This window comes from Balaenoptera ricei, chromosome 8 (genome assembly GCF_028023285.1).
Source record: "Balaenoptera ricei isolate mBalRic1 chromosome 8, mBalRic1.hap2, whole genome shotgun sequence".
Classification (NCBI taxonomy): domain Eukaryota; kingdom Metazoa; phylum Chordata; class Mammalia; order Artiodactyla; family Balaenopteridae; genus Balaenoptera; species Balaenoptera ricei.
This window is the reverse complement of record NC_082646.1, coordinates 9171946-9244034: the sequence shown is the minus strand read 5'-3', so window position 1 is coordinate 9244034 and position 72089 is coordinate 9171946. Positions and strand designations below refer to the sequence as shown.

The 72089-nt window shown below is 37.4% G+C and overlaps 2 protein-coding genes across 2 annotated transcripts; both read right to left on the bottom strand.

Annotated features, from left to right (window-relative positions):
* Positions 1-26821: 26821 nt before the first annotated feature.
* On the bottom strand, positions 26822-27767 carry LOC132369579 (olfactory receptor 6M1). The gene is given in 2 exon segments (XM_059929267.1): positions 26822-27242; positions 27244-27767. Coding segments are annotated over 2 exon segments (945 nt in total).
* Positions 27768-28749: 982 nt separating this feature from the next.
* On the bottom strand, positions 28750-54415 carry LOC132369548 (olfactory receptor 8D4). Its single transcript, XM_059929227.1, is given in 5 exon segments — positions 28750-28874; positions 32236-32337; positions 53454-54053; positions 54056-54179; positions 54182-54415. Coding segments are annotated over 5 exon segments (1158 nt in total). The 5' UTR covers positions 54389-54415.
* Positions 54416-72089: the final 17674 nt, after the last annotated feature.

Below are 72089 nucleotides of genomic sequence, written 5' to 3'. Positions count from 1 at the left end.
CCCTCCCCCCAAAAAAGAAAATGCTTGGAACTGAATGATAATGAAAATACTATGCATCTCTGGAAGAGGACAAACCCCCCCCCCCACCCTTCTGGGTGCTTCTGGCTGATCTAAAAATTAAATTGACATGAAACAGATTAATAGGAGAAAAACAAATGTTGGGGCTCAGGACAGGACACCCTATGCTTCAACGGCATATTGATTATTTTGAAGTAAAGTTACTTAAGAAATGGCCAATGCAAGAGGGACACTTTTACCCTCCTCTCTGTCTCCCTGAAAGCAGGATATAAGTCTCCCATGTGAAAGGTGCCCTCCCTGTACAGGGAAGTGGAAAGACATCCTTGTCACCAGAGACAGGGAATTCAGGGCTGAGACACCTATATAAACAAAACTTGTTACTTCTTTACTAATTTACCAGTGTTAAACATAAGTTTCTTTGTCCTGTCAATTTCTCTCAAATTTATTTTTTCTTTGTCTGAGAATTATAAAAGTTGCCTACTCTGGCCACTTTTTAGGTCCCATATCTATGAGACTTCCACGGACATGAATTAAACTTGTTTCTTTTTCCCCTCTTAATCTGTCGTGTGTCTATTTTATTATTAGTCCAGCCACAAGAACTCAGTAGAAGTAAAGGGGGGATATTTTCCTCTCCCGGACACAAAGTCTAACACATATACATGGGAGAGACCCAGGAAAACTGAATAACTTGCCAAAATAGCTGATGCCCTCACCTCAAATACCCATCTTCATCTAAAAACAAAAGAGAACACTGGGGGACTTCCCTGGTGGTCCAGTGGGTAAGACTCCGTGCTCCCAATGCAGGGGTTCTGGGTTTGATCCCTGGTTGGGGAACTAGATCCCACATGCTGCAACTAAGACCCGGTGCAGCCAAAATAAATAAATAAATATTAAAAAAAAAAAAAGAGGACATTGGGGGTAGTGTTTTGTGACCCGGAAGAGGAGGAAGGTAATTCACATGGAGAAGCAAAAACAAATGTTTGGTAAACAAATGTTTGCTGGACCATGAAGTGACAGTGGGACCCAGAGTGGACTCTCATCTCTAGGCCCTTGCCAGGTTTCCCACCACACCTAGCCTATATTCTTTGCAGATATCTCTGGTGATAACTCTATTCTGGAAACAGGTCCTTTATCTAAATTCTTCTAGGTAGTTAAGGGGGAGGTAACATGAAACACTTCCCGAATCTTCTATTTCTTAAAAATAACCAGCCTAAATTAATCTTCATGACAAAGAGACACTATATATGAAAATATATGCAATATAGCTAAAGTAGTATAATCAAAGGAATTTTTTTAAATGCCTAGAATTGCTCCCTAGAAAATGCCTAGAATTGCTCCCTAGAAAAGCAGAAAGACTGAAAATTAATGTGGCAAGCATCCAATTTAATAAGTTAAGGGGCAAAAAGGAACAAAGAATTCCTGGAGGCATGTTATCTTGTGAAGAGACTATCACCCACGCTCAACAGAAGGATTAGAATTGACTTATCTGATTGACATGTTTGGGAGAAAAGATTGAACATGTTTGACCCAGCCTTTCTGGGGAGTCTCCAGCCTCTCTGGAGAGGGTGCACTGGATCTCAGGCTGTGTTCTCATCATGTGTAAGCCTAGTCGAGCAAGTTCTATGTCTGATGAGGTACCCATCTCTGTTTGCAACACTGTTCATAACCAGAGCATGTGACCTCTAATTCTTTTTTTTTTTTTTTAAATAAATTTATTTATTTATTTATTTTTGGCTGTGTTGGGTCTTCGTTGCTGCATGCGGTCTTTCTTTAGTTGCAGCGAGCAGGGGCTACTCTTCGTTGTGGTGCACGGGTTTCTCATTGGGTGGCTTCTCTTATTGCAGAGCATGGGCTGTAGGCACGTGGCCTTCAGTAGTTGTGGCATGCGGACTCAGTAGTTGTGGCATACGGGCTTAGTTGCTCAGCAGCATGTGGGATCTTCTGGGACTAGGGCTCAAACCCGTGTCCCCTGCATTGGCAGGCAGATTCTTAACCATTGCGCCACCAGAGAAGTCCCTGACCTCTAATTCTTGGATGAAGTATAGGCAAGTCAAAGCCATGTTCTCCTATCAACTCGATCAGCAGTAAAGGAGACATTTCCACTTTCATCTGTCTCTCGTGTCTTATGCCATAGTTAGTTTTATTTATTTTTGTCATTTGACAAGTACTTATGATCCACAAATTATGGGTAGGGAATTGTTTTGTGTATGGGGGAGGGATGTATTTAGGCAAGGGACACTCCTTTCCTTGGCATTTGCTTTGCATTGCAGGTGGAGGTAGCCATTCAGCACCCCACTTTCTTTATCAGTGGAGAATTTCTGAGTGCAACAGTCATGTAAACTGAAACCTATAAGGAGAATGGGTGTAGTATGGTGCAATATAGGCAATTTGTATGCTGACTTTTATTTTCCAGGTAAGAAATTTCATCTGGCTTGATTTCTAGTTTTTTCTCTTATGTTGCAATCAAGTCATGTATTTAGGGAGCCCACATTAATTAATATTCTCTTCATTTAAAGGATGTGAGAAAATTCAAGATGATTCATGGATATTATCTTTTTATGTGCAATATATTGAGAGGACTGGACAGGAGACACCCACATGTAAATGGTTATGTAAGCCTCTCTTCACTGTGCTCATTGTCTCTTTCTTCTTTCCAAGCTTTTTAATGTCTTGCCTTTCTTTATCTGTGATAAAGCACAGGATGGATTCCCCCAAATGTCTCACAAGTTCTAATGGTACTCCCAAACTGTGCTTGAAGGGTGAATAATTCTTTTTCCATTAACTTGCCTTCTTTATCTATGTTTAAGACATTCCTTATCTGGCAAGGTGGGGTCATGGTATGTGGAGGTAAGCATTTAGCATCCGTTTCTCTAACAGAGAAGTTGTTTTCTCTTTTTTGCCTAGAATATTTTTATGGAGTTCTTTTCCTTCTCTGCATTTTGTTGTTGTCTGTTTTGGCTGTGCCATGGGGCTTGCAGGATCTTAGTTCCCCAACTAGGGATTGAACCCGGGCCTCAGCAGTGAAAGCGCCAAGTCCTCACCACTGGACTGCCAGGGAATTCCCCCCTTCTCTGCATTTGTGATGTAAGATGTATGAAATTTGGTATGATAAGTATATGCCAGATATTGGGGAAGACATGTTTTATAAGCAGCATCCTTGCCATCAGGATGTTATAAGCTCCCAGATTCCTCTGGGCACGTTTTAGTGCTAACTGGCAGGTATTTTAGTCTGCTCAGGCTGCCATAACAGAAGACCACAGAATGGATGGCTTAAATAGCAGAAATTTATTTTCTCATAGTTCTGAAGGCTGAATGTCCAAGGTCAAAGTGCTGGCAGGGTTGGTTTCTGGTGAGGCCTTCTTTCCCGGCTTGTAGACGGCCATTTCTTCCTGTGCCTTTCTTACATAACCTCTCTGTCCATATGCTCTGGGAGTCTCTTCCTCTTTTATGGACACGGGTCCCATTGGATTAGGTCTCTCCCTGATGACCTCGTTTAACCTTAATTGCCCCCTTAAAGGCTCTATCTCCAAATAGTCAGATTGAGGACCTCAACGTACCAATTCTGGGTGCGGGGGGACACAATTCAGTCCATAAAAGCAGGTGACATATTTCATAAGCTGTCGGGGGCCCATGAGAAGGAAGGATCACCGGACGAATCTCCTCAAGAAAAATCACTGAAAGTTTTACTCTTCCTTATCTCTTGGCTCCACTCCTTCTTCTAGATTAATGGTTTTTGTATGGTGGGCGGGACTAGGAATAAGTGGAGAATGACTTAGAAAAGATGTTGCCATGGAGATCAGCTTAATCTGTATAAATGTTGGAGACTTCTGGTTTCTGTCAACATGGGTTGTTGGCTCCCTCACAGAAAAACCATCTGGGAGAAACCAAAGAAGCAAGAGGGAAGCATGGCTTCCAGAATCGAACAACAATTACCATGGAACAACAAAAATCATGCATGAAAACCTCCAGGGAAATAGAAGGTTGTCTTTTTTTTTTCTTGCGAGGAGGTGGATAGGTGCAACTTCATTCCTGGGTCAGGAAGAGGAGGCACTGTGAGGCTAGATTGGAGGAACATTTGTAAATTCCCTTCGCTTTTCACCTGCAGTGCCTTTCAACAATCATTGCCTTCTCTATCATGACAGAAATAAGTAGCGGCAGTTCAGCTATGAAATACCAGGGCAGTGCAAAAACCTGGACTAAGTGATGAGCTGACCAGCAAAACACAGGCCTTCCTGCCTTCACTGTTCCTGGCAAACCATCAAGGCTTGTGTATTACAGCCTAGGAGAGCCACCTCAAAGATGAAATCCAGATCAGAGGTGTTGCCTGATGGGGCAGCAGCAATTAGAAGTGATGACAGGGATTCATGGTTGTTTGGCCCTTTCCACACTTGGTCTAAACCCTCTCTACTTCTTAAATCAGGAGTCAACTACTTTTTTCTGTAAAGTGTCAGGTAGTAAATATTTTAGGCTTTGTGAGCCTTTTGGTCTCCCCTGAAACTACTCAACTCTGCCCTTGTTGTGCTAACAGCCATAGGCAGTATGTAAACAAATGGGGGTTTCTGTGCTCCAATAAACTTTATTTACAGAAATAGTCAGTGGGTTTGATTTGGCCCATGGGCCATAGTTTGCAGACCACTTCCTTACCTTAACCCGATTGGTGTAGACTAGTACCTGACATTTGGCTCTTCACCATCACGAATTACCAGAAGAGCAGCTGATGTTTCTAGGGGTACATGAGTTCACAAGTAAGTAACAGATGAGGACTAAACTTCCTATTTAAAAAAAAAAGACAAACTGAACACCATATATCACTTGAAGTAGAATTACTAATAGTGAGAATTTAAAATATGCAAAATAAGAATACTCAAAGAGATAAGGGAAGATACTAGAAAAATAAAAAATTCAGAGGAAATCACAAATAAGAACCAAATAGGAAATGTTAGTATGTAAAATATAATAATTAAAATAAAAACACAGTAAATTGTAGGATGGATGTAACTGAAAAACCACTAGTGAGTTGAAAGACCATGCTGAGGATCCTCCAGAAGGCAAGAGGAAAGGATAAGATAGAACATATTAAAAAGAAAAAGCCCAGAGATATGGAGGAGTCCCAGTAGGAGAGAAAAAAAAATGGAAAGTGGTTGTATTTGAGGAAATAATGGAGACATTTCCTAGAATTAGGAAAAAAAATCTCAAATTGAATGGGGTTATAGAGTACCAAACAGGAGAGAACACTGAGACTGTATCCATGTGAAACATTTCATATAAAGGAAGACTCCAGAGAGATTAAAGTCCTCAATGTGAAAAATAAAAAATAAAACTGTAACTCTAATAGAAGAAAATATAGGAGAACGACTTTGAAGTCTGGAGTGGGTGCTTTTGTTTTGATGTTAAACTAAAGTTCAAAATCATAAACCACAAGGCAAAGAATTGATAAATTTGAGTTACCTCAAAGTTAAGCATTTCTTCTAAACAATGTACACTATGGACAAGTTGACTAAACAAATGACCAATTAGGAGAAGACACTTGTAGTTTTTATAAACAAGAAAGTATCAATATCCAGCATAATTATGGAACTACTATAAATCAACAAGAATATGACAGAGATCCTGATAGAAAAATGAGTGGAAAATAGGCACAGGTAATTTACAGGAAACCGAGAGAACAATGTGCACTTAAAGATATTGTCAAATTAGTATTTAGAGAAATGCAAAGTAAAACAAGTAAGTGTAGATAGGAGAGTGGTGGTAAAGCAGACTGCAGATTATGAAGCCACAGTTAGGAGGACTAGACTAGATATACTTATAAAAACATGCTTATATCCATGAAATATAGTTCTCAGTTAAAAAAAAAAGTGAGAAGTGCAATATGATATATAAAATAATTCCCTTTAAGTAAATTAAAAATATGCACACTGTCAAAGAAAAAAATTATACTGGACAAAGTTAAACAGGCAAGGAAGAATTTATTCAAGGCTATTACCATAGGAGAGAGAGGCCAGTACCCTGTCTGAACTCAACTTTGCTGAAACAAAGGGTGGAAGCGTTTTAAGCACTAGGGTGAGCTAGTGGACAAATAATAGGAAGTGTTTTGGGGGAGGTTGGTCAATGGGTTATGTCAAGCATATGGAGTTACTTCTGAGTTTGCAAATGTCCCTTCTGTGATTATGCCATCTGTGTTTGCTAATTGGCCCTCACTGAATTAGACTCCTACCCTTCCACAGAGACTGGGAGAAAGGGAAGCTATGTTCTTTGATGATTACACTTCAAAGGGATGGCTCCCATGTCCTTGAGAAAGACTTTCCTGGGTTGTAAAATTGGCAGGAGGCTTTTATAAAGATTTGTGTCTCCTATTTACAGTAGCCAAGCCATGGAAGCAACCTAAATGTCCATCGACAGATGAATGGATAAAGAAGATGTGGTATATATATATATATATACATATATATACTTGTGTGTGTATATATATATATATATATATATATATATATATATATATCAGCCATAAAAGAGAATGAAAAAAAAAAAGAGAGAATGAAGTAATGCCATTTGCAGCAACATGGATGGGCCTAGAGATTATCTATTAAATGAAGTAAGTCAGACAGAGAAAGACAAATATCATATGATGTCACATATGTGGAATCTAAAAAAGTGGTACAGATGAACTTATATACAAAACAGAAATAGACTCACAGACATAGAAAACAAACTTATGGTTACCAAGGGGAAAGTAGTGGGTGGAGAGATAAATTAGGAGTTTGGGATTAACAGATACACACTATTGTATATAACAACAACAAGAATAGGGAACTATATTCAATATCTTGTAATAACCTATAATGGAAAAGAATCTGAAAAATATACATATACATATATATGTAGAACTGAATCACTTTGCTGTATACCTGAAACTAACACAACTTTGTAAATCAACTGTACTTCAATTTTTAAAAAAAGATGAAAAGAACAGAAATAATAATAAAAGAAAAAAAAGATTTGCATTTTTCAAAGGGGCAGATAAAGAAAGTACAGTTACAAGTTTTCTTAAGTAAATGCTCTAAGAAAAGTCAGGGGTCAAGAGTTAGGAAAACGCCCCAAGTCCCAGTGTAAAGTTTGGTCAAGCTGAGAACATTAAGGCCATCTTGGTCAACACCAAACATCAATACACATTACACAAAAACTTACACAAATAATTGTTGTTTGTAGGGAGAGGCAAGAAATCGTGGTGGCGAATAGGAATCAAAGGGACTAAGAGAGATGAGGGCCTTGCCTAGATCAATCCTGATAGTGTGTCATGGCCTGAGGTGTATAGTTCATTAATTCTCTCCACCTGAGAGCCAGAAAAAGGAAAGGAAGGAAGAGGGGGAAAAATGAAAAAGAAAAAAGAAACAGAGCTTCCTGATCAACCTTGGTGTTTTCAAGGATACCCTGTTAATCAGATTATCTGTTATGCTCAGGGCTATCATGATAAACTGGTTTTCTAATTTCTTTTTTTTTTCCCTTCTAGTTTTAATGAGATATAATTAACATACAGCACTGTATGAGTTCAAGGTGCACAGTATAATGATTTAACTTACATACATCATGAAATGATTACCACTAAGTAGGGACTTCCCTGGCCGTCCAGTGCTTAAGGCTCTGCACTTCCACTGCAGGGGGTGTGGGTTTGATCCCTGGTCAGGGAACTAAGATCCTGCATGCTGCACAGTGCGGCAAAAAAGGAAGATTTATTTTTCCTTGTGATGAGAACTCTTAGGATTTACTCTATTAACAGCTTTCATATATACCATACAGCAGTGTTAATTATATCAGTCATGTTGTACATTGTATCCCTAATGCTTATTTATCTTATGACTGGAAGTTTGTACCTTTTGACAATCTTCATCCAGTTCCCCTGTCCCCCCAGCCACTAATCTGATCTCTTTTTCTATGAATTTGTTTGTTTCTTTTTTTTTAAATTCAGTGGGGTTTTAGTGAAGGGAGGGAGCACAGTGGGCAGATCATTCTTCTTTTTTTTTTTTCAAATATTTATTTATTTATTTATTTATGGCTGTGTTGGGTCCTCGTTTCTGTGCGAGGGCTTTCTCCAGTTGTGGCAAGTGGGGGCCACTCCTCATCACGGTGCGCGGGCCTCTCACCATCGCGGCCTCTCTTGTTGCGGAGCACAGGCTCCAGACGCGCAGGCTCTGTTTCTTTGTTTTTTTTTGTTTTTTGTTTTTAAACTAACAGTTATTACATTTCTTCTATTTTTTTTTAAAATAAATTTATTTATTTATTTATTTATTTTTGGCTGTGTTGGGTCTTCCTTTCTGTGCGAGGGCTTTCTCTAGTTGCGGCGAGTGGGGGCCACTCTTCATTGCGGTGCGCAGGCCTCTCACTATCGCGGCCTCTCTTGTTGCGGAGCACAGGCTCTAGACACGCAGGCTCAGTAGTTGTGGCTCACGGGCCCAGTTGCTCCGCGGCATGTGGGATCCTCCCAGACCAGGGCTCGAACCCGTGTCCCCTGCATTGTCAGGCGGATTCTCAACCACTGCACCACCAAGGAAGCCCCTGTTTCTTTGTTTTTTGAAGTAGAATTTTATTTTCTTGTTTGATTGTTGTAGCTAAGATCTCCAATACTAAGTTGAATAAAAGGAGTGAGAGTGGGCATCCTTGTCTTGTCTTTGATCTTAGAGGAAATGCCTTCAGCTTTCCCTGTTTAGCATGATGTTGTCTATAGGTTTGCTAATTTCTTTATCATTAGCAGCATAATTCACTTACAAATGAATTTTCCCTAGGGCTGTTGTTCTTTTCTGACTCGAAAGTTTTTAGCAGTCCTCATATCTTTAGATATTTGACACAATTTGCATGGTAAACCCTGATTTCAGTTGTTTATAATTTTAAGTAGTGCTTGGGTCCTTTTCAGATTTCCTGGCCCAATCTCTGTTCTACTCACTTGACTCTTTATAGTTTAAAAGGGCCATCCTATAGTTTAAAAGGGCCAATCAGACAACTCGATGTTTCCTTTTTGGTTGATCCTACCAGGAAAACCGAACCAACAAATTCAAGAACCTTACTATACAAAGTGTGATATGCAAATAAATAACATCAAATCTGATGGGAGTTGATTGGAAATACAAAACATTGGGCCCCCCTCAAAACCAGTGAATTAGAACCTGCATTTTTAACAAGTTCTTTAGACAATTTGTATGCATATTTTAGTTTGACATTGGGGTCTAGGGCAGGCCATCCCAAAATATGACTCAATGGCATATTTATTATTTTGAAATTAAGTTACTTGAGAAATGGCCAATACAAGAGGAACAATTTGGCCTTCTGTATCTCTGAAATCAGGAAATAAATGTCCCATAGAAAGGTGCCCTCCCTGTACTGGGCGGTAGAAAGACATTCTTATCACCAGAGATAGATAATTTGGGGCCAAGAAGCCTGTATAAGCAAATCTGGTTACTTTTTTGCTAATTTATTACCCAAGCCCAAATTTTGCTTAAATTTCTTACTAATTAAGCACTGAAACCTAAGTTTCTTTGTCCTGGCAATTTCTTTCAAATTTATTTTTTCTTTGTCTAAAAAAGTATACAATTGCCTCCTTTGGCCATTTCTTAGGTCCTATATTTATGAGACCTCTGTGTACATGGATTAAACTTGTTTCTTTTTCTCCTGTTTCTCTGTCTTGTGCCAATTTTATTATTAGTGCAGCCATAAGAACTCGACAGGGGTGGAGGGGGAAATTTTCCCCTCCCTGACATTGAGAAGCACCATTGTACATTTGGACAAAGACTGATAGCATAGAAAACACAACCAACTTATTTTATAATTGAGGCAACTGAGAAAAATGGAAATTTAATGACTTGCATGAAGCTACTGATCTACTTTGTGGCTGAACCATGGCTGGAACCAGGATAACTGACTTTTATTCAAGGATTATTTCTAAACCACAATGTAGTTTGTCATTTTCAGGTTTCCCAGAGTTAATCTCTGGTCAGGTTTTTACTTCTTTAATCTGCATCAGTTTGTCACCAGCCTCAGCTGTTCCTGTCAGCTGCTCTTATTTCTGTCAATCCCAGTTTTGGTTCATATGTAGGAGACAGCTGTGTGTTTCTCCTGCCAGCGCCTTTTTTGGCATTGTTTAGTTGCAGTATGTTCTCATGCATGAAGAACAGAGAGCACAGTTAGACTTTCTATCAACATGCCTTATGACCCAGGACCAAATTACAAGTTTATGTAACCTACACCTTAATGATATTCATGGAAATGAGAATACTTCTAGGAGATTATAGGATTGGCTCAAGCATGACCTCCTTGTCACATCTGATATAGAAGACGTCTTCTTTTTTTTTTTTTTAATATTTATTTATTTATTTGGCTGCACCGGGTCTTAGTTGCAGCACGTGGGATCCTTATTGCCGTGTGCGGGATCTTTGTAGCGGCATGTGGGCTTTTTTTTTTTTTTTCTTTTTTTAGTTGCAGCATGTGGGGTCTAGTTCCCTGACCAGGGATCAAACCAGGGCCCCTGGCATTGGGAGCTTGGAGTCTTAACCCCCGGTCTTCCCTGACCACCAGGGAAGTCCCAAGACGTCTGTTTTTCAATTTCTTTCTTTTTTTTTTTTTTTCAATTTCTTAAAAATCATGCTTTGTTATATGAAATTTCAGTCTTCCATTCTGTGACTCTGATTCTGTTCCAAAACCAGGACACTTCTAGATTGGAAGTTGGGAATAAATTGCTATGTGAGTTATTAAATTTTTCAAATGCCACCTATTTTAAACTAAAGTCTAAAGTCTTCCTCACTAAATTCTTTTTGTTCAGGACACAGACACAATCTGTAAACAATAAAAACATTAATTACTCATGTTTGCTCAATACACTTCTGTCAGAATTTTAATATTTGTGTCTAAGTTGGAAATCAATAGAAAGAGAGATGGCTGGGACCCGTAATTCTGAATTCTCAGTTTTGTGACCAGCTGTCTTCAGCAGCTGCAGCCTCTCCCATAAGTCTCTAGAGGATATGGGCAAGAAAAGGAAAGCTCTTTGTTACTGGCTCTGGAGGCCAATCTCATTGTATTTCTTTGATGGGCTGAGTTGGATGATGTGAGGCATGCCAAGGCTCCTCTTGCCTGTTAGAGGAGGAAGATTCCTGACTAAAAGTAGCTTCAGTTCACACCTTAAGTTCACACTCTAATAGTGATCCTTGATATCTTACCACTCTGATGGCATAAAGAAGCATAGAAGGGAACCAACAAACAAAAATCTGATGCATTTCTATTCATTAACAATGAACTATCCCCAAAGAAATTAAGTAAAAAAATCCCATTTACAACAGCATGAAAAAGAATAAAATACTTAGAAATAAACTTAACCAAGGTGGTGAAAGACTTATACACTGAAAACTATAAATCACTCATGAAAGAAATTAAAGAAAACACAAATAAATGGAAAGACATCCATGTTCATGGACTAGAAGACTTAATATTGTTAAAATGTCCATTCTACTCGAAGTGTTCTACAGATTATTTACAATCCCTATTAAATCCTAATGGCATTTTTTTTTACAGAATCAGAAAAAAAATCCAAAAATTTCTATGAAACCACAAAAGACCCCCAAATAGCCAAAGCAATCTTTAGAAAGAAGAACAAAGCTGAAGGTATCACATTTCCTCATTTTGAAATATATTACAAAGCCACAGTAATCAAAACAGTATGGTACTGTCATAAAGACAGACATATAGACCAACAGAACAAAATAGAAAGCCCAGAAATAGGCTCAAACATATACACTCAACTAATATTTGACAAGGGAGCCAAGAATACACAAAGGGGAAAGGGCAGTCTTTTCAGCAAATGGTGTTGGGAAAACTGGATATCCACATGCAAAAGAATGAAATTAAACTCTTATACCATACATAAAAACCAACTCAAAATGAATTAAAGATTTAAACATAAGACTGAAACTGTAAAACTCCTAGAAGGAAGCATAGGAGAAAAGATTTATGACATGGGTTTGGCAATGATTTCTTGAATATGACACCAAAAGCATAGGCAACAAAAATCAAAAAAGATCAAGTGGAACTATATCAAACTAAAAAAGCTTCCACACAGCAAAAGAAATAATCAACGGAGTGAAAAGACAATGAACAGAATGGGAGAAAAATTTGCAAATCATATATTTGGTAAGACACTGTATCCAAAACATAAGGAACTCCTGCAACTCAATAGCAAATCCCCCCAAACAACCAACTAAAAAATGGGCAGAGGAAATGAATAGATATCTCTCCAAAGAAGAAATAAAAATGGCCAAAAGCATATAAAAAGATACTCAAATTACTAATTATCAGGAAAATGCAAATCAGAACCTTAATGAGATATAACTTCACACCTGTTAGAATGACTGTTATCAAAAAACCAAAAGACAACAAGTGTTGACAAGAATGTGGAGAAATTGGGACTCTTCTGCACTATTGTTGGGAATGAAAAATAGTGTAGCCACTATGAAAAATGTAAGGAAGTCCCTCAAAAAACTAAAAATAGACCTACAATATGATACAATAATTCCACTTCTGGGTATATATCCAAAATAATTGAAATCTGGATTTTGAAGAGATTGCTGTACTCTCATGTTCATTGTGGCACTATTCACAATAGCCAAGATACGGAAACAACATAAATGTTCACTGACAGGTGAAAGGATAAAGAATATTATGCTGTAGACATACAATGGTATATTACGCAGTCTTAAAAGAAAAGAAAATTTTGCCATATGTGACAACATGGATGGACTTGGAGGACATTATGCTAAGTGAAATAAGTCAGTTACAGTAGGACAAATACTGATTGATTCCACTTACATGAAGTATCTAAGATAGTCAAACATAGAAAGAGAGAGTAGAATGGTGATTGCCAGGGCCCCGGGGGTGGGCAGTGGGAGAGAGGAATGGGGAGTTGCTGTACCACAGGTCTAAAGTCTCAGTTATGTGAGATGAATATTTCTGGAGATCTTGTGTACATCATTGGACCTATACTCAACAACATTGTATGGTACACTTAAAACTTTGTTAAGAGGTTAGATCTCACGTTAAGTGTTCTTGTCACACACAGACACAAAATTACTCAAAAAAAATTAATGCAGTCTGTCACAATTCCACTTGAATGATTAGTATTAATTAATCACTAATTAATTAGTATTAATATCTATTGGTCTAACTTTGTTTTCTGAGATTATATCTTGTTAGGACTAATATATTCTTTCAGGAGTATTTTTAACTCAGAGACAGTTTCTGTAAACACTATTTGCTAGTAAAAATTAACATAAACTTTCTGCAGGGCAATTTAAATGTAAAAAATGTACATATTTTTCAAGACTAAAAAGTTTTAATTCTAGAAATCTGTCCCCTAAAAATCAAACCAATATATGCACAAAATTACCCTAAGTTTAAAGAATTAAAAATTAACTCTTGTACATCATTGGAGTCCTCATTTTATAGTTTTCTCAATTCCTCCCTTGCTTTAGTATGTATGAATTACAATGTCTTAATGTTTGCAAGCTCTGTTTTCAATAATTGCCATCTCCTAATACCTTAAAACATGAACGTACTTGGCACTCCAAATTTCTTACCTAGTTTGGTGGAATTGTGCCAGTTTATTTTGAGCAAAACGAAACCAAAATTTAATGGTTTCAAACAGTGTAAAATCAAATTGATGGTAGGAACAAGGATAGTAATTCCACTGAATTATTTTTAATGTATATTCACTATGAGCTATGAAAAAAAATTGTATTTCAGTCACTCTCCCTGTGTACATGTCAAAGTTTTAAAATTAAGAAAAATGCAGCCTTGAAAAAATACAATAGATTTTTTTGTTGTTAAATGTCTAAAAAGTAACACTGAACTGGAAAAAAAAGAATTCTTTGGCAAAACTGATTAACGTACATGCACATATATGAAAATATTCATTCTATTTAAATTAATTTTCAATTTTTAGATATTAGTTTATTTTAATGGACATGGGCATAAATGATTTTACATTTTTATAAAATTACTTTTTGAAAGTGAGTTTTCAAATAGAAACATTTTGTGTCTAAAGTTTTTTAAGCAAAAATAAATATATTGGGCTTCCGCGGTGGTGCAGTGGTTAAGAATCTGCCTGCCAATGCAGGAGACACGGGTTTGAGCCCAGTCCAGGAAGATCCCACATGCCGCGGAGCACCTAAGCCCGTATGCCACAACTAATGAGTCTGCACTCTAGAGCCTGTGAGCCACAGCTACTGAGCCCGTGGGCCACAACTACTGAGCCCACGTGCCACAACTACTGAAGCCTGCGCGTCTAGAGCCCGTGCTCCGCAACAAGAGAAGCCACCACAATGAGAAGCCCGCGCACCATGATGAAGAGTAGCCCCCGCTCACCCCAACTAGAGAAAGCCTGCGCGCAGCAACGAAGACCCAATGGAGCCAAAAAATAAAATAAATAAAATTTAAAAATTTAAAAAAAAATAAATTAATTAATTAAAGCATTTAGATCAGAGGGCAGACAACAGAAGCAAGAAGAACTACAATCCTGCAGCCTGTGGAACAGAAACCACATTCACAGAAAGATAGACAAGATGAAAAGGCAGAGGGCTATGTACCAGATGAAGGAACAAGATAAAACCCCAGAAAAACAACTAAATGAAACGGAGATAGGCAATCTTCCAGAAAGAGAATTCAGAATAACGATAGTGAAGATGATCCAGGACCTCGGAAAAAGAATGGAGGCAAAGATTGAGAAGATGCAAGAAATGTTTAACAAAGATCTAGAAGAATTAAAAAACAAACAAACAGAGATGAACAATACAATAACTGAAATGAAAAATACACTAGAAGGAATCAATAACAGAATAACTAAGGCAGAAGAACGGATAAGTGACCTGGAAGACAGAATGGTGGAGTTCACTGCTGCAGAACAGAATAAAGAAAAAAGAATGAAAAGAAATGAAGACAGCCTAAGAGACCTCTGGGACAACATTAACTGCAACAACATTCACATTATAGTGGTCCCAGAAGGAGAAGAGAGAGAGAAAGAACCCAAGAAAATATTAGAAGAGATTATAGTCGAAAACTTCCCTAACATGGGAAAGGAAATAGCCACCCAAGTCCAGGAAGCACAGAGAGTCCCATACAGGATAAACCCAAGGGGAAACACGCCGAGACACATAATAATCAAATTGGCAAAAATTAAAGACAAAGAAAAATTACTGAAAGCAGCAAGGGAAAAACGACAAATAACATACAAGGGAACTCCCATAAGGTTAACAGCTGATTTCTCAGCAGAAACTCTACAAGCCAGAAGGGAGTGGCATGATATACTTAAAGTGATGAAAGGGAAGAACCTACAACCAAGATTACTCTACCCAGCAAGGATCTCATTCAGATTCGACAGAGAAATCAAAAGCTTTACAGACAAGGAAAAGCTAAGGGAATTTAGCACCACCAAACTAGCTCTACAACAAATGCTAAAGGAACTTCTCTAAGTGGGAAACACAAGAGAAGAAAAGGACCTTCAAAAACAAACCCAAAACATTTAAGAAAATGGTAATAGGAACATACATATCGATAATTACCTTAAACATGAATGGATTAAAAGCTCCAACCAAAAGACACAGGCTCGTTGAATGGATACAAAAACAAGACCCATATATATGCTGTCTAAAAGAGACCCACTTCAAACCTAGGGACACATACAGACTGAAAGTGAGGGGACGGAAAAAGATATTCCATGCAACAGGAAATCAAAAGAAAGCTGGGGGCTTCCCTGGTGGCGCAGTGGTTGAGAGTCTGCCTGCCAATGCAGGGGACACAGGTTTGAGCCCTGGTCTGGGAAGATCTCACATGCCGCGGAGCAACTAGGCCTGTGAACCACAACTACTGAGCCTGCGCGTCTGGAGCTTGTGCTCCGCAACAAGAGAGGCTGCGACAGTGAGAGGCCCGTGCACCGCGATGAAGAGTGGCCCCCGCTCGCCGCAACTAGTGAAAGCCCTCGCACAGAAACGAAGACCCAACACAGCCAAAATAAATAAATAAATAAATAGTGTTCCCTTTAAAAAAAAAAAAAAGAAAAAAGAAAGCCAGAGTAGCAATACTCATATCAGATAAAATAGACTTTAAAATAAAAAATGTTACAAGAGACAAGGAAGGACACTACATAATGATCAAGGGATCAATCCAGAAAGAAGATATAACAATTATAAATATATATGCACCCAACATAGGAGCACCTCAATACATAAGGCAACTGCTAACAGCTATAAAAGAGAAAATCGACAGTAATGCAATAATAGTGGGGGACCTTAACACCGCACTTACACCAATGGACAGATCATCCAAACAGAAAATTAACAAGGAAACACAAGCTTTAAATGACACAGTAGACCAGACAGATTTAATTGATATTTATAGGACATTCCATCCAAAAACAGCAGATTACACTTTCTTCTCAAGTGAGCACGGAACATTCTCCAGGAGAGATCACATCTTGGGTCACAAATCAAGCCTCAGTAAATTTAAGAAAATTGAAATCATATCAAGCATCTTTTCTGACCACAATGCTATGAGATTAGAAATCAATTACAGGGAAAAAAACGTAAAAAACGCAAACACATGGAGGCTAAACAATACGTTACTAAATAACCAAGAAATCACTGAAGAAATCAAAGAGGAAATCAAAAAATACCTAGAGACAAACGACAATGAAAACATGACAATCCAAAACCTATGGGATGCAGCAAAAGCAGTTCTAAGAGGGAAGTTTATAGCTATACAAGCCTACCTCAAGAAACAACAAAAATCTCAAATAAACAATCTAACCTTACACCTAAAGGGACTAGAGAAAGAAGAACAAACAAAACCCAAAGTTAGCAGAAGGAAAGAAATCACACAGATCAGAGCGGAGATAAATGAAATAGAAACAAAGAAAACAATAGCAAAGATCAATAAAACTAAAAGCTGGTTCTTTGAGAAGATAAACAAAATCGATAAACCATTAGCCAGACTGATCAAGAAAAAGAGGGAGAGGACTCAAATCAATAAAATTAGAAATGAAAAAGGAGAAGTGACAACAGACACAGCAGAAATACAAAGCATCCTAAGAGACTACTACAAGCAACTCTATGTCAATAAAATGGACAACCTGGAAGAGGTGGACAAATTCTTAGAAAGGTATAACCTTCCAAGACTGAACCAGGAAGAAACAGAAAATATGAAAATACCAATCACAAGTAATGGAAGTGAAACTGTGATTAGAAATCTTCCAACAAACAGAAGTCCAGGACCAGATGGCTTCACAGGTGAATTCTATCAAACATTTAGAGAAGAGCTAACACCCATCCTTCTCAAACTCTTCCCAGAAATTGCAGAGGAAGGGAAACTCCCAAACTCATTCTTTGAGGCCACCATCACCCTGATACCAAAACCAGACAAAGTTGCTACAAAAAAAGAAAATTACAGACCAATATCACTGATGAATATAGATGCAAAAATCCTCAACAAAATACTAGCAAACAGAATCCAACAACACATTAAAAGGATCATACACCATGATCAAGGGATTTATCCCAGGGATGCAAGGATTCTTCAATATACATAAATCAATCAGTGTGATACATCATATTAACAAATTGAAGAATAAAAACCATATGATCATCTCAATAGATGCAGAAAAAGCTTTTGAAAAAATTCAACACCCATTTATGATAAAAACTCTCCAGAAAGTGGGCATAGAGGGAACCTACCTCAGCATAATAAAGGCCATACATTACAAACCCACAGCAAACATCATTCTCAATGGTGAAAAACTGAAAGCATTTCCTCTAAGATCAGGAACGAGACAAGGATGTCCACTCTCACCATTATTATTCAAAATAGTTTTGGAAGACCTAGCCACGGCAATCAGAGAAGAAAAAGAAATAAAGGGAATACAAATTGGAAAAGATGAAGTAAAGCTGTCACTGTTTGCAGATGACATGATACTATACACAGAGAATCCTAATGATGCCACCAGAAAACTACTAGAGCTAATCAATGAATTTGGTAAAGTAGCAGGATACAAAATTAATGCACAGAAATCTCTTGCATTCCTATACACTAATGATTAAACATCTGAAAGAGAAATTAAGGAAACACTCCCATTTACCATTGCAACAAAAATAATAAAATACCTAGGTATAAACCTACCTAGGGAGACAAAAGACCTGTATGCAGAAAACTATAAGACACTTATAACAGAAATTAAAGGTGATACCAACAGATGGAGAGATATACCATGTTCTTGGATTGGAAGAATCAATATTGTGAAAATGATTATACTACCCAAAGCAATCTACAGATTCAATGCAATCCCTTTCAAATTACCAACTGCATTTTTACAGAACTAGAACGGAAAATCTTAAAATTTGTATGGAGACAGAAAAGACCCTGAATAGCCAAAGCAGTCTTGAGGGAAAAAAACGGAGCTGGAGGAATCAGACTCCCTGACTTCAGACTATACTACAAAGCTACAATAATCAAGACAATATGGTACTGGCACAAAAACAGAAATATAGATCAATGGAACAGGATAGAAAGCCCAGAGGTAAACCCACGCACCTATGGTCAACTAATCTATGACAAAGGAGGCAAGGATATACAATGGAGAAAAGACAGTCTCTTCAATAAGTGGTGCTGGGAAAATTGGACAGCTACATGTAAAAGAATGAAATTAGAACACTCCCTAACACCATACACAAAAAATAAACTCATAATGGATTAGAGACCTAAATGTAAAACCGGGCACTATAAAACTCTTAGAGGAAAACATAGGAAGAACACTCTTTGACATAAATCACAGCAAGATATTTGTTGATCCATCTCCTAGAGTAATGGAAATAAAAACAAAAATAAACAAATGGGACCTAATGAAACTTAAAAGCTTTTGCACAGCAAAGGAAACCATAAACAAGACAAAAAGACAACCCTCAGAGTGGGAGAAAATATTTGCAAACTAATCAACAAAGGATTAATCTCTAAAATATATAAACAGCTCATGCAGCTCAATATTAAAAAAACTAACAACCCAATCCAAAAATGGGCAGAAGACCTAAATAGACATTTCTCCATAGAAGACATACAGATGGCCAAGAGGCACATGAAAAGCTGCTCAACATCACTAATTGTTGGAGAAATGCAAATCAAAACTACAATGAGTTATCACCTCACACCAGTTAGAATGGGTATCATCAGAAAATCTACAAGTGACAAATGCTGGAGAGGGTGTGGTGAAAAGGGAACCCCCTTGCACTGTTGGTGGGAATGTAAATTGATACAGCCACTATGGAGAACAGTATGGAGGTTCCTTAAAAAACTAAAAATAGAATTACCATATGACCCAACAATCCCACTACTGGGCATATACCCTGAGAAAACCATAATTCAAAAAAGACACATGCACCCCAATGTTCATTGCAGCACTGTTTACAATAGCCAGGTTATGGAAGCAACCTAAATGCCTATCGACAGATGAATGGTTAAAGAAGATGTGGTACATATGTACAATGGAATATTACTCAGCCATAAAAAGGAACAAAATTAGGTCATTTGCAGAGACGTGGATGAATCTAGAGACTGTCATACAGAGTGAAGTAAGTCAGATAGAGAAAAACAAATATCATATATTAACACATATATGTGGAATCTAGAAAATGGTACAGATGAACTGGTTTGCAGGGCAGAAATTGAGACCCAGAAGTAGAGAAAAAGTGTATGGACACCAAGGGGGGAAAGCGGCGGCGGGGGGTGTGTGTGTGTGATGAACTGGGAGATTGGGATTGACGTATATACACTGATGTGTATAAAATGGATGACTAATAAGAACCTGCTGTATAAAAAAAATAAATAAAATTAAATTAAAAAAAAAAGCATTTAAAAATTAAGAAAAGAAGAAACGTGGAAAAAAATCCAAGGGAAACTCTCCATGGAAGGAAAGATCATTTGTGCCTAAAACCTAGAGCTCCAGGCCGGCAATAAGAACTTCATGCCCCCTTTCCCTATACCAGTTATGTCTTAATGTGGGAATTATAGTTGGGGAAGGGCACTGTCTTCAGTGATAGGAGACCACAGGCTTCTCCTAACTGCACCAGCCATATATATACAAAGACAGGAATCCTAGGATTCTTAAACTCAAAATTTTTAACTCGTTCACTTATCAAATCCAAAGCACCAAAACACCTAGGCCCTAATAGGTCTTGAATTTGAAATATGATAGACTACAATGTGAGCAGTGACCCCTATATTGTGCAATACAGTGAACTTGTTAATTACTCCTCCTGTGACTGGAGGGGAAGGTAAAAGTGAAAGGGAGGGTGGCATGTGTGTGTCTTGCACTCCCCCTTGTGGTTGGAGTGTGTTACTAACAAAACTTAACTTTCAAATTTAACCCAAGAGGATCAAGGACTTCCTTACAGAATTTAACTATGAAAACAAACAAGCAAACAAACAAAAAAAGTGATTAGGTATTTAAAAGGCAGAGCATAAAATTTCTAGCAGTAAGGCTAAGCTCGGTAAATTACTAGATTAAGAGAATGGATTTTCAGTTTGCCACTAAGATGAATTTATAATCAGATCTTTTTTATTTTCCTCTATACTGTGTAGGGGAGCAAAATTTGCCACCCCAAAATGTGTCTCTTTGGCATGAGGATTATTTTAGGCTGATGATGTTTAAGAAATAGAAGACTTAAGAAGTCTTTATTTTTACCTCCCTCTTAGCTGCCTAAAGAATTTAGACAAAGGGCCTGTTCCCAGAATAGAGCTACCACCAGAGATATCTGCGAACAGTATAGGCTAGCTGTGATGGGAAACTTGGCAGGGATCAGAGTCTACTCTGGGTCCCATTATCTCTGCAAGGCTCAGCAAACATTTGTTTTTCCACACCTATGTGAATTACTTTCCTCTCCTTTGAAGTCCCAAACCACTACCCTCAACATCCTCTTTTGTCTTTAGCTGAAGATGGTTTTTAAGGTGAGGGCTTTGGCCTTTTGGCAAGTTACTCAGTTTTCCTGGGTGTCTCCCATGTATATATGTTATTAAACTTTTGTTTGATTTTCTCCTATTAATCTGTCTCATGTCAATTTGTTTCTTAGACCAGCCAGAAGAACCTAGAAGGGCACAGGAAAATCTCTTCCTCCCTGACAACTGATTATATTAAAACATTAGGGGTTACATTTATAAATATGACAGTATCCAGAAAATATTTCTAATACATGGTAACCACTTTCAAACTCTGAAGGCATTTTTGAACATCCCATTTCCAAAAATTGTAATATTCCTTACTTTTCTTTGTCTCATGCTTTGTGTGGACAAGCATCTACACACTGCCCTGGATATTTCCTTTCATGAATTCCCCCCTGGTTATGTATAACAATACCCTGCTTCTTTGTATGCCTTGAAAATTTTGTTTGGATGCTGGATGTTGTGTATTTTACAGTGTCATGGATTTGGTTGTATTCTTTTAGGGTGTGACAGACTTTGTTCTCCGAGGCACTTAAGTTACTTGCGGACCAGGTTGATGCTTTCAAGTATTATTTTAAAATGGTTTTTAAGAAAAAGCTAGCTTGCTTTTGCAATAAGGATAATTTATCCCCCTTACTCTTATATTACTCTTAATAATGCCACATTTATTAAAAGGTCTTTCCAGTCTGGCTGGTGGGAACAAAAACTGTTTCCATCCCTATGAGATCACTGAGAATTATTTGGCTTTCTGATTTCTTGTGGATTCATTCATACCTTCAGGTAAAATTTTTTTTCATGTGTTCTTACATCTATATTCAGACAAAATCTTAAGAGGACCCCTTTGCATATCTCCAGAGTTATCTTTCTATGCAACTCTCCCATCTCTGGTCCTCTTGCCTGGAAATGCAAGTCACCTGGTCTCCCTGAACTCTGATCTCTGCTCAATTCTGAGACACCGCCAGCCTCTGTTTGAATGCTCCCTCCCTGTGCTGCAGCCTAGAAACAGCATTCAGCCTGCAAGTTGGGGCAACTGTAAAGCTCACTTTGTCTCCCTTCTCTCAATGATTACAATTCTGCACTGCTTGCTGTCCAATGTCTGAAAACTGTTACTTTATGTACTTTTGTCATTTTCTAGTAGCTTAAGTCAAAAGGTTAAATAAAATCTCTGCTACCCCATCATGGTCAAAATCAAAAGTATTAATTCCTTTAGTTTTAGAAGGTATCATTCACAATATTTTCTTATATATCATTTTTAAAAAATCAAATTAAAATATGAATTACTTAGGGGTAGAGTTCATGTCCTGTTTATCTTTGTATCTTCAGAACCTCCCATAGAATTTTACACAGGGTCCTAAAAAGGATAGCTAATACTTATTCAGTGATGCACTGATATAGTGCTTTTAAGTTTATCATACAATAACCCTAAAGTTTAGAAATTACTATGAGAATTCATTTTATAGATAAGGCAACTGAGGTATGGAGAGATTAAGTATCTTTCCCACCATCATACTGGCAGTAAACGTCAGAATGAAGATATAAATTCAGAGCCTGTGCCATACTGATTCAATAAGTGTACTCAACACATTTTTTATGAATAAATACCTGACCGAATAATGAGTTATGAGGAAAAATGATCTTCATGTACACAATGGTAATTAAACCATATAAACTAAAGCTTTTTATTTTCAAGAACCGGAAAAAGCCAGAGATCACAAACAATAAGTACCTATGATAAGAATAAGGTTCATTTTCATAATGATGATCATATTAATACTGTGTGTTATATGATTTAAAAAGTCAGATAGAAAGTACAATGTAAGGCAAGTTTCCTGGAGATAATCAAGGCTTTTTGTGAGCAATAGAAATGAAATATGTGTCTCAGTAACTGACTACCTGCCTGGCTCTCCATAAGCCCATGGTTCTCTAGTGTTTGCTTGCTTTTATAGCATCTGGAAACCTTGTTAGAACACAGATTGGTGGGCTTCACCTCTGGTGTTTCAGATACAGCAGGCCTGGGATGTGCCCAGGAGTTTTATTTATGGCATGTTCGCAGGTGATGCTAATACTGCTGGTTTGGGAGCCAGATTATGAGAATCAGTGTACTAAGCAACTGAATTATTTGGTTTGTCCCTATTTCAGATGTTTCTTTTCAAAAAAATATATAAATTAGTTTTAAAAAAATTTTTATTGGCGTATAGTTGATTTACAATGTTGTGTTAGTTTCTGCTGTACAGCAAAGTGAATCAGTTATACATATACATATATCCACTCTCTTTTTAGATTCTTTTCCCGTATAGGCCATTACAAAGCATTGAGTACAATTCCCTATGCTATACGGTAGGTTCTTATTAGTTATCTATTTCATATATAGTAATGTGTATATGTCAATCCCAATCTCCCAATTTATCCCTCCCCGCCCCTTATCCCCTGGTAACCATGAGTTTGTTTTCTACATCTGTGACTCTACTTCTGTTTTGTAAATTAGTTCATTTGTACCCCCTTTTTTTAGATTCCACATATAAGTGATATCATATGATATCTGTCTTTCTGTGTGTGACTTACTTCACTCAGGATGACAATCTCTAGGTCCATCCATGTTGCTGCAAATGGCATTATTTTGTTATTTTTTATGCCTAAGTAATATTCCATTGTATATATGTACCACCTCTTCTTTATACATTCCTCTGTTAATGGACATTTAGGTTGCTTCCATGTCCTGGCTATTGTAGATAGTGCTGCAATGAATATAAATTAGTCTTTAACTTCAAACTTAAGAAAGAAATTCACTGGGGACTTCCCTGGTGGTCCAGTGGTAAAGAATCTGCCTTCCCATGCTGGGGATGCGGGTTTGAACCCTGGTCGGGGAACTAAGATCCCACATGCCACAGGGCAACGAAGCCCGCGTGCCACAATTACAGTGCTCACGCACCTCAATGAGAGAGCCCATGTGCCTCAAACTACAGAGCCCATGTGTTCTGGAGCCCACCCGCACACCACAACTAGAGGGAGAAAACCCGCACGCCACAACTAAAGAGAAGCCCGCGTTCCGCAACAAACACCCAACACAGCCAAAAAATTAAATAAATAAATAAATAAATAAATAAATAAAGGAAAGGAATTCATTGAAAGAAATCAAAATACTATGAGTAAATCATGTATATTTCTCACAGGAAGTCAATATTTATTGCTGATATGTGGCTGTGTTTAATTACCAATTCCTCAGCAATATGGGCTTGGTATAGTCCAATGTTTTGGTTTTTAGTTCTGATACCGACAAGGGTTCTTGGCCTTCCCCAATCAATAGAAACTGATAAGAGGCCAGACAAGAAATTCAGGCAAGGCTTTACTGGGGGCCCCTGCTGCAGCAGTGGGGAGCAAGAACAAGTAACAGGTTCCCTTGCTTGCTCCCGAGGGGGGGGGGCGGGGGAGGTGAGCTGGTTCCTTATATGGGGTGAGGGTAGGGGCGTGTCCCAGGGTCGGGCCAGAGGGGTGGCTTAGGTGTTTTGCCCACCCCTTAGGTGGTGTTAAGTGCAGGGGGCATGCGCAGTACCCTGCTTTTGCTCTGGACACCCTGTTTCTGCTCCCGGCTCTTCGGAGTGGCAGCTGGATTTTCTTTTTTGGTCTTTTTGTATCTTGTTGTGTATAATTTGCCCCAACTGCACGTGCACTCAGTTATGTTTAGTCCCTTACAGCTTCTTTGTATTTTGTTGCTCTAGGAGAAGAGGAGATGTTAGTCCAGGTGCAAGCATGGCAGCAAAGGGTCTCAGGTCTGAGGTCCCAGCCTGTCTCAGTTCTAGTGCAGAGTGCAGATGAATCAGGTTCCCCGTCTTGGTGCTCACACCGGTCCTTGGAATCTGGCAGCACAGGTTCTCAGATGACCTCTGCTCTCCATGGCTGATCGCTGCAGCACGAGGGCTTGCTTCCCTCACTCTTACCACACCTTGGGGTCTTTGTTCTACTTTGATGTAATCATCTTTTCCCAGATATCCTCCACATGGCTCACACTCTCATCTCCAAATCCTTATTCAAAAGTCAACTTCTCAGAGAAGGCTTTCTTAACCACCTCATTTAAAATGGAAACTCCATCCCCAAAACTCCCTATTCCCTTTCCCTGCTTTCTATTTTTCCATAAATTTGTTATCATGTAAACTTTTATATGATTTCTGTCTATATTTTACTTACTGCATGTCTCTCCCTACTATAATTTTAAACCCACTGGGGGCAGAGATTTTGTCTGTTCTGTTTACCGGTACATTGTAGGCACTCAAGCAATATTTGGTTAATGGATGAATAAATGAATAATTTCCTTTGGCCTGTGTACATTAACAAATTAAATTACTCACTGATGGACTTAGTTCATTTACTCAATCTGCACACACTATTAAAAGTTATACTTTTCTTTGGTCATTTTCTACCTGAAGTTAGGGGCTAAGTCTCTTCTTTAGGTTCACTTTGGGCCATTCATCAAATGGCACTGTGACAATTTTCACCTTGTTGTTACCTGGCATGGTTCCACTTCTGGATTCATTCATTACTACTTATCAGTATTTTTACAAATTTCTGCCAACAACAATCTTTCCTCTAATGTTCTTGCTGTCATCACCTTTGACCATCTCAGGTAACCCATCACATGGGTCATTTCCTGCTCTCTCCTCCACTACTGTCCTCCTCCAATCAATATTTTAAAAAAGGAAACACAGTTCCTGTTAGAAAATAACCTTTTCTAACCCACGTTTCCTTCATATTATAATATTGCTTAGCTTCTCAGCCAGCCTTCTGGAAAGTGTTGTCTGTATTTAAATTCTCCATTACTTTGTATCTACACTCTATGCTGCATCTGTTTCTTAATATCTACAACGTATTTTGGCTTTTATCCCTAAATTCTATCGAACTTTTACCAGAGTTATTCATGATCTGCTGCTACTAAATGCAACAGATACTTTTAATTCTTTATCACGCTACTTGTATTATTTTCCCCCTTGTTTTTCATCCTATTTCATGATCTCATACTCTCCTGAGTTTTCTTCTCATTGGTCACCCATCCTCAATCTAATTTTTTATCCTCCTGGTTATCTCAGCCACTTCTATAGCTTTAATTATCATTAATATATTTGATGATTTCCTAAACTATAGTTCTAGGTCATATCTCTTTCCTCAGCTTCAAATAATAACCCAACTGACAACTTACAACTGGATGTCCTACAGGGACTTCCAATTCAATAGGTCCACCACTCACCTCCCTTCTTATGTTCCTTATCTCATTGACTATCTCCACTTCTCACTTAGGTTTATAACCAGAGACTTGATATCATCCTGAGTCTCACCTCTTTTTCCCTCACTCCTCACTTCATATTTATTTGATCTGGTTAATAGAGGTGAGAACCGAGTCTCCTGAAATATTCAAGAGTGCCTAACATGAAGTTAACATTCTCTAACTTAACATGTCTTACTACAAGTAGTGATGCTTTATTATTTCATTGGTAGATTAGAGACATTGAGGCTCAGATCAGTTCTGACATGGTCAAAGTCACCTGGAAAATAAACTGAGTTAGCCAAGACTAGATTTGAAGACCTCTCAATCCCAGTCAGGTAACTTTTCATGATCTTAAGCTATGAATATACCAGAAGGTACATGGATTAAATTTTTTCCAGATATAAGCAGAACTTTCTTTCTGCTCGGTGTGGGCATTGCTCATCCTGCAGACATAGTCTCAGGTTTCTGACATGCCAGCATGGCACTATACTTATGCAGAATGAATGTGCTGAAGATAAACACTGTATGATACACTCAGTGTTAATGTCAGGTTTTCCTTAGTACCAGGGACATGATTCTGTTCATTGCCTCTCTCAACACTTCTTTCACTTTTTCATTCCTCAAGCTATAAATAAAAGGGTTCAGAAGAGGGGTCACTACGGTAATGAGGACAGTGGCTACCTTGTCAAAATCCAGAGAGTGGTTCTGATTGAGTCTCACATACACAAAGATGTTGCTCCCATAAGCAATGGAAATGATGGTGATGTGGGAAGCGCAGGTGGAAATAGCTTTTTGACGGCCTTGGGCTGAGGGTATGTGCAGGATGGTAGAAATGATGTAGCTGTAGGACCCAGTAGTGAATGCCAGGGAGCTCAGGATGACAAGGGCAGATAGGAGAAAGTTTATCTTCTCAGTGAGACGAGTATCTATACAGGCCACCTGTAGAAGAGGGGCAATGTCACAAAAAATGATTAATTTCTTTGCTACAGTAGAGTAGCCTTGTCACAACTATGGTTGGTACCAACACGGGTAGGAAGGCTCCCAATCAACAGCCCAGAATCATCAGGAGGCAAGCCCTGATGTTCATGATGATGGTGTAGCGCAGTGGGTTACAGATGGCCACGTAGCAGTCAAAGGACATCACTGCCAAGAGGATAAACTCCACGGTTCCCAGAAAGAAGTAGAAATATGTTTGAGTAACGCAGCCAGCAAAGGACATGTTTTTCTTCTCTCCTAGGAGGCAGGCTAGCAACTTTGGGGTAATGACAGTGGTGTATAAAATATCCAGAAAGGACAAATTACTGAGGAAAAAGTACATTGGGGTTTGTAGGCGATTATCAGTCCGTATTAGGGAGATGATGATAATGTTTTCCATTGCTGTTAGTGTGTAAGCCAACAAGAGAGTCACAAAGAGGGATATTCAAAGCTCCAGGAGGGCTGAGAAGGCAGTCAGGGTGAACTGAGTCACTGTGCGGCAATTCCCCACTGCCATTGTTACATGTCAACAATAGGTCTCCCTGAAGAAACAAGAAAAAGGAAATCAGCCTTGAAGGTAGTTTTGTTGTTGTTGTTTTGTTTTGTTTTTTGTTTGTTTGATTTTGGCCATGATACGTGGCTTGTGGAATCTTAGTTCCCAGACCAGATACTGAACCTGGGCCCCTGGCAGTGGAAGCACGGAGTCCTAACCACTGGACCGCCATGCAATTCCCTAGAAGATAGTTTTATAAATATCTGTTGAAAATGTATTGTGGAGAGTGTCTTATATTGGGAAATGACTCGAGGGATATATTCCTTGATCTGAAAGTCATTATGGTGCAAACTTGGGAAAGTCAAAATACTATTTAGACACAAATTTTTCTATAAAATTAAGAGATAAGACTGGATTTAAAAAAAAAACTCTAAGATTTCTCCTCAATAAAATGCAATTTCTGGGACTTCCCTGGTGGCGCAGTGGTTGAGAATCTGCCTGCCAACACAGGGGACATGGGTTTGAGCCCTGGTCCAGGAAGATCCCACATGCCGCGGAGCAACTAACCCCTTGCGCCACAACTACTGAGCCTGTGCTCTAGAACCCGCGAGCCACAACTACTGAGCCCGCATGCCACAACTACTGAAGTCTGCACACCTAGAGCCTTTGCTCCGCAACAAGAGAAGCCACCGCAATGAGAAGCCCGTGCACCACAACGAAGAGTAGCCACCACTCGCCACAACTAGAGAAAGCCTGTGCACAGCAATGAAGACCCAACACAGACAAATAAATAAATAAATAAATAAATTTATTTTTAAAAAATAAATAAATAAAATGCAATTTCTGCTCTTTTCAACCTGTCCAGCTTTATTTTCCTAGCTAAATATGTGCTAAAGTACTGATTCATACTTTATCTATAACTTCTTTCTATCATTCTGAAGTTTACAGTCACTGAGAGGGAAACTCTTTTAAATACTTTCTAGCCTTTTCTATAACAAGTTTTCTTTCACTGTGGCGGTTGACACTGGTGACCTGCCATTAGTAAGAGGTAAAGGTTGATTTCTTTTTTCCAATATTTGCTGATCACCAGAGTCTCCCAATTTTTAAAGTCTTCTCCTTGCAGGCAAAGACCTATGGAAATAGACCAGGAATGTCGAAAAGGAACAATGGTTCATGGTTCCTATTAATCACTTTAGATGATACATCAAAAGGAAATCATGAATATTTTGTTATCAGGTTAGGTCCTGTGTCCAAATCCTACTTCCTGCATGTTCTATGAAGTATGTAATATGTACACTGTATATCTGGCTGATTATTTAAGAGGACATTATACGATGTAATAAAATTCACAAATTACACACAGAAAGGTAAAGTAGAGGTAATTCAGCTTACTTTATTTACTTGATCAGTTGAAATCATAAAACTGTACATCAACATCATCCAAGTTGTACTTTCGCCTACTATCTGAGAAATGGTTCTTTTGCATAGATTTCCCCATTTCAGGTTAAAACTACCCATTCTTGAACTCTGACCTCAGTGCTTTCTCTGTCTAGATTTTACTTAGCTCCTTAATAAATAAGTTACAGCTAATCCTCTCATTTCCCTCCTCCCACCTCCTCTCTGACCCCTTCTTCAAGATAAAAAGTTTGCCTTCTTATTTCGTTTCTTATTTGAAGTTTTTCCTATTACAAAAACACATTTTTCAGTGCAAAAAATCAGAAAATGCAAATGGAAAAAATTTATAATCTGTAGTTAAACTAGTTAGAGATACAGGACAACAGTTTGGTGTATACATTTCCAGGCTGTTTCAAAGTACTAATTACATACATATGTATCTAGAATAAATTACTAACATATTATTTTGTAACCAGCTTTTTCTTTCTTTTCTTTTTTATAATAATCATCTTTCCATGTCAATAACTAGAAATCTACACAATCATTTCTTAAAAACAACTTTTCGAGGTATAATTGATATACAAAGAACTGCACATCTTTAATGTGTACCATTTGATGAGTCTGGACATATGCAAATACCCAGGAGATCATCATCACAATCACGCTCACAGACACACCTAACACCTCCCAGAGTTTCCTTTACACAATCATTATTAAGGGTCATATAGCTCAATTCTATGGATGCGACTGTGATGTATTTAGCCAGTTGCTTAGTGTTGGTAATTTAGATGATCAACATTTCTTGCTTATATAGATAATGCTCAAATAAATATTCTTGCTCATATGTCTTTGTGCAGCTATCTTACTATTCCTTAGAATTCTCTTATTTCCAATAGCATATTTGTTCTCACTATTTCTATCATAATATAAAAATACAAGAAAGGTTTTGCCCTACGAGAGCCTCTGATAATGCAAAATCACTTACAGATTGCTTTCATGGGTTCTTTTTCTGAGGTAATAAATAGTTCCACATCATACCTAAAGCTGGGTAGCTGATGGGTTTAACAAGATTAAGCTGATGTGCTTTTCTTAAAGTCTCCTTTTATGTTCTTCTTTTTTTTTTTTTTGTTAATGACAAAGAAGCTCAACTTCTTTTTTTTTTTTAAGTATTTATTTATTTATTTATGGCTGTGTTGGGTTTTCATTTCTGTGCGAGAGCTTTCTCTAGGTGTGGCAAGCGGGGGCCACTCTTCATCGCGGTCCGCGGGCCTCTCTCTATCGCGGCCTCTCTTGTTGCGGAGCACAGGCTCCAGAGGCGCAGGCTCAGTAGTTGTGGCTCACAGGCCTAGTTGCTCCGCGGCATGTGGGATCTTCCCAGACCAGGGCTCGAACCCGTGTCCCCTGCATTGGCAGGCAGATTCTCAACCACTGCGCCACCAGGGAAGCCCTCCTTTTATGTTCTGAACTTCAATTTTCGTGTCTGAAAAATTAGAATGTTGGATTACACCTTTATAAGGTCCATTCATTGTCTTGGAGTCCTGCTACCAGTTACTTTTCCAACATTCTTCCCCACCTCAAATATTCTAACTTCTTTTATTCTAGTAAACAGCCTCCCAAATGACTCTGTAAATGACTCCACAGAAATGGCTGCTCATGGCTATGTATACAAATGTAATAGCACTTGAAATCTCATATGAACTTTCTGTGAGAGGCTTTCTGATGCCATTTTTGTGTGTATTTTATATTACTATTTCCACGAGGTCATTCAACTGGCAAATGATATTTCACATGTTAAGATTCAAGCATTAACTAATGTGAGAAGTTAGAAAAACTGAGTTCCAGTCCCAGTTTATATCACTTTCATCTTCATTATATTAGATTAAAGTCTTCAACCGAGTCATAGTTTCTTCATCTGAGAAATGAGGGTAATTATAACATTCAAAATGAGCTGCTGTGAGGTTTAAATTAAATCATATGTGTGACAATATTTAACAAATTCGGGCTTCCCTGGTGGCGCAGTGGTTGAGAGTCTGCCTGCCAATGCAGGGGACACGGGATCGAGCCCTGGTCTGGGAAGATCCCACATGCCACGGAGCAACTGGGCCCATGAGCCACAATTACTGAGCCTGCGCATCTGGAGCCTGTGCTCCGCAACAAGAGAGGCCACGATGGTGAGAGACCCGCGCACCGCGATGAAGAGTGGCCCCCGCTTGCCACAACTAGAGAAAGCCCTCGCACAGAAACGAAGACCCAACACAGTCATAAATAAATAAATAAATAAAATATGAACACTGGGTTCAATTAACTGCCCATCCAAAAAAAAAAAAAAGAATACTCATAAAATGAAGATACCAATAACATCTACCTAATATGCTATGATTAAAAAAAAAAATTTAACAGATTCTTGTTAAAAAAATATGGTTCCATTCAGAAAAGACTGGGATGGACTTAAAGGAGATGAACACTTAGAACTACTTGTTTCTTATCTGAGTAAATATCAATAAGTTATGAAAAGTTTAATTTGTAACTGAGGGATATTTTTAATGTGTACTTAATCTGAATCCCCCCAGGTTGACATCTGACCCCACTAAGTATATTGACAGATCAGAAAGACTATACACAGAGAAATAAATTTAATGAAAGTGATATATTAGTAAACAAAACATGTGAAAAAGTATACTTACATCTCGGCAGTTGAACAGATGATTTAAAATTCTCCTAACATGTTTTTAACGTGCAGATACAGTAAGAGGCTCAAACTTTGATTATTCTGTGTGCATGAATTACTTCTAAGCATTGTACATTGATAAAAATTTTTGGCCATTTCTATTCCTATTTCTAGCTCATAGAAATATCTCTCAAAGATAAAATAAACCTTACTAGGTCACCGAACCATCTCACCCTAATGTGAGTCCTTCTGATTAGTATTCTCGCCACATACCCACCCAGCCATTGCTTGGATGACTCCAGTGATTGGGAAATGACTACCCTGCTTTCGCACTGGCTAAATAAAAAGCTCTTGTTTGGAGTGGAAAACTCTGTCTTTGTAACTTCCAAATACACATTCATGCACTTTCCTTAGGGACCAAATACTGACCTTTTCCACTCCAACAGCCGTCAAACACCTCTACGATCTGGAAATCCTCTTTGTCCCATAACATCCCAGTGATTTCAGCACAACTCAAATTCCAGTCTGTTTCTGCAGATAGAGAATGTGGTAGTTGTGTTAAGTGGCTTGACAACGTTGCAGGACTAAATCAGTCAAAGCTGTATTAGAGTAGATCATCTCGAACTCCACTTAAGAAATTCATCCGGGAAAAAAACATTGATTCTCAATTCTCAAGTATTTTTCCCCACGCAAGAAGGCTATATTTTGTCTCTTTGGTTAATTAAGTATTTAGTAACTCGGCTATTTTAGATATAGAATTTCATACAATTAACTCATCTAGACGCATCTGAGGCAGAATCCTTCGAGCATCCTCACCAAGGGATGGCCAGTGAAGGGAGCTCAGTACAGTTTTTGGTATTTCATTCCACCTTCATGGTTACTAGAATATTAATCTTTCCATTGGCGCTTTTACCAAATGGTCTTGAATGCTCTACATCACCAGATTAAAGATGACTTGAATTAAAAAAGAAAAAAGTTATCCCTTTCCATTTCTCTATAAAGTAAAGCTTCCTTTTTTTGTATGATTTTTTTCCTCAGTGGATGAACTATATTTTTTGCACAGGCTTATTTGCCTTAGAGATTTAGAGGGGAACAGCTCTTGGGAATATGGGTCAAACGAAGTTAATTAATACTGTTATAAAAGAATGTTGGTTCTGAACTACCTAATCACAATTACAAAGTTTTAGAAGATGTAACAGACCTGTTAGGGGCTCCTTGGGGGATTTCCTCAGGTATTTTGCTTTATCCATTTAAAGGAAAAAGAATACTTAAAAAAATCAACAAAGAAGTTAAAAACAGAAAACTTTTCATCCCACTTAAGTTATTGATACAATAGGAAATATTCTCCAACAATGAATATTCTAGAGTTTCAGATAACACGTAGTACCTCTGTCTGTACCAGCACAGATTTAAAAAAAAAATTCCAGGTGAAAATATAGCCATAGTAAATTCCATTATGTTTCTCATCCCTGTCCTGTCCTTGTTCAGAAACGTAAGCCCTTATACTGAACTCAGCCCAGTTCAACTGTTATTCCATCCTCCTGACTTATCTCTCACAGTCACAAGCTTGCTATAAACTTTAACTTTATTCTCTAATACGTACATATTTTTTAAATAAGAATTTAAAAAAAATTCTCCTCCGAACTAAAAACGCTGTACCTTTCATCTTAACATAAATCTGACTTTCACTTGAGGACGCTGATTCCACTGAGTCTCTTTCAAGTGAGCATGTGCCTCCTCCTTTCCCTGTCCCCAAGGGTGAGGGATGCATGGCTGGAGGGACAGGCTCATTCTTATTTGCTCTTAAGGATGGTGTTATTTTGTTCCCAATTTCCACTCTCTTTTGGTTTTGGATAAAAATTCTCCAAGGCTTATATTATACAATCTTGTAAGTTTTCCTTGGTTACGTCATTTAGTGCCCAGCTGAGTTTCAAGAAAGAAATAAACAACTGCCATAGAGCATAACATTAAGACAATGTTGGGGGAGTTTTTATTGAATTTGAAAACATGAAAATCACTGGAGATACATTTAGTAAAGACTTTTTCAGTGGTTCATGGTCTCCTACTTCTTCCTAAGAATTTCAATCATTATGGGAAACTTTATTATCTATATAAATAGAGTTATAAAAGATGCTAAGTTTTGAATGTCTTAATCTTACTATCAATGAGTATCACCTGCATTCCTCCATTTTTATAACTGGATTTTGCCATTACATTGAATTACTCAATCTCTGAAATCCCAAACTCCAAGATACCAATCTCGGACCATAATCTCCCAATTCTACAGTTCTTTGTTTCTATACATTTACTCCATGGCCTCATCCAGCCCACCAGCCGATGGATGACCCCATTTTCTCCTTATCAACCTTTCTTCCTAAAATATAAATAATATTAAAAAATATTTTTTCTGCGTGAAAATATAAAAAATACGTATTTCTACAAGTATATGTATTTCTACAAAGAGAGAAAGGAAACGAGAAGGAGAGGGAGAAGGATAGAGAGTGAGAGAGAGAGACAAAGAGACAGAGAGAGAGATACTGAGAATAAGTCGCTGCAGTGGAATGAACACCTCTAAAATGGAGCTGAAATAACAACAAGAGCCTCTGGGCATTATTTTAAAATATACCTCAAGTACCACTGGGGAGACGTATTGTAAGTCCTAAAATTTTGTGCTGTCTTAACATCTTTGAGCCTCACAGGGCCCCGAAGGCCTAACTGTGAGCTCCCCTGCTTTTGCCAGACATGCTCTCCCATAGCAGGAGAGTCTCCCACCTGGCTAGTTCCCATAACAGCCGGACCACCTGGATCCCACCAGGTCGTCAACCTAACCAGCTTCAGTTCTCTGCCAGCTGAGCAGTTGTTGACTCTGCTTCTGAATGCAGCCCCTGTGCGGTCCCACAGGGCATGCTGTGTTCTCCTCCCTGGGCTGTGAACATATGTGATTAATAAAGTATCGTCCATCTTATCCATCCAGTATCGAGTGTCTTGTGTTCAGCCATCCCCAGAACTCTAGAGCAGGACTCTCCACTTCACCAGTGGGAGGAAGAGGAAACAAGAGCAAACAAGACTGGGGAGCACAACACTTCACTTACAGCAAAGAAAAAAAAAAAAAAAAAGTGTAGCAATAGACTCATGGCCATGTACTTAACTGGTATCACCTCATATCCTATCGCCTAGAAATGGCTGGTCCAGCTGAAGAGTGTACAGGTTACTGACAGCTCAGTTACAGCACTTGTTGGGAGACAACAACCTGAAAGCTTAAGATTCTGTCTTGAAAAACTTAACATAGTCTTTGAACCAACTATTGTGTGATACTGTCTCCCCCAAAACCAGAATACAAGGGGCTGGTAATCAAGGGGTAGAAGTGGTAGTGATGATCTCACTTTACTTCTAATAACACACTCACAGAATTTTTATTTCTCATCTTGGAAACTCTGAGCTCTGCTGGTTAGGAGGTCTTAGACCCCAAGGAGAGAATGTTTCCACCATGAGACACAGCAGTGGTTCCACTGAATTGGAAGACTGAACTGCCACCTGGCCATTCCGAACTCCTTATGCAACTGAGCACTTGGGTAAAATAAAGGTTTACTACTGGCTGGAGTACTGACCCCAATTCCCAAGAGTAAACTGGGTTGCTAGGACATAATGGAGACAGAGAGGATTAGGACTGGAACGCTGAGGACTCTCAGGGTGCCTCTTACTACTTTCATGTCTTATAATAAAGATTAATTGAAAACTACAGCAAAAATGCCTACTTTAAATCCTGATTTTTACAATCATATCACCATATCCCTCTACTTCATTATCCTTTAACTTTTCGTTATTACATTAATATATGGCAGTACATTGTATACCAGTGTCCACAATCCCAGCAAACCTTCTTCACCAGGCTGTTTCACTAATGCAAACTGGCTCCAGTCTTCTGCTGGGTTTTGTGCCTTGAGACCTTGTGCCTTTTTGAGACCTTGTGCCTTTGTGCCTTTTTGAGACTTTTGTGCCTTTTTGAGACCTTGGTCCTCCTGTCACTCAGATTCATAACCCCTCTTTTGCCTTTCACCATTTTAATCGGCACTAGCGCTGAAGGAATTATCTATTTTTCCCCATTTAGAAACTTACCAAAGCTAACATAAACTGAGTGAATCCATTGTGGTCCTTTTACAAGTTTGAGGAGTTGGTAGAGCATTGGGATCACTTAATGTAAAATTTTGGTAGATACTCCATCTATCATCACCCTTTTCATGCCGTTTTTAATTAACCAGGATCTAGGCAGTCTTCTCTTGATGGATGTCTAATTAGAGCCTTTCATTTGTGAGGTTAACTTCATCCCCAAAGTGGTATTTTTGCAGGCTGCTTATTGGAAAGACAGCCCTATATTACTTTAAAAAATTTAAAATATGTATCAACACAATAATTGTCACATATTTTCTGCCATGCAAGAGAAGGGATGTGGCCATAGAAGAATATTCCTTTAGTTTTTTTCAGAAGACCTTCCTCAAGTTCCATTTTCTAATTCATATATATATATGCACACATATATATATGTTATGAAGAACTGGCTCATGTGATTATGGAGGTTAAGTCTCACATTCTGCCATCTGCAAGCCGGAGACCCAGGAAAGTTGGTGGTGTGATTCCACTCCAAGTCTCAAGGCCTGAAAATCTGGGAGCCAATAGTGTAAATCCCATTCCAAGGGCACGAGAAGACTGATGGGAGTAACTGTGTTAAGCTCTTGATAAACTCCAAATAAATTATTTGCCACATTTTACTGTAGTCCTTAGAATCCTTGTCATGTAATGGGACGTATGTTCATGGTTATTCTTACCGAATAATTTGTTACAACTGAGTTGGGAGGAAGGAATATGTGAGAATTAGCTGGTAAGCAGAAGGGTCAATGAACTCATTACGTACAACAGTGGCTCTCTGGTTGGATGCCCTTCATCCATATTTGGAGGATATAATTTATCTAATAAGTAGATATTGTTTAAAATGCCTACAAGTTATTTTGGTATATTCCCCCTTCCATCTCTGATATGAAAAACAATAGTTTGAACATCTGGTCATAGGTGAGAACAGGAAGAGTGAAGAATTCTCTAGCTGTCCTCAAATTTGGGACAAGTAGCTCCCATTCTCCAATTAACTGAACTAATTAGAATCAATCTATCATTACATTGATTAAACAAACATCATTATCTGCTATTATAACAATGTTGGTCATCATCATAATAATGATCAACAAACAGCAGTATATTTATACCATTTTTAAGAGTTTATGAAGTCTTTTTGTACCTTCAGTTTCAAGGCTGGTCCAACCTGGGGCCAGCCCTACTTGGATACCTGAGTCATGTTTAAATTACCTTATTTGTTGAGGACTTTCTTTCCTGCATTAATGATCTCAGAATGGGACTTTTGAGTAACATGGGGATTCATTAAGAAGTTAAAACAGCACAAAGTGTTAACTATATTTATCTTCACCTAACAATGATTTTTTTGTTGCAAAATCATTCTGTTTTAATAACAATTCAGATTAAATCACGATAATGGATTTACCAGTGAATTAGGATACAAGCAGAATTACAAGAAATGGTTCCCAAGCTTCATTCAGGTTATCTCTTACATGTATTTACTCTTGGTTTTCTGATTTAACGTCTCAGTTAAAATAGCATTATATGAAATTGCTATTTTCCATATAAATTAATTTTTTTCAAAAGCATAAAAGATGAATCAATTAGAAGGTGATCAAAAATTTACAGATAAAGTTTCTCTCAAATATTGGTCAACATGAATTTATAAAATTTTACCTAACAATGATTTAAATAAAAACAAACATAACTATTAAAATATGAATTTGCCAGATATTTTGCTGCTTTTCACTAATCTTTCATAAGAGACTTGTAAATTCTTCTGGTTGCAAGTGATGAAAGACAGAGCGTTTAGGATTTAGCATTGGCTTTAAAAAAACATACCGTGTTTGGTTCTTTACTTTTACATTCTTGCATCTTTAACACTAGCAATTTAACATGGTAAACAGAATAATGGCACCTAAAGATAGCCTTGTCCTAATCCCCTGAATCTGTGAATACACTTCTCCCTTGGTATTCAAGGGGATTTGGGTCTAGGTCCCTCATATAAAATGACATAGTATTTGCCTATAAACCTGTGCACATCCTCTTGAAACTTTATATCATCTCTAGGTTACTTATAAAACCTAATACAATGTAAATGCTATGTAAATAGTTGCCAGCTCATGGCAAATTTATTTTGCCTTTTGGAAATCTCTGGAATTTAATTTTTCCAAATGTTTTTGATTGATAGTTGGTTGAATCAGCGGATGTGGAACACGAGGATGCGGAGGGTCAGCTGTATGCTACTTTACTTGCAAAAGGCACTTTACACAAGTAATTCAGGATGTGGACCTTGAGTTGGTGGTATTATTGTGGATTCTCTGGGTGGGCTCAGGCCAATCAAATGAGTCCTTAAAAAGGAAGAACTTTTTCCATCTGAGTCAGAGAGGGGATGGCAGAAGGAGGAGGAGACATGTGAAACATGAGAGACTTGCCCCCCTGTTGTTGGCTTTGAAGGTGGAGGAAGGGGGGCCATGAGCCAAGCACTGCAGCACCTTCTAGAAACTGGGACTGGCCCTTGGCTGATAGCCAGCAACATAACAGGGCCTTGGTCCTAAACTTCAAGGAAATGAATTCTGTCAACAACCCAAATGAGAAGGCAATGGATTGTCCCCTAGAGCCCCTCGAAATGAATGCAGTCTGCAGCCTGGTGAGACCTGTATTGGACTCTTGACCTACAGAACAGTAAGATAATAAATCTGTATTTTTTTAGCTGCTTATTTTGTTATGGCCTCAATAGGACACAAACTTTCAAAATCCCATCTTAATTAATGTCTGATTATGAATACAGAGCAGAAAATTATGTGAATGCTTCATTTCTGGTGATATTGTTCTTTTTTTTTTTGGCCATTCGCCACAGCTTGCAGGATTGAACCCAGGCCCTTGGCAGTGAATGCATGGAGTCCTAACCACTGAACCGCCAGGGAATTCCCTGTTCTACGTTTTTTTGACCTTTAAACATTTGTCCACTGCTCTATCTTTTGACGGACAACATTCTTTTTTTTTTTTTTTGGACAATGTTCTTTTATAATATTCTGAATCCATTCTGAAGATGGTACTTTCTCTACCTGCTCTCCCATGATGGGTTCCCTGCCAGTTCTTAAGGTCTTCATCTTTGTCTACATAGCTAGACGGTCAATGACCACACTGGTAATGACCTATTTTGATCTTTGAGATGCCTCTTGTCTTCTCCCTGTTCCTAAGCTCTCTTTTTAGATGCTTGTCCCCATAGCACCTGCTCAGTGGCTGTGTTGACAGAGGGCAGTTTACCTCTTGCCAAACCCTTCCTCTTACAAATAAGTGAATCAGGGAAGACACCTCTCTCCAATTGGACGAATCAGATCCTCTTTCCAGGAATTTGGATTTAGAACTCTGATAATTTAAAATAAATGTTGATATAAATAATGTATATCTCAAATATTTAAATGTATCCAATATATATACTTGTATATATATTGAATATATATCTATGATTGAAATATACATATATCTGTGAATGACTGAAGCAACCATTACCTTCCATGTACACAGAGAAGTGGAAAGAGTCTGCAGACAGAGAAACATGAATCAGGTATGTACTAGTTTGCTGTGATGCTGTAGGAACTTACCACAAGCTTGGTGGCTTAAAATAACACTAATGTATTCTATTATAGCTCTAGAAGACAGAAATCCAAAGTCAGTTTTACTGGGCCTAAACCTGGGTGTCGCTGGGCCATGCCAAGAGCTCTAGGGTAGAAAGAATCCATTTCTTTGCTTTTTCCAGCTTTGAGATGTGCAGTCCTTGGCTTATGGCCCCTTCCTCCAACTTCAAAGCCAGCAGCATAGCATCTTTAAATCTCTGCTTCCAAGATCACATTACCTTCTTTTGTGCGGTAAAATCTGCCTCTACCTCTCTCATGTGACACTTGTAAATACAATAGAACCACCTGGGTAATCCAGGATAATCTTTAATGAAGCAAAGAGAGATAGACATTGAAAATATGAGACAATGTTCAAAGAAATGAAAGGCATGGGAACATTTATATACATAGTTTGTATCCTTCAGGAGAGAGAACAGAGGCAGTGAAGGTGGGGCAGTATTTAAAGGGAAACAGATTCAGGACACCCAAGGGAGAATATGGAAAACAACCAGAAAGGGAAGATCACTTATATAGGAACAGCAGTTAAAATGACTGTCGGTTTCTCAACAGCAGCAAAGGAAGCCAAAAATTAGTTAAATAATATCTTTAAAGTGTGGTGAGTAAATGACTGCCATCTCAGAATTGTGTATCTAGTAAGATGATCTTCCATTGTAAAATAAATGTATTACAGACAAAAACTTCAGGAATTTATTACCAAGGGACCAGCTGCAAAGTAATTTCTAAAAAATACAATTCAAGAACAAAGAAAATAATTTTAAGATAATTTAATATGTAGAAAGAAATAATAAAAAATAAAATGGTGAACATGTACATAAATCTAAATGAAAATTCTTTGTAAAAAGTCATAATAGTGTTGAATTTGTGAAGTTAAGCTAGGATGACAATAGAATGTGAGAGTGGAGAGGAATAATTGGAGCTTCCAAACCAAATGATACAAGAGGGGATGAAATATTGTTTCATTTTAGATTTTAAGTTAAATAAACTTGATAAATTTTTTTAGGGTACTCACTGAAAGAATAGAAATAGAGCATAATTTCCAAATTTGTAGACAGGAAAAAATGTTATAAGAGAAACAAAACTCAACTATAACAAAAATATAAATAAATACCAACAATCAACACAATTAGGGCTTCCCTGGTGGTGCAGTGGTTAAGAATCCACCTGCCAATGCAGTGGACACGGGTTCGAGCCCTGGTCCAGGAAGATCCCACATGCCGCGGAGCAATTAAGCCTGTGCACCACAACTACTGAGCCTGCGCTCTAGAGCCCACGAGCCACAAGTACTGAGCTTGCGTGTCACAACTACTGAAGCACTCCCGCCTACAGCCCATGCTCCGCAACAAGAGAAGACACCACAATGAGAAGCCCGCGCACTGCAACGAAGAGTAGCCCCCGCTCGCCGCAACTAGAGAAAGCCCATGCACAGGAACGAAGACCCAACGCAGCCAAAAATAAATAAATAAAAAAGTAAATTTATAAAAAAAAAAGTCAACACAATTAATTAAAAAATGGAGAAAGAAACACAGAATATTGAAACAAATAAAAATAAAAAGTAAGACATAGAAACCAGTTCAAATATATCAATTTTTGCAAAAAAGGGACTAAATTCCTTAGTTAAAGATAGATACTGTAATATATTAAAAAATAATTCCAGCTGTATTGTATTTGCAAGAGACACATATAGAAGGTAAGAACATGAAAACTTTGAAATTCAAAGGATTTAAAAAAAAAAGATATCTCCGAACACACACTAACCCCAAAGAAAGCAAACATGGCTATGCTAATCACTGGCAAAATAGAAATTAAGACAAAAAGCATCATCAGGGATTGACAGAGCCACTCTATGATAAAAAAAAGTTTTAATTCATCACAACTTATTACAATTCTAAACATGCATTTACCTAGAAAACAGCTTCAGCACTATCATCATAGTGCAAGATTTCAATAAAACTCTCATTCAAAAACTTTTAAAGCATACAGATAATATGAGTAGCACAGTAAAGAAACTTAATATATTATTGGGCTTTTATGGAATTCTTCACTTATATGGTAGAGAATATATACCCTTGTTAAATATGTATGAAAGATTTAAAAACATTTCATACTTTGCCATACAACATGCCTCAAGAAACTTTGACTAGGTAGCAAAAAATGTGTTCTCAGAGCCCAACACAATTAATTAATTAATAATCAAATGATGTATTAAAATATCCATATATTTGGAAATGAAAAATACTCTCCCAGATAATTCATGGATCAAAAAGGAAATCACAATGGAAATGGAAAACAGAACTGAATGGTACATATCAAAATTTGTGGGATATAGGAAAATGATTCTATGAGTGACCTTTATAGACCTAGAAAGTTCATTTATAAAAGAAAGGTTGACAATTAGAAAAGTTTAGAAAAAAATTAGGAAAATAAAAAATGTAGATGAAAGCAAACATAGATTAAAGGAGAAATCAATTAAAATGGGAAAACAAGGATAAAAAAGAAATGATTAGTACAGCCAAAATTGGTTTTCTGAAAAGACAAATTACCAGTGAGATTCATCAAGGGACAAAAAAGAAGAGAGAGAAAGCAAAATTACATTATATTGAGAATGAATAATAGAATAAGGAAAACATTAAACAGTTAATGAGACTATATTACCAACTATATGCCATCTCATTTGAAAGTTGAGAAAAAATGGATAAATTACATTCTTATCACAATAGACTGAAGGAAATTCAAAGGCCTGAATAGTCTTAAGACTATTGAAGGAATCAAAGAAGTGATTAAAATCTTATCATAAAGACAACACAAGGTCCACATGATTTCACAAGTGAATTCTCCTGAACTTTTTATGGAACAAATTATTGCAATGTCATAACAAACTGAGAAAATTGAAAAAAGAGATATTCTTCAACTTATTCTATGAAGTCAGTAATAACATTAAGATTAAAACCAGATAAATATGGGAAAAAAAGGGAAATTACAGCCCTAGTTTATTCATGACTACATGCAAATATTCTCTATAAAGAAATAGCAAATCAAAATCAACAGTGTGTATGCGTTTGTTTATCCCAGGGATACAAGGATAATTTAACATTAAAATTTCTATAAATATTTTGTCATATTGACAGATTCAAGGACAAACCACATTATCATCTCAACTGACAGATAAAGTATTTAATAAATTTCAATACACATTAATGATAAACACAAGTAGAAGATAGAAATAGAAATGAACTTATTATATTTGACTTGCTGTAAAGTATCTATCAAAAATACTATTTGAAATGAGGATACATTAGAAGTATTGAAACTCAGGATTAGGTAAGGATGTCCACTATCACCACTTTAATCTACACTGTATAGGAAAGAAGATTTACACTATCACATATTAATAATAATAAAGTGATTATAATTAAGAATGTGTAGTATTTGTGCAGTGATAGACAAATTGACCAGAGAATAGAAAGCTCATAAAACAGACCTATGGAAAATAGAGGACTTTGATATGTGATTGCTATGCATAGCAAACCAGTGGAAAAATAAGTATTGAAAAACAGGGAAGGTGGAAAAATACATGCAATAAAATTGGGTTATTACCTACACAAATATCAATTTCAGCTGGACTATAGATTTAAATATAAAAGCAAAAATTAAACAGAAAGACATATAAACTGACATATTTCTGAAATTCTATAGTTTCCTTTTAAAATGAAAGAAGTCTTAACCATAAGAACTAATATTAATAAATTCAGATATTTTAAAATTAAGAATTCTTACTATTCAAAAGGACCTGATGGAAAACAAAAAAGACAAACATCCAGTTGGGCAAGATACAATATCTTTTTTTTGTTTTTTTAATTGAAGTGTAGTTGATTTACAATGTTGTGTTAGTTTTGAGTGTACAGCAGAGTGATTCAGTTATACATATATATATATTCTTTTTCATGTTCTTTTCCATTATAAGTTATTACAAGATATTGACTATAGTTACCTGTGCTATACAGTAGGACCTTGTTGTTTATTTTTTATATATAGTAGTTTGTATCTGCTAATCCCAAACTCCTAATTTATCCTTTCCCCTTTCCCCTTTGGCAACCATAAGTTTGTTTTCTATGTCTGTGAGTCTGTTTTCGTTTTGTAAATAAGTTCATTTCTATCATATTTTAGATTCCACATATATGTGATATCATATGATATTTGTCTTTTTTTGTCTGACTTACTTCACTTAGTATGATAATAAATGAATAAAAAAAGACATGGTATATATATACCATGGAATACTACTCAGCCATAAAAAAGAATAAAATAATGCCACAATATCTTTGTGTAAAATAGAGAGTAAACTCCAGATCCTTAAAAATCAATAACAGAAATACAAACAACCCAACAGAAAAATCAGCAAAAATTATGAATAGAAACTCACAGAAACACAACAGTAAACATAAGAAGAGATGCTCATCTTATTAGTTAACAGGTACATATCAAAACCACCATGAGATACCAATTCACATCCATTCAATTGTCTAAAAACAGGAATTTTGAAAATACCAGAGATTTGTCAGAGAATATATGTATCAACAGAATCTTAGTTATTGCTGATGCATGTGTAAAATGAAAGTCAGTTTGGGAAAAAGGTTGCCATTATTTTGTAAAGTTGAACAACTACCAACTCTAGAACCCACCAATACACTCAAGAGAAACTTGTGCATGCATCTGCACTAGGAAACATATGCACAATTATTCAGAGCATGAGTGATTATGGTAGCAAAAAAGTGAAAACAACTTAAATGCCCTCTGACAGAGAAAGAATAAATAAGAATCTTTTCACAATGAAATATAACTGTAATGAAAAAAGATGAGTGAGTTACAGCTACAGGTGAAAAAATGGATAACTTCCAATAACTTAAGTTTGAGTAAAAATAGCAAGTCCATTTTCTCCACATCCTCACCAACATTTGTTATCTTTTGGCTTTCTGAAGGGAACTCTTGTACACTGTTGGTGGGAATGTAAATTGGTACAGCCATTATGGAAAACAGTATGGATGTTTCTCAAAAACTGAAAGTAGAATTATTATATAATCCAGCAATTCTACTTCTGGATGTTTATCTGAAGGAAATGAAATTACTATTTAGAATAGATATCTGCATTCCCATGTTCATTGTAGCATTATTCACAGTAGCCAAGATATAGAAACATCTTTGTGTCATGATATGTGTCCATCAATAGATGAATAGATAAAGAAAACTATATATATACATACACAATGGAATTTACTATTCAGCCTTAAAAAAAAAGGGGAATCCTGCCATTTGTGACAATGTAGATGAACCTGGAGGACATTATGCTAAGTGAAATAAGCCAGGGGGGAAAAAAAGTTGAACTCATAGTAACAGAGAATAGAATGGTGAATACCAGAGGCCAGGAGGGATGGAGGTAAGTGGAGATACTGATCAAATGGTACAAACTTTCTGTTATAAGATGAATAAGCTCTGAAGACCCCTAATGTACAGCATGGTGACTATTGTTAATAATAATGTATTGTATTCTTTAAATTTCCTGAGAGTAAATCTCAAGTGTTCTCATCACACACACATATACACAAAGGTAATAATGTGAGATGATGAATATGTTAATTAACTTGATTGTGGTAATCATTTCACAATGTATACATATATAAAACCATCACATTTTTACCTTAATTAAGCTGGACGGGGGGAAGCAAGTTCCAGAAGACCATATAGAGTCGTAATATAATTAAAATGAAACCATCTATTGTTTAGAATATTTGTATTTATGATAAAACAGTATATAAACAGGAGATGAGAAAATTTATTGTGGTTATGTAAAGAAACAGGAGATGGGATGAAGTAAGAGCATATAGGTAGCTGTAATTTATTAATAAATGTTCTAGTTCTTGGGTTAGTGGTAGGATAACAGATTTTATTATTAAAAACAATAAACAAACAGTAAAATAAAAGAAAGTCATGAATGGACCAAAGGTCAAAATTTATTATGAATCAAAGGTTATAATTGTTCTAATCCTGTGCACAAGCGATTAAAAATATGTAACAATAGCAGCAGCAAAGTAAATACTAATAATTTAGTGATGGTTTAACAACCATACTGGAATACTGGACTAAGTGGCCTTTAAATTTCTGAGAGTTTGTGGTTCTATAAAAATTATTCAGGGCAATCTTCAAAATTTTCACATTATACCACATACAGAAATGGAAGATTTCCCTTTATTAGAATTAGAAGGAAATGTCTTCTCTTGGAACTTTAAGCCATTAGCCCATCACCCCTTTAGCCCATCATGTGTCACATAAATTATTTAGAGAAAAAAGCTGGTTTACTATTTTGTGAAAAAATTTTGGAGCACAATCTATACAAGGATGGGTAATTAGAAATGCGTAGTTTATTAATTGCATTCAACATTATCTAATTAAATGTAGAAAACTGCAATACCAGGCCATTCAGTTTATTGATTATCCAACATTCAGATTCACTGTTCCTTTCTGCCTGACTTCAACTGTTTGTTTTAGTTGGAACCATTTTTTGGATTCTGGCTTATATGCAAGTGCTTCCTGATATCCACCAAACCTCTCAACTATTTATTTATTTATTTATTTATTTTAAATTTTATTTATTTATTTATGGCTGTGTTGGGTTTTCGTTTCTGTGCGAGGGCTTTCTCCAGTTGCGGCAAGCGGGGGCCACCCTTCATTGCGGTGCGCGGGCCTCTCACTATCGCGGCCTCTCTTGTTGCGGAGCACAGGCTCCAGACGCGCAGGCTCAGTAATTGTGGCTCACGGGCCTAGTTGCTCCACGGCATGTGGGATCTTCCCAGACCAGGGCTCGAACCCGTGTCCCCTGCATTGGCAGGCAGATTCTCAACCACTGCGCCACCAGGGAAGCCCTCAACTATTTATTGTACATCATTTCTTGTGCCATTTTCTTCTTGGGAAAATACTCCACTTGCTTTCTTCTTGTTCCATTGTCAATACATGCCTATATCATTAAATGAGATTAAATGTTCATCTCCCCTTTATTCTCTGAACACAGCTTTTTTTGTTTGTTTTGCTTGTTTTAAACATCCTAACCTCCAGCTGGCAATGATTTAAAAGCAAAGAAATGACTTACTTTATAATTTTAAAACTTCTAAAACATTTATGTGTATGTGTAACAAGCTGAACAAGACATTGTTTACTGGACAATTCATTAAAGGCATATATAGCTTAATTATATGATTTTCTTCGTAGTTATGAAGGTATACCTCTTTCAAAGTTATTTTAATGGTTCATATTGATATGTCACTACTCCTTTTGCTAATCAAACTTGTTCCCTGCTGATTGGACTGTAGATGGAGCAGGTAACTGAGTGAAACTGGAAAATAATTAAATATTTTCTCTCTTAATATCTCTTTTAAATTCCAGGTTTCAGTATCCTTACTGAATTGTAGCATATGAGGTTTCCATTTCCTTTTATTTCCAGGGATCAATTCATATATATATAAATTACTCTGAACCCCTCTCACAAGATATTACCTTAAGTATCTGAAATTGTGGACGAATGTTTAAAAAGCCAAATAATTTCTCACTTTAATTTTATGGATAAGCCGAGCAACACTATATAGTGGTGAGTGTGTTTGCAGTTGGAGGCCTGTAGTACGAGTTCTATTTCTGTTCTAGATGTGACTTCAGTTTTCTCACTTATAAATGGAAATGCCATAAATATCTTCCACTCAGGATGATAGTGAGGGTTGAAACGAGGTAAGTTCTTATCAGCAAACAACTAACACAGTACTTGGCACAAAGTAGCCGTTCAATAAATATTTTGCTAAAAAAAAACCAAAATAAATAAGACTGGGATAAGGGTGGATGGAAGTGAAGGTGGCACCTGTAAGGATAAAATATGGAGGAAAAAATATTGTCAACTCCATCTCCATGAGTAATAAAAATGTGAAAATATTAATACGCAGTAGAGATGTGATAACACAGATCTGTACTGCACCTGCTTGACTTCTGTCCACAGTAAAATCTTTGATAGTGTAAAGATCCTAAGGCTATTTGACCTTGCAAGCCACACTGTTTCCAGCATATGCTTTTACCATATAATAAAATGGAAAATATTCCTATACCTTGTGGGCAATTCAAAACTGACCCCACAATTCTCAGCATGTATTCTGCATACTTAAATATAAAAAGAACGTTAATTTTTCAGAATTGTATGTTTGATTCCTTCTAAATGCTGCGTGATGAGCAATTTTCTTGCTCTGACTTGGATTTCTTGGAAAATTTCACAATCCAGGGGCCATCTTTCCAAATCTACCACATTTTCCTGTCCAAAAAAGTCAAGCTATCTATACTTAGAATCTTTCAGTTGTGGAAAACAGACTGCTTATTCATGTATCTTATTTCATATTAGATCATCTCCAACCTTTAGAAATTCTTTATTAACTTGAGGTAAAACCTTTTTTCCCAGTAACTTACACCGGTTGGTCCCAATACTGGCCTCAAGCCTGTACAGATGAAGTCACTCTTCTCATCTTCTCAAAAGGCTTCGGTTTCTATGTTTAGGTTTCAATTAATAGCTGTGATACTATGTACTTAACGTACATTGAGTTCTTGGTCATTATTAGCCAGGCACTTTGTTAAGTGCTTTAAAAATCTGGATGGCATTAGAAAAGAAAGTGTATCACCTATTTCTTAGATGCAAAATTTCCTTGCTGATTTTTAGGTTTGTACTGTTTGTTTCCATACCACCTTTTGTTTTGATCTATTAGTTTCTGATAGATGAATATTAAAGCATCCCTATAAATGATTTTGAATTTATCATATTTTCCTTGCAGTTGTGTCAGTAGCTGTTTTAATCCGTTTCAAGGCTCTGCTACTTCATACATATAAATTCGATAACCTTTTGAAGTAGGGAGTAGGTATTGTGATCTACATTTTGCTTGTGAAAAATTAGAAATTTATGGAACTTAAATAATTTACCTAAAGTCACATAACTAGTGTGTGGCAAAGCCAGATTAAATTCCAGGTCTATCTGACTCCAAAGACTTGCATTCTTTAGCGATAGTCACAATATGGACTCTTATTCCCACTTTTGCAGAGAGGGAAAAAAGGTCAGAGAGGCTCTGGTTATGGTCTAAATGAGTAAATAAGTCACATAAAACTGAACCAGGACTCAGTTCTCTAGTTTACTCAATGCGAAAATGTTACTCTCACTGCTATGTTCCACATTTGGAAATGTTGTTCTTACTACTTTGAATAATTGAGTAACTGGAATATTTTAGATTCAGAAAAATCTTAGCATTGGAAGGGATATTTAGGATCATGTAGCTCATCAAGGGCTAAATATAAACATTCTTCCCAAATATTTTTCTAGCCTGAGAGACTTACTGTGGATGGCCTATTATATCTTTGTTCAGCTCTGTCACAAAATCCATTACACTGACTTGGAATCAGCTTACCAGTTGTTTTCATGTGTTTAATCTGAAACTCCAAATCCTTTATAAGATAAATGGAACTTTGAACTTCTACTTCTTCTTTGTGTATCTAGGATGTGATGTGTCCTTTTTGCTATGAAAATAGGCCATGAGTAAAATGCGATACTTGAAGCTCTTGCTTGCTCTTAAGGATTTAATTGAGAATGACTCTTGGGAACATGAGGTAAAGAGGTTAACTACTATTATTGTAATCAAAGAGTTTTAACCCTGAAAAACAATCACAATTACAAATTTAGTTGGAGATGCCAAATAGACATGTTTAGGACTCCAGGGGAATTACACCATGTGTTTTGCTTTATTCAATTAATAAAAACTTGGTGGTCTGCTTTAGACTTTTAGAGAAACTGAAACATAGAAAACTTTTGAGGGAGTTTCCTGGTGGCCTAGTGGTTAGGATTCCAGGCTTTCACTGCCGTGGCCCAGGTTCAATCGCATGGCCCCCACCCCCGCCAAAAAAAGGAAAACTTTTGATTTTCCCAAATAACTGACCAAATTATGTCAGACTTAATGCTCTGGAAATGATAATCTTTCCCTTCTTTCTCTGTTAAAATGTAGAAAAATTCTTCATTTCTTGCCATGACCTGTAAAAGGTGACTTTGTCTTCATTTATTTTCTTAGTTTATACCTAATCCTTAAGTTAGCCTAAAAATCCTTAGGTTGTGAGTTGGAGTGATGTTAGGTGCCACTAAGTGAACACAGACATTTTCTAGATTGATCAAATGTAATCTCCAAAAGATAGGGTGTAAAGACCCTCCAAAGTGGCCAGACATGGAATAGAGAGTACAGGTGGCATTACTCTCGGACAGTGGACTCCTGCACGTTTTTGTTTTATTTTTTTGTATTGTGGCTCTAGTCTGCTCCATTTAGCTCAACATCGCAAACTTAGTTTCTGGGACTCATCAGTTTCCCTCTGAAAGTCTAGAAACTTTGACATTTTTACCTATTAAAAGTCAAAAACTGTTGGATTAGTTTTAAAAAATCCAGTTACATTTTGATTCCTGGAGACACATGTAAAATAGAAGCAGAAATAGTGATTGAAAAATAAAGGCAAAGAAAAGAGAACTGCAAACACAGTGAAACACAAATCAACTTTGGTAGATTGCGTTATTGTTCTCATTTATTATATACCCCTTTTCTTTATAAGATGATTACGTATCTTCACTTATACCTCCCATTGTCACACTGGCCATGTGACATGCTTTAGAAAATGGCATATGAGTGGACCTGAAGTGCTCAATGCTTGAGCTAAAGTTTGAGATATTGTTCTATTCCTTCTGTCACAAAAATGGCACGTCCCTGGTAGGGGCTGCTGCTTTAGTCTGAATCCAGAATGAGAACATGTGTGGGGCAGAGAAGCAGATAGGGAGCCATTAACATACAATGTGGTTGAGAAATAAATCTTCTTATTTTTTGTTAGCCATTAAAATGTGGGAGGTTGTTAGCTAATGTGGCATAACATAACCAAATTGACTAATAGGCTAATGCTTGGGGGAAGAGGAAAAATCAACTGCCAACCTAGAATCTAAGTCCAGAAAAAAAAAATCCATCAAAAAAAGATGAAATAGAAGTATTTTCAAGTAAAAAATAACCTGAAAGTGTTTATTGTCAGCACGTCTACATGAAAAATAAATAGTAAAGATTGTTATTAACATAGAAGAAATTTAGATATGTATTGATAGAAAGAAATTAAGAACAACATACAATTTAAATATGTGGGCAATGTGAATTAATTTAGACTTAGAAAATAATAATAATGATTTCATAAAGTTTTAAATATATTTATAATAAAAACTCAGGATAATAATAATGTGAAATGGAGTTAAGGACATAGATACGCCAATATGTATTGATATTACATGTAAATATGTTGAATTTTCTAATTAAAATTTTCAGACTAGATACAAATCCCAACTATACACTGCTACAAGAGACCTTAAATATAAGGGCACAGGCATGTTGAATGTGAAAGAATTGAAAAAGATACATAATGCAAACTCTAAGGAAAAAAAGTAAGTGTAGCTATATTAATATCAAAGTAGACTTTATGACAAGAAGTTGCCAGAGCTAAACTGGGATAGTCTAAAATACAACAATTCTAAATCTGTACCTACCAAAACTATGACTTCAGAATATATAAAGCAAATTCTGACAGTACTAGTAGGAGAAAGAGACAAATTCATATTTGTAATGGGAGGTTTAATTATACTTAAGAGATAAATGATCTCTTAAGAAATAGAAAGCAGGCAAAACAATTAGTAAGAGTAAATAAGATTTGGGACTTCCCTGGTTGCACAGTGGTTAAGAATCCACCTGCCAATTCAGGGGAGTCAGGTTCGATCCCTGGTCCGGGAAGATCCCACGTGCCGAGGAGCAACTAAGCCCGTGCACCACAATTATTGCGCCTGTGCTCTAGAGCCCACGAGCCACAACTATTGAGCCTGTGTGCTGCAACTACTGAAGCCTGTCACCTAGAGCAAAAATAAATATATTGGGCTTCCGTGGTGGTGCAGTGGTTAACAATCCGCCTGCCAATGCAGGAGACACAGGTTTGAGCCCGGTCCAGGACGATCCCACATGCCGTGGAGCATCTAAGCCCGTATGCCACAACTAATGAGCCTGCACTCTAGAGCCTGTGAGCCACAGCTACTGAGCCTGCGGGCAACAACTACTGAGCCCACATGCCACAACCACTGAAGCCTGGGCGTCTAGACCCCGTGCTCCGCAACAAGAGAAGCCACCACAATGAGAAGCGCGCACACCACAACGAAGAGTAGCCCCCGCTCACTGCAACTAGAGAAAGCCCGCGTGCAGCAACAAAGACCCAACACGGCCTAAATAAATAAATAAATAAATAAATAAATAAATAAATAAATAAATAAAATTTAAAAAAGAATAACATTTGAATAATACAATTAACAATTTGATCCAATATACAGGATATTGCAACCAACAGTGACAAGATAAAGATGAGCTTTATATAATGATAAAGGGGTCAATCTGAAAGAAGACATAACAATTTCTATTGTGTATGTGCCTACTGACAACAGCAGAGTGTGAAAATATGTGAGGCAGAAACCGATAGAACTGCAAGGAGAAACAGATGAATCCACTATTATAGTTGAAGAATTCAACAGCCCTCTATCAGAAATGAAGAAATCCAGCAGGTGGGGAAAAAGTATATAGTTGGATTCCATAGCACCATTAATCAACTGGATATAATTGACATCTATAGATTACTTCATCCCCAAACAGAAAAATACACATTCTTCTGAGGTTCACATGGAACATTCTTCAAGATAGACTACATTCTGGACCATAAAACACACCTTAACAAATTTAAAAGATTAGAAATTCTATACATTGCCTTCCCCATACAGTGCATTATCTTGGTTTATTGTGTAAGAGTTTATTATTGAAAACTATAAACTTTTTCATTATGTTTAATTCAAAACATTTTATAAGGAAGAAATTAAAGGCACCTAGTTTACAACCTAGAGTGAAAAACCAACTCAAAAGAAATAAACATAAAGTTGTAAAATACTGCATATGTACTGGTCACACAGGAAAAAACAAGGTGTTTAGATAAGTCTGTAAAAGTATAATCTCCTAACGTAGATACTCTAAGTCTTATCCTTTGATCACCTGAGGTCAAATACTGGGACTGTATTAGTTTAGCCTTTTGCTGTATCTTCTTCATTAAATTGCACTTAATGTTAAATCAAACATTGGCCTTTAATAAGCCAATTATTAAAATTAAAATTCTTCCACATTTATTATAAAGTTGTTGTAATGATTTCTACCATACTGTTCAATGTTTCCTATACAGATTTCCATTAAAGAAGTCTCTTTTGAGTGAGATAAATAAGAGGAAAGACTTTGTCATATCAAAATATATAGTGTGTTTTTATTTCTCACACGACTATACAGTATTTCAGGATTTTGTTTTCTTTTTGCTTAGATTCAGGAAAATAAAGGTTAAAAATTGATATTAAAACCCCAGAATGATACTGAACTTTAAGTTGAAAATATTTGCTATTTCTCACTTTTATACTTGTTATTTTACATTTTATTAATCTTATTGTGTGTGAATGTATTTAGTAATCTGAATGTATATAATATATATATTCAGAATTATACATATATATAATTTTACCTCACTTCAAATTATTTTTAAAGACTCGGCATAAATGCAAACAAACACACATATGATTATGAATACATAAATAAATCTTAATATGGGTAGGATTGGGGGGTAGGAGGGAGATCCAAGAGGTAGGGGATATATATATATATATATATAGCTGATTCACTTTGTTGTACAGCAGAAACTAACACAACATTGTAAAGCAACTATACCCCAATAAATTTTTAAAAAAGCTTATTAATTGTGAAGATACTTTTCTTCTTAAGAGTTTCATCAGTGCATTTTTCACTTCCTTGTTTCTCAAACTATATATCGTGGGATTCAACATGGGAATCACGCTGGTGTAAAATACTGAGGATGCTTTCTCCTGGGTTAGTGAACTGCTGGAAGCAGGTGTGAGATACATGGACATGAGAGACCCATGAAATATAAGAACAGCTGTCAAGTGGGAGCTGCAGGTGCTGAAGGCTTTGGACCGGCCCTCTTTAGAGTGGATGTGGAGGGTGCTGGAGAGGATAAAAGCATATGAAATGATGATTGTCAAGCTGGTGGCTACTATGTTAAATCCTCCAATGACAAAAATCAAAAGCTCATCAATATAAGTTCTGGAACAGGAGAGTTTAATGAGAGGAACAATGTCACAGAAATAATGTTTAATGATGTCTGATTCACAGAAAGTCAACCTTAACATAGAACCACCATGAATCACAGCATCAGTAAAACCTAATGGGAAGACAGCAGCCACCAGCAGAGAACAGACCCTGGGGGACATGATGACATTGTAGAGAAGGGGGCTGCAGGTGGCGACATAGCTGTCATAGGCCATTGCTGCCGGCATTCAGAAATGAGAAAAATACAGAAGAAAAACAGCTGGGTCATGCATCCAGAATAGGATATAACTTTATCTCTGCATAAAAACCCTGCCAGCATTTTGGGGGTAATGACAGAATAGCAGAAATCTCAAAAAAAGACAAACTACTGAGGAAATAGTACATGGGGGTGTGGAATTGAGAACTCAATCCGATTATTGAGATCATGCCGAGGTTTCCTATCACCGTAAGTATATAAATCCCTAAGAAGAGGCAGAAGAGGGGCAGCTGAAGCTCTGGCTGGTCAGTTAATCCTGAAAGAAGAAACTCAGTCACTGCGGATTCATTTCTTACACCCATTCTCCTCTGAGAAATCTGTGGAGATGAGAGGAAAGAGCAGAACCCCAGCTTGTCTCCAGTTCTTCACAACCCAGATATTCTACCTATGAAAACACTGAACCCAGGTTATCTTACCATTTGGCACTAATCCTGTGCTTCCATTGATGTGCAGAGACTTTGACCCACCAAAAAGTAAGGTCTCAGATAAAACAGAGTAAGTAATCATCTCCCTGTAGATTTTAGGAACCATAAATAAATTTTCACATCCTCCCAAGTGTCTCAAATTCTTTTAGCAAAGTATAAAACCTTTAACTTCAGAATTAAAAATAAGTGTAATGCTAAAGAACACTGGGGAATTTTTCTAAAGAAAATCAATTGAAGAGGTGCATAAAGAAGAGGCTGTGGGCTGAGAAAATATTTCTGCTAATGGCACAGTTGTCTAGGGTTGAACCTGCCTCCAGGATTTCCTACAGAGAAGGTATTTATTGTTACAATCAATTATGATTTCCATGTCAAAGTTTTCAAGGGTGTTCTACAGAATATTAATTCCAGGGATGTGTTAATAGTTTCACATGAAATAAGTATCTTGGGATCATACTGATTGTAGACATGCAGAGTTACACAAAATTAAACAGGTTTTTTTTAACTTTATTATGATTTTTTATTTTAGTAAGAATATACATAACATAAAATTTACTATTTACTATTTTATATTTATATTTAATTAAATTTACTAAATAAATTTATATTAAATTAAATTAAATATATTTTAATAGTTATTTTTATGTGTACAGTTCAGTAACGTTAAGTACATTCACATTGTGTACAACCATCACCACCAGCCATCTCCAGAATATTCGTCTCCCCACACTGAAACTCCATACCAGTTAAACACTAACTCCCCATTCTCCTTCCCTCCAGCTTCTGGCACCCTCCATTCACTATCTGTCTCTATGAATTTGACTGCTCTACATGTTTCATATAAGTGGAATTATACATTTGCCCTTTTGTGACTGATTCACTTTACCTAGAATAACATCTTCAGGGTTTATCCATCATGTAACATGTGTCTTAATATCTTGGATAATTAAAGTTAAATAATATTCCATTGTGCCCATACATACATATATATGTCTGTGTGTATATGTATATACACATAGATATAGATATACGTATATTATATATACCTCATTTTTTTAAATTCATTCATCCATCAAGGGACATTTGAGTTAAACAGGTTTTTTAACTGAAGGATATTTCAGATTCTTCTGGATGGCTATATAACAAACAATATTTCCCAAACTAATCTGATGATAGACTCCCCTTACCACTTTAAAGCATGGCTCTAGTGTGGCTCAGAAAATGTTTCAGGAAACTGTATTTTCACTTCTGTTGTTCTATTGTAATGTAATCAGAAGCTGATGTCCAGGTGGGAAGCTTATTCTAACACTTCAGTAAAGCTGGATAATAGTAGAATAGCAGCCCTCTCAAACCTCTTTCTCAGACCATCCACTGAGCTAAGCCGACTAGCCTCACCCAGGCTGCTGAGCAAGACTTCATGCACTACTGCTAGTGCTGCCACCTGGGGATGTGCAAACAACACAGAATTTGTGTTTCCACTGGAGGCTCTCATGTAGTGCTTCCTCTCTTCCACCCACATTCCTCCGAGGAGGGGGCAAAGAGGGCACACGGCTTGGAGTTGCCTGTCCTGGGGTCAACCAAGGCCTTATCTCTGAAAAATCAGACCACTTTTCTTTTGGTGTTGGGCTGCTCACAGAGCCCTGTCTACCGGGCTTGTTCTCATACACATAATTACATAATTTATTTACCACCACTGGCATAGTACAGTCATCTGAAAAAATGCTAATGGGTACGTGTTCCTCTAGGAGATATTTTTCTTTAGTCTTCAGACAGAAAATAATACAGGATTTGGGGTATAAGGATCAAGTTAAATAACTGTGAAAATCAACTCAGATACTGCTTTGGGGATAAAATTATAGAAGATTTTACTGACTCTATACCTTGTAACTCTCCCTTGCTTCGGGAAAGTTTCTATAACAGAATAAAACATAGAGATCGAGAAGTCCCATAGAGATATAAGTGTTCAGAGTAAAGACAGAAAATGATTTGGCTGCAATTTCTCTCCTTCTTCATCTCACTTTCCTACATGCAGACACCAAGGTTCAGGTGTGGTCATAAGGTAGAAAAAATGAGAAAATCATAAAGTCAGGTGAAGTAGTATAAAGCCAGCTAGAGAGGTGAATTTGGTTTTTTAGTTGTTGTTGTTGTTTTTTCTTTAATTTTTAAAACTTTTTAAGCTATGGCTTTCTGAGGCTTTTAGTTGGGACATTCAGTTGTGGAAAGAACCACTGTTCCCTCCTAATCCTGCTCTCACTATCATAAGCACTAGATAAAACCCACCAGGGAGAGTCCCTGCTTCACCACCACCCACAGGCCTGGCAGCCCATACTGGGCACCTTGGCCTTGTTGCTGCTCCACCAGACACTGCTGCTTTAGCCCAAAAGGAGCCAAGGTTGGGGGAGTGAAGACACATTCTTATACTTGGTCTGCGTGTTTGCTGTGCTTTGCTAGATGTTTATCCAACATATGCTAATGTGCAGCAACATCTTATAGAGATTTCTACTAAAATCAAATCTGGGTTTTTAGGTCCCTCAAATACTATGAAAATGCAAAGGGAAATGGTCCAGAGTCAAATCTGTGAGAGCTTCACAATGTCCTCAGGTTTCTGCCTGTGTGAGGGTAGATAAAGCTAAAGGTGGTTCCCACCAGAAAGGCCAAATTTCTGATTATGCAAATCTGGGGTTGGGAAATGAAATTTTGATTTCAATAAGCATTCCAGAGAGGTACATAATCAAGAAATCCTGGGCTAGAATGTAGCAAAATGCCATCACCCAGTTCTGCACATCAGAGACTCTGTCCTGAAGGTCCAGGTCCACACCTCAGAAAGACATCTGATGAAGAAGGGAATGGGGAAGGTAAGTGACATGAAAAGTCTCTGAGTGGAAGTTTAGACATAAGACCATAGACATAATGCTGTACAGATACTCTCCACCCATAAACACTGCAATCATCACCTTCACTAACTTCCAACAGGCAGAAGGGGATCTTCTGCTTTTACAAGCGTGCCCCAGGTTTCAGGTTGATGCTTTGTGCCTGTCCCTTCAGGAAGATGTCAGGAATAGCTGTTTCAGCTACAGGGATCATGATAAAACATTCCCTTGAATACATATCCCTCAGGCAGGAATCAGACCACCCAGGTCTCAGGTAGTGAGGACTGTTGGACTATGGTCTCTCAGTCCCAAGCTGAAGAGTATTTCTGGTGGAGTTGAGGAAGATAGCCATCATCCTTTCACTTTAAAGTAAAGGAAAGCAAGTATCCAGGTGACAGCCCCAGAAACAATACAATTGCAGACTTGCCCATGAAATACCAGCCCAGGGAGACAGAGGCTTAGAGGATATTCTTGTCTTGAAATTATTGTTTGGCTCACAGAGGTAGCTAATCAAGCTAAGTGCCACAGACACTGATTTAGATGAATAATTATTCAGTTTTCTTTTTTGGTCTCCAGAGTTCCTGGTGTTTAAGTTTTAATTGCCCCAGATGGGACTATGTTCAATTATTTACTAGTGGATCTTACAATCATGAACTGCAATATTATAGTTTCTACTTTCCAAGATACATTTAGGTGGGAAACATTTGTACAGGTGTACACAGTCCCAAATGGATTTCAGTGTTTAAAATTATCCCTGGACCTTTCATGGTTAGTTATCTACCCTAAGATTGACATAATTCCTGATTTATGTTGTACATCTCTCTTGCAGAATCTACTAATCTGATGGCTAAATAGCTGGATGGAGCAGATTTTTCATAGGGAATGTGTGAAGATCCATTTCTGCTATTTACTAGCTGTTGTGTGGCCTTTGCCCAAGTATCTCACCTCTCTAGTCCAAGGTTTTCTTATGGACAAGATCAATATAATTGTAATTGTAACAGTTGTTCTATCTGAATTTTATGGGTTTTTTGAAAATCAAATAAGAAATATACACAAAATTGGACTGTAAAGAGCTTCATATTAATGTAGCATTTGGGTACTTTGGGCAGAAAGTAAGGGGTAGAGACACGGTGAGGGTTTTGTGCGAACCACTTGGCTCCTCTGATTCCACCTCATTTTTCAAGATGGTGCCAGAACAACCAGTGAAAACAACCTAAATGTTACACACGAAGTTTATCACACACTTTTGTATATCAACACAATGGACTGTTGTGTACTCATTAAAATAATCATCCTAAAGACTATTTTTACTGCTCATACTATTAGCTATGCAGAACGAGCATGAATGTAAAAAGAAACTAGGCAGTTACATGCAAAAGGAAATTAGTTGTTGTGGTAGGGTACTATGATTTATGGATTTTTTCCTAAATATTCTTTTATGTGTTGTTATTCTCTTTTCTTCTTATTTGATTTTGATTTTTCTTTTCTTTTTACTAGTAATTTCAACCCCTTTCAGTTTCTCACAATGTAGATCTCTCTCTGCCTTTTTCAATAGAGATAGTTTCTAACCTTTGTCTAATTCATCAGAGATTTAAAAGTTTTGCTTTGTTAAGCTGTCTGCCTTCAACTCCTATAATTAGAAAGGGAGAGGAGGGAATCAAAACTCACTGTGATACAAGTCTGTGGTTAGAGGTAATTTTATCAGCCTTGGGTCCTCATCTATATTTTGTCTGGAGCAATAACTTGAGAAAGAAAGCCCAGAGTTCCTCAACCTTCAAGAGAACCCAGTGACATGGTAGAAAGTTACACTAAAGGGTTTGAGAGGAGGGAGAGAAGAAAAGCAGTGAACTAAAGAAAATATTTGTATTAATAGTTGAGGGGAGGGGCCATCAAGTGGGTAAAACACAGATTGCTTTGGTGACTAAACGTTAAATCATATATCTGGGAGTGGAGATGAAATACTTAAACAGCTAAGCCCTCCTTTTTGCTTTTCTAACACCGTAGGTCAGATCTCTGAGGCACTGCTTCAGTTAACTCACAAGGGTACCCTGCTACTGCATTCTGAAGCCGAGAAAGATGGATACTAGGGTATCTAGTCAATGTCAGTACAGTTGAAATTCATCTACTCAACAAATCTTGTCTAATATATAACAGGTATTATTTCAGGCACTGAGGATACAATCATTGGAGGAAAAAACCCTATGCCTTCTAGAATCTTATGGTCTTAGAAAAATACACATACAAACAAAATATTTTAACATTATGTGACAAATAATTCTAGAAAGTATGCACAGGGTAAAGAAGAAGAACAGACTACTAGACATTTACTGTTATGTAATATATTTACTGAGATATCTGTCTCTATGAAAAATGTAACATGAATGTGAATGAATGAATGTCTAGATTTTTTTCCAACTCTAGAAAAACACAGACATTGTCCTGTCTCAGTGAGAGACAAAGTACTGACCCACTCTTTGACCTGATCAGCCATGAAAACCATAAACCCTGAATTAAGACACAAACCATCTCATTCTTCTTCTCTATAGAGATTTAGTATCTCACACAATGTCAAGTCATAATACCATCGAAAGTTACTGCTAGTGACAGTGAGAGGAATCAAATAAATCCATCTCATTTTAATGTAAGGCTCAAAACAATAAAGTTACCTACCCACTAACAAAAATGACTGGGTAGTGGCATAATGAGAACTAGAATCCAGGTCTTTTTTTTTTTTTACTGCTTTATAGCACCCTTTGCACTGATCCACACAGACTTTTAAAGAGGTTCCTCATCATTCTTCTCTAGAGATTACATCTTCTCTATTGATATCAAAAAGACATTTGACAAAATTGAACATCTAATCTGATTTTAAAAATCGGTGAGAAAAGGATCAATAGTCACTTCCATTACAAGATAAAGTATATAATATTTGATGGAGGAACACTGTTCCAATGAAGTTGGGAAAAGGGCAAAGAAACTTGCTATTGCTACTACTATTTAACCATGTAATACAGGTCTTTGCCAAATCAAAGAACCAAGCAGAAACAAGCAGAGGCATGATAACTATAAATAAAGAGCTAAGACTATATCTATGATAAGAACCTATGAAACATAACTTGACAACCTAGGACAATAAGCCAAAATAAAAGAGAGTTCAGGAGGTGACTTGGATATAAAATTGACATACCAAAATCAGAAGACTTTATATATACAAATTATAACCAAAACAGAAATAAAGTGAAAGAGATGATCTATACAAACTACAGCCATAGAGAGAGGTGTCAACACATTTATTTTAAAATCAGACATATTCTAGCAGATCAAAGCATTGAATTGAGCAAAACAATAAACAAACTGGTTTACATAACTTTATGTCATATATGAATCCATTCCTTGTATAAGAAATTTACTTTATTTGTTCATGTAAGATTCTTAATTAATCATGTGCTTGGGCACAAAGAAAACCTTAACAAATTTAAAAATTAATTTTTTTCAGGCTATATCCCTATTATAACTCATTAAAAATTTTTATTTATTTATTTTGGCTGCACTAGGTCTTAATTGCAGCACGTGGGATCTTTTAGTTGCAGCATGTGGACTTCTTAGTTGCGGCATGCATGCGGGATCTAGTTCCCTGGCCAGGGATCGAACCCAGGCCCGCTGCATTGGGAGCACAGAGTCTTACCCACTGGACCACCAGGGAAGTCCCTATAACTCATTTTTAACCAAGAAAAACATTAGAAAAATGGCGACTTAAAATCCATAGCTGCTTGGTAATTAAGAGACTCCCTCCCAGATAATCCCTCAACCAATTGTGAAGTCAAAACTAACATTAAAAACTGTCTAAAGTGAAAATATATGAGACATAAGCCAAGAGTGAACCCTAATGTAAACCATGGGCTTTGGATGATAATAATGTCATGGTAGGTTCATAATTGTAACTAATGTACCACTTTGGTAGGGGATGTTGATAACAGGGAAGGCTATCGCTGCGTGGGGACAGGGAGGCATGGAAACAACCTAAATGATATTATATACACTGTAAAGTTCAGAATATTTGCTCATCAAATTCAAGGACCTCTCCTTGTATATCCAATTTATAGAGTATATTTACCAATTGATACTATGTATAAAATAGAGAACTAATGAGAACCTACTGTATAGCACAGGGAACTCTACTCAGTGCTCTGTGGTGACCTAAATGGGAAGGAAATCCAAAAAAGAGAGGATATATGTATACGTATAGCTGATTCACTTTGCTGTACAGCAGAAACTAACACAACATTGTAAAGCAACCATACTCCAATAAGAGTTAAAAAAAAAAATCTAGAGTATATTTACCAAAATAAATGTTTAATTTTACTGTGTATTTTTATACGTCTATTGAAATATCAGTTGATTTTTCCCCCCTCTATTCCAATAATAGAATGTTTCTGATATATAATTATAATTTGTGTTTTTTTGTATTGTACAATATTTCAAACAAAAAAATACAAAACAATGATAACCACCTGTGTACTCATTGTCTAATCTTATAAAATCTTAACATTATGTCCTATTTGTTTTAAATTAAATTTGCTGACATCTGATGTTCTTGTACAAATTTCCCCAAACTTATTTTTCTCCCTTGTAGCTCATTGCTAAACACTTTGCATACCTGGGAAAATTCCTATTTAAGTATGCTGTGTTTGTTTTAATAAACTGCCGAAATGCATCTTCTAATTATTTTAGAAATCATTATTAATTATTAATTAATAATCATTATTGTTAATTAATAATCATTAATTATTTTGAATCTGCTTTTATAAGTAAAATTTGGCTACAGTTTCTTCCTTGCACTCTCCTTGTCCATTTTATTTTGTTTAAATATATATATTTTTATTTTGGAAGAAAGTTTGAGTAAACTGTTTTGAAATATAAGGTGCACACAATGAAGTTCACAAATGGCAAGTGTATAGCTTTCTGAATGTTCACAAAAAGAATACACTTGTGTAACCAGCACTCAAATAAAAAACAGAATATTAACAGAAGGTAATATTAATATTAACTAGAAGTCACCCTCATGACATTCATGTACAGAAGCTTTGACTATATGATTTCAAAAGCTATAGATTGATTTTGTCTGATTTTAAATTTTATAGAAAAGAAGTCATATACATAAACAATTTTGTTGGTCTTTCACCTAGGAGGGAATTCTTTAGTCATAGATTATCCATATTCACATCGAAGTTTGGGATACCATCAAATGATTATTCATAGTGGCTGTACCAATTTCACACACGCAACAGCAGTATGGGAAGGTTATAATCGCCCCACATCCTTGCTAGCACTTAATGTTGTCTATCTGTTTCATTTTTGCCAGGCCACTCTGGTGAGTGTGTAACACTCAGGACAGAGTCTCTGATGTGCAGGATGGCATTTTGCTACATTCTAGCCCAGGATTTCTTGATTATGTACCTCTCTGGAATGCTTATTGAAATCAAAGTTTCCTTTTCCCAACCTCAGATTTACAGAATCAGAAATTTGGGGTGGTGGGATCCACTTTTAGCTGGTGACCTGAATGATCTCTAAGCACACTAATAGTTAAGAATCTCTTCCCATGAGAGCAACTGACAGCCTGGGAGTGTTGTGATACTTCGCCTTTGGATGTGTTCCTTACCCTCTTATTCCCTCTCCACTGTGCTTAGTTTCTTTGAGATGAGGTACAAGAACCCCACTAGTCCAGGAATCCTAAATCTAGGGACCCTTTGACTTCTGAGGCTTCATTACATGAATCACCTGAATAACTATACAAAATTTTGAGACTTGTGCATTATTTTTTGGAGAGGTCAGTGATAAAAAGATTAGCAGATTTTTTTCTAGCCAAGTGCACTGGCTTTATTACTGAGTACAGTCTTTGCCTCAAATCTGTGTTTGCTCTCCAAATTTAGTGATGTGTGCTAAATTACCTAGGAGGACACAAAAAATTCTCTTGATCTCTCTCTAAATATAAGTAGCCATATTCCTGCTCACCCTCTTCCTGGGGCAGCAAAGCATAGGTGTCAGGCATTCCTGGATTTACTTCTTGGCTCTGCTACTTCCCTGCTGTGTGGCTTTGAGCAAATATCACAAGCACTCTGAACTCCAGTAGTCTCAACAGTAAAATAGAGTCAAATGTTTACCTCATTGAGTAATTACTGCTAGCAAATGGGATAATGTTTACAAAATATCTGGATTAGTATCAAAAAATATCAATTCCTTTTACCTTTTCTTCTCTTGTGTGTGTGTGTGTGTGTGTGTGTGTGTGTGTCTGTGGGCAGGAAAGTATATCAGATGATACAATGTGGGGAATCATCATATTTCTGTTTTCATTCAAGACCAGGAATTCTTGAAGAATTCAAATGGAAAGAAAGCAGGAACTTGATTTCATGAGTTTGACTCAGTCAAATAAGCCCCATCTACTCCCAGAGAGGTACAAACCTGAGGACAGTGTGAAGCTCTCACTGAGATTGGCCTCTGGGCCATCTCCCTTTGCATTTTCATCGTATTTGAGGGATCTGAAAACACAAATTTAATTTTAGTAGAAACTGCTGTTTAGTAGAAGTCACTTAGCATTTGTATATCTAGGGAAGTTAAACAAACATGCAGACGAAGCGTAAGAACGTGTCTTCACTCCACCGACCTTGCCTCCCTTAGGGCTAAAGCAGCAGAGTCTGCTGGAGCAGCAGCAAGGCCAAGGTGCCTGGTGGGCACTGCCAGGCCTGTGTGCGGAGCAGGGACTCTCCCTGGTGGGTTATATCTAGTACTTACGATAGTGAGAGCAGGGTTGCGTGGGAACAGTGTATGAATCCTCTGGTTCTTTCCAAACGTGAATGCCCCAACTAAACTGTGTTAAACACAGTAGACACTTCGTAATTGTAATATAGTCTGAAATAACATCACCATTTCCGCCACAGCCAGACATGAATCCAATCATTTGCCACTGAAAATCTGGAGATTTCAAGTGCACGTGTTGGTTAAGAGTGGCACTAAGTGGCTCATCCAAAGATTACCAGGTGCGTTCTGCCTGACACCCTAGAGAGCCGTCACTAGGGACCAGATGGCTGGACTCAGAGTCCTCCCTGACGCTATTTGCTCCATAATGAGAAACTAGAAACATTGACTCACCTTTTATTTAAGAAATGTTCAGTCATTTCCAAAGCTGCTCACATATTCCTCATGTTTCTTGCTTAGTTTTGTTTGTTTGTTTTTGCTTATGACCTTATCAACGTTTTGAACATCCCTTTGCATCCTCTTAGCTTAAGTGAATTCCCCCTACTTATGAAACCACAGTTTAATCTACTTTTCATGAAGACTATCTTTATCATTAGAGACAGTAGTAATCTGTTCTACCTCTGAGCTCAAGCAGTCCCTACTGCTTATTACATAGAGCACTGTATATGGTGCTTCATTCATTCAACAGTTAGTCAGGATGAGGCATGAGTTGGCCAATACTCTGCCTTACCAGACTGCAAGGTTGTGAAGGGACTAGCAGTGAATCTTCTTTCAGTGTGCTCATCTATGGTAGATGGTCTAAATATACTTAAAAAATACATAAATAAGGTTCCATCATTTGTCATTTAAAAATATATAACTGGAAATCTACATCCAGAGTTTAAATACTTTCTTTGAGAAAACTGTATCCTTTTTCTCATCTGTTGCATATCTTTAAAGTTGTGTTCTAAATATATTCCTAAATTAAGCTATTTGTAGTGAGGTGAATGGAGCTAGAGTCTGTCATACAGAATGAAGTAAGTCAGAAAGAGAAAACAAATACCGTATGCTAACACATATATGTGGAATCTAAAGAGAGAAAATGGTTCTGAAGAAATCTAGGGGCAGGACAGGAATAAAGATGCGGATTTAGAGAATGGACTGGAGGACACGGGGAGGGGGAACAGTAAGCTGGGAGGAAGTGAGAGAGTGGCATTTACATATATACACTATAGCTAGTGGGAAGCAGCTGCATCGCACAGGGAGATCAGCTGGGTGCTTTGTGACCACCTAGAGGGGTGGGATAGGGAGGGTGGGAGGGAGACCAAGAGGGAGGGATATGGGGATATATGTATACGTATAGCTGATTTACTCTGTTATACAGAAGCAACTAACACAACAATGTAAAGCAATTATACTCCAATAAAGATGTTAAAAAAACAAAAAAACCCCAAAATCAAAAAACAAATAAACAAAAAATATATTCCTAATATTGGGCTATACAAACTGTATTACTCTGGATACATGACCACACTGAATGGCTATGTTTACTTATGTATAAAGAGTATGACAGGCCAGCTCAGGGACAGGTCTTACAAATACACAGGCTGCTGAACCTCAGAGATAAGGAACCCTTGGGAACTACTGGTCTCAAGTTTACATTTCCACATATAGAATACATGAACTGAGAATATAAATCCCAGATTCATTTAAACCTGCTTCTTGTTAGTTGTAGTTGTTTAGACACTTATGGATGAAAAATACAATTAACCCATCTTTACTCCTAACAAGACGAGAATAGAAGAGACACTCAGCTCGAGTTTCCGAGGAGGAAGGTGAGTTACACAGTTACGACGCTCATATTGCATAGGTATTAAAACAAGCATGTCGGGCTTCCCTGGTGGCGCAGTGGTTGAGAATCTGCCTGCTAATGCAGAGGACATGGGTTTGAGCCCTGGTCTGGGAAGATCCCACATGCCGCGGAGCAACTAGGCCCGTGCGCCACAACTACTGAGCCTGCATGTCTGGAGCCTGTGCTCTGCAACAGGAGAGGCCACGGCAATGAGAGGCCCGCGCACCGCGATGAAGAGTGGCCCCCGCTTGCCACAACTGGAGAAAGCCCTCGCACAGAAACGAGGACCCAACACAGCCAAAAATAAATAAATTAATTAATTAAAAAAAAAAATTAAAACAAGCATGTCGTAAAGTCAACTCCTGATTGTCCCTCCAGCTAGAGGTTCTGATGTGTGCAGGCCTCTGAGCCACAGGAGTGGAGGGAAGAAGCCATGGGCATCTGTATTAGATTCAGATGTGCACTGTCCACTCACATTTTATAAGAACCCTAGTGTCTGATCTGTGCATTAATCTGTGAGATCATCAGCCTCTAAAATAGGAATTATAATACTAGAAACATTTATACAGACCTTAAAATTCACAAAATGTGGTCACACTTAGTATCATTTAATTTGCATGACAATCTTTTGAAGTACTTACTATTTTTTACAGAATAAAACATGAAGCTCAGAGAGACTCTGATGAGTCAAATGTTACATTAAGTCTTAGGGCTGGTGTTGAAACTATAAACATTTTGACTCGTGATTCAGTGCTTTTTCTTCCACTTCTGTGTTAATGGTTTCCTTCTTTAAAACGGGGCAACTAGATTTGACACATAATTCATAGTTTAAAAAAAATTATATTCTGGACCTGTGCTGACCGATATTGTAGCCACAAGCCACGTGTGGCCACTGAGCATTTGAAATGTGGCTTGTTTTGAGATGTGCTGTAAGTATAAAATGCATTATGAATTTTAAAGATTTGTACCAAAAAAAAAAGAACGTAAATTACCTTAATAGAGTTTTTATGTTATTACATGTTTAAAAGATAATATTTTTGGATATAGTGCTACTAACCTTCCGGAGTCTGTCCCCAAGAAGTGTCTGCCTGCCTGGTGTCACTCACGCCAGTAGAATAAGACCGAGTTCAGTTCAGAAGCAAAGGATGGTTTTACCCTTTGATCAGAGAACGGAGAGGTGCGTGCCCCTACTCTGGAGCACAGGCTTCCGGGACAGGCGGACGGCGCGGGCGGGGCTGCTTGATAGCGTGTGGACAGCGTCGGGGGCACGGAGTTCTCGCGCGGCTGGCGCAGCTCTGCGGCTCACGCAGCGTGCCTGGCGCAGCGTCTCTGCGCACGGCCCACCGCCGCCATCTTGAATTGGGTGTCGTGGGCAGCGCTTTTGCGCACAGCTTCTCGTGCTGAGGTGTCGGCGTCGGCGTTTCCCGCGAGAAAGTCTGGTCAGAAGTGCAGGGGACGAGGCCTCCGAACGCGGCACCCTATGAGCAAGTGGAACTAGACTGAGCACAGGGGAAAAGAAAAAAAGGTTAGACCTAATTTTATTACCCAGATTCTATTTTTATTCCCTGGCAATTGTTAATGGGCTTTGTTGGTGACAAACCCCTCCTCTGCCTTTTGTCCCGCTCCTCGTTCTTGAGGGGGGCTGGGCGTGGAGGTCCGTCTGCTGTGACTGCCTCCTGCTGAGTGTGGGTGTCATCATGACCTTGGGAGAGAAGCAGAGCTGCTCCCCAGCTGCTGCCTTTAGATGCGTGTGATGGTCACCAGGCCTCGGCCCTGACTGTTCGTCTCCCGCAATGACCACCACTTGTTTATCCTTTTGGAGACAAAGGACGCCGGACAATTTAGGATGCATGGCCCAAATATTAGCAAGAGAATAATGGTCTTATATCAGATTTTTCCTAAAAATGAAGGTATCTTGGTCTTCGGCCTGTAGGTAAAAATGGTCCCTGATGGTGAGGCTCACTGCCTTGGCCTGAATATCCCTGGTCACACATTGCTGTTTTTCGGAAGAGAAGCTTCAGGTTAGAGGGAGGGTCACACAAGTAGTCAAGGGCGGCTGTTGCCCCAGATTGTCTCTCTGGAGGTTGGGGCTTGGAGACCTCTTCCATAGAGTTGATGTACCCGTGGAGTGACCCCTGCAACTTCAGGCCAGAATAGGTGGTTAGGATCACTGAGTGGGGTCCGTCCCACTTAGGAGCGAGCTGGTCTTGCAGGCTCCTGTTTTCCAGGTTGTTAGGTGCACCCAGTCTCCTGGCAGGAAGGGGTGCAGAGTCAGGTCAGGTAGGGGCAGCACTTGGTGACCATATTCTGCAAGAGCTTTCCTGGTTTCTCCTACCTGGAGGCACACTTGAGTTGTTCCATTTCAAGGGACTTTAAGATGTCCCTTCTCTGGGACTTGTGGAATGGGTCTATCATACATGAGTTTGAACACACTTAACCCCAGGCAAAGCAGGACCACTGAAAGCAAGTTAATACAGTATTTTTGAGTTTCCTGACATGGCTTTGCTAAGGCCCATTTCAAGGCCTGATTGGATCTCTCTACTTTTCCTGATGATTGGGGTCTCCAGGTTAAGTGCAAGGTCCATTTTATGCCCAGGGAACTCGTTATCCCATTTGTTACTTGAGACACAAATGCTGGACCATTATTGCTTTGTAGGGATCCTGGGAGCCCAAACCTGGGGATTATTTCTTTTAGTAATGCCTTAGCCACTTCAGCTGCCATTTCAGATCTAGCAGGGAATACTTCTCTCCACCCAGAAAATGTGCCCACTAGCACCAAGAGATACCTGAAATTGCCCAGTATTCTCGGCATGACAGTAAAATCAATCTGCCAGTCTTCTCCAGGGTATGTTCCTCTGGTCTGAATGGGCCTTATCTGGGGGCCTGGGGGTTCTGGTGCTGGGGCTGTTCTCTGTGCAGATGGGGCAGGTCTCGACTGTCCGACTGATTATACTTTTCATGCCAGGAGTTACCATGACCTCAACTCAACTAACCAATTATATAGGGCTTCCCTCCCATATTGAGGCCCTTCATGAGCCTCCCTGATCGCTTGACAAGCTGCAGTTTGGGGAAAGAGGTATTGTCCATGTTTATTAACTAGCCACCCACGGCCTCCTAGATATTTACTGAAGTTCCATTTTCGGGCTTTGTCTAATTCTTCTTTTGTGTAGATTGGGGAATAATTGGATGGATCTGGCTTCGAGGTATGATGGGTGGCTGCTAAGTTACTGGTCTGGGGCTGCCCTTTTGGCGGTTGCATCCACCTTGTTGTTTCCCTTTATTACCTCTGCATCATCCTTTTGGTGACCCCTACAATAAACTACTGCTGTCTTTTTTGGAAGCTGTACTGCTTCTAAGAGCTTCAGTATGTTTAAGCCATATTTTACTTGTTTATTCTCTGTAGTAATAGCCCCGGGTGTGTGTAGAGTGGCATACGAATACCGGAAATCTGTGTAAACATTTTAAGAGCTTCCCTGTCCCAAGCTCTAAGGCTTTCTAAAACTTTCTGGAAGATAGGAAGGTGACTTGTATACTTATTGTATATACATAATGTATACTTATTTTAATACTTTTCCTTAATTTGATTTTCCAATATTTTATTTAGAATATAAGCCTATGATCAGGTTGAGATTAATTTACAGTTTCCTCCTTATTAGATATGTGGTAATTTTGTTTAGTTGTGATAGTAGGATTACGTTAGTGCTATCAAAACAATAGGAATGGTGGTCATCTTTTCATAAAACTTTTATTCATTCAGCAAATACTTTTTAAGTTCCTGGTCTATTATGTGCAGTGTAGGAATAATTTTGATGGTTTGGTAGATCTTCTCCATAAAATCTTTTGCTTTTAAGGGAGACTCTGACTAACTTTACAATTTGTTTTATTATTTTCATAATCATGTTTTCCACATTAAAATTGATTAGTTTATTTATATTTTCTTAGAACATTATCCATTTCCCTAGATTTTAAAATTTACTTGAGTAAATTTCACATAATTTTCTTAAAAATGTAATCTCTTTATAGTTTGCTTTTTTTCACAGTTCCTGTTGCTGTGTATGAATGTGTGTTTCCTTTTTCATCCTGTTTAAACTTGCCTTATATTTGTCTCTATGCTATTGTTTTTAAAGAAAGAGCTTTTTAAAATTGATTATGCCCATAGTTTCCTTTTGGGGTAGTGCTGGAGTGGGAGAGATATCTACTCTTTTGATTCTATTTTTCCTTTTTTTTGTGTCTTTTTTTGGGTTCTTAATTCATATATATTTCTTCTTTTTATTTTCAAATATAGAAACTTATGGTTATGATTTTCTTCTTGCTGCTTTGCCAACTCTCTGAAAATTTTTGACATACAGTTACTCTAAGTGTTATTTTCTAAATATGTTTAAAATTTACATTTGAGTCCTTCTTAAACCAAAAAGTTAGTTAAAAGAAATGTTTAAATTTCTCAGTGGATGATGTGTTTTGCCTATTTTTTCACTGCTAATTTCTAATGATACAGCATAAATTCTGCCATTTAGAATTTATTGAAATTTTCTCTCTGACATAGTACATGAACAATTTTGGGGAAAAACATATGGGTATTTGAAAAGAACATCACTTTTTGTTTTGGGGAGTACACAGTTGTTTATATTAATTAATTTAACCTGGTTAACAGTGTCATTCAAATTTCCTACAGCCTTACATATTTTTTGTTTACATGATTTAGTAGTTTCCAACCTCTGGAATTATTATTCATTTTTTCTTGTAATTTTAATGTGTTTTTTAAAATATATTTTGAAACTATGTTTCTAGGTGTATAAATCTCCAGGACTGTTATAATTTCTTGTCAAATTGTACTTTTTATTAATATCTATTGATAAAATATATGCTATTAATCTTATTTCATCCGTTGTTAATATTATAACAATTGCTTCTTCTCAGAGCATTTGCTTGGTTTATATTTTCCTAGCATATTAAGTAATTAATTAGCCAATTAATAATTTCATTTGGGTTCACCATTTTTATTTAAACGGATGAATATTGAAGTAATGGGAAACCTGTCTCTCCAAATCAGCTCATTCTGTTTATCAGCTAAGAGAAATATTAGCCCTAACAGATGGACCAGCTCCTTTTTTCGTAACATTTCTAGCTCAAAAGCAGAATGCTACAGACATTAAAAGAAAAATAAGAGTGTATTATGTGCAACTTTATGTCAGTGATTTCACAATTTAGATGACATGGGCAAATTCCTTTAAAAATGCAGGTTATCAAACCGATAACAAAATTTTAAAAAATCTTGATTTATTGTTCATGGTAGAGTTAACCGTAGGCGAAGTGAGTATTCCAGTCTACCTTGAGATTAGAAGATATTGAGATGATTAAGAAACCCCCCTTACCAGCTGAAAGGAAATTTCAACATGATTGACTATTAGGAAACAGTATGTTAATTGCACAAGCTATTCCTTGAAGAATTTCTGGAAAATTTATAAGTATCAATAAAAGTAGTCTTTTGAACATTGGCCTTTGACAGACTCATTACACTCTGTATATTATGCAATGTATTTTAAAGGCAAGTAACCTGAGAAAAATGTCTCAGTCAGTGCAATGTAGGCGGTTTCTATAACACAACGCAGGTTGTAGCAATGTGGTAAAGACTATATTTTCAAGGATAATTTTTATAATTCATTCCTAACCACATATTGTACTGTTTAGCATGAGGAAGAGGTGAAACACTCCCTAAATGTTAAGCTGGCTTTTGGTGTTGCTTTACTGAAGCTGTTACTATTGGTAGTCATTCCCCTTACTTTCCTTCCCCTAATCCAGAGAACGTAGAAGGAAAGATTGCAGTCCAAGTGATGACCTTCATAATTTGGTTTCTTCAGAGTCAGTGCTTTTGGTCAGTTCTCTGCCCCTTCTATTCGTCAAACAGGTCAGTTAAAGTAGTTTTCCAATTAAGTTTATAATAATTAAGTTAATAATAATAATAATTAAGTTTATAATTATATTCCTTTTTTTATCCTCTTGTTTCTAACAAATAGGTTTCTTCAGTCATTGTTAATACAGTCTAGGAGCCTTTGGTTGTCAGATATACTTACACAATCAATCATACATCCGGTTTAACTTGCTAGTTTGCACTTTTGAGGATACTGAG